We start from the raw sequence: 69,125 nt of genomic DNA on the forward strand, positions 1-69,125 counted from the left end.
GAGGGAAGGAAGAAAGGAACCTGTGCTAGGTGCTGGGGCCCCAGAATCTTAGTATATATAAATTTTGTTCTGGTTGGAAAGCTTGACTCACCATCTAGAAGCTATGCTTCTAAATTTTTCCACCAAAGAATCCCAACTGGAAGAGAAGAAAACTCTGTGAGGCTTTCCACTTGTAGTTTGTAATCTATATGTGATTGTTTCACTATTGGGCTAGACTGTCATATCAACATCACTGCCCCCTCCTTCTGGAGTGTCCTCTGCATTGCAGGGAAGCCAGAAACCACACTTTCCAGAATCTCTTTCATTCTTTGGTTGTAAGTGAGAGTTGACCAATGAGAGGTACTTCCATGAGATTTGGAAGGCAGAGAAAAGCAGCCAACCATCCTCAGAGGTTGTTATAGGCAGAAGTGTGGGTAAGCAGTAGACATGGGCTTCATAGCAACTTCAAGATCTTTTGCAAGTCACCTGCTTTGGTGCTAGTAACAGCTGAGAGAGCTGGTGACAGCCCCTTGAGACTCAGCAGTGTCAGTGCTGAAGGCTCGGACAGCAGGAGCTTCTGGATGTTCTTGAGATTCACAGTTCTTTGGCCAGCTCCTGAAATCCACCCTCTTCATTGCTGCAGACACCTTCCCTTACTCACCCTTCTGATGTGAGAAGCTTCTAATTCTCTATATTAAAACCTTAAAATTCTTTAAGCTTACAATGCATCAAGTGGTTTGTTTCCTGACTGAAATGTTAAAATAATTAAAATTGGCATTAAGAGGGAAAAAGTTCCCACCTGTCTTATTAACCTTGTGAATGAGATGCTGCATCATCAAGTCTACTGACTTTGGAAAATTCAGCTGAAACAAGGTAAGACTGCATGTTTAGCATCCAGGCAATTTCTTGCCTATCTCCCTTGTCACAGTATTTTGAGAAACAAATTTCTAAATATATGGGGAAAATGCCTTTATCTTCATTGATTTATGAGCTATGTCAGGGCAATTGTCAAGTACACGTCAGTAATTGTGTCAAAGTGGTACGCTGTAACGTTTTCAGGCTCTTGGTGTAAATTTTGATAAATGTATTTCCTTGGTGAGAGGTCAAACTATTCAAATCTTATGATGGACTGAAGAGGTCTGGGATTCACAGGTAGTTTATTTTTTGTTTGTTTGTTTTTCTCTGAATCACAAAAATACATAACATTTTTTCCCCCAGGAAGGAAAGATGACTGTTGTTTTTTATTTACCATTCTGACATTTACATCATATTTAAATGAACTGAAAATACTGTTAAATTCATAACTTCCTCAATCAACTTGCTTCAGCACATTCTGAAACTTTATTTACACTGCAGCAAGCTGGCCATATATAAGAAATACATTCAATTTCGACTTTCAAAAAATAAATGTTGAATAAGTGACCCCTGTGAATTGCTCTTAGCTATGAAGACAGTGACTTCATTTTCTTTAAGGTGTTATCTTTTATTACGACATTCATCTTTCTAAGTGGAGACACAAATGAAGACTACACCAACTACAAAAACTATCTTGCACTTTGCTTGTTAAACCACTAACCTATTTTGTGAAACAAGAAGCCTTCATAGTTAACCTTTTTTGCCATTATGGATTTGTCTAAAAAGACTGGTATTCAAAATGCAACTTTTCTGTGTACAAAATTTTACCATTTTTAACAAAAGCAGTGAAGACACTGAACGACCCAGCATCAACCTCTTCCAGTGCAGTATTCTCAGTGACTGCTGCAGACGCTGCTGGGGCACCCACCGTGCTCTGTGGCCCAACCACAGACATTGCGTTCATGGTTTCTCTCCTAGATTGATCTCCATTTGTGCCCATATCTATACTTTTCAAACAGATGATCCCACATCTACTGAAAAACAAGCCGCACTATGTTGAAATGGCACCAGTTACTCTTCTACCATCAATTGTTTTGCAAAACCAAAACATTTTCATATTTAATGACCAATGCAACAACCAAATACTTAATGCCACACCATCATTCAATTTAAGAGGCTGGTTAATCTCAATTTGTGTTGTTCCAGTTTGTCTCAAGCACGCTAAAGTGAACATGTGTCACTTGATAAGGAAACTACTTCAGTTTGATTCAAACAGATTCAGACATGCTGTCACTCGTCAAAACTCCAAGTTTATTTTCCATAGTGCAGCCTTCACTTTTTAAAGCAATTCTAAAACTGATCTAAAGGAAAATTTTAAGAATTTTTTTATTTGGCTACTGTATCATGTTTTTCATTTAATTTTTCCTAATTAAGACTATTCTTTTTGTTTTCCAAATATTTTGTGTAAAATTTTCCCTCAAAATTAATGTTTCTTAAAAGAATGCAAGCCTCTAAAGTTCCTGCTTTAAATCATTGATCAGTGTCCCAGTTAAAATAATTTATAAATGATTACACTTTAAATAAAGATATTAAAACCATGCCAAAAATTTTTAAGTGCTTTTGTTGTTACTAGGAGCTCACTGTGAATGGAAGTAAATGTACTTGGCCTGTAAGGGAATAAGCATTTTAACAAGTACAGCTGTGGCAAAAAAATTGAGATTTGTGGAAGCCACTGGGAGTTTCATATAGCCATAAGACACTAGTTTATCACATGAAATAGTATGTGCCTCTGTGTATTTATAAAGAGAGATAATTTTCGAAAAGGCCTTTTCTGACCTCAGAAAAGGTATGAATTCTCCCTGTATCACCCATCTTGTTCATTAAAGCAATATGATTCTGGCAACCCAAAGTCTCAAAGTTCCACTCACTCACATTTTCTATATTCCCTTCTGTGGGAAAAATCGAGTTTTACTGACATGCAAAGCAACTTCTACCTATTAGTGACAAAACATTTGAAAATTTCCAAAATAAAGTTTGAATAAACTGGAGCTCCAGAAAGATATAGAATGGCCGCAGTGCATGTGGTTCCAACTGCAGTGTTGAGATTTCAGGTAGCACTGCACCAAAAGCTTGAGGTAAGCGTTGGTCACACAGATGCAGAGTTGTCATGAAATAGACCTATCCAGACACCTTTTAAGTCATCTTTATTTTGGTTGCAAAGATACAATTTACGTAGTTACTTAATTTTATTTGTTCCCATTTGAAGTCTTGAGAGCTTGCCATGTTAAACATTGCCTTCACTACCAAACTGCTATATAAGAACATTATAAAATACAAACTATAAACTAAGATAATCCTTTTTACAATATTCAGATTAGTGCATTAAAACAACATCGATTTAAAAAGGCAAGTGAGTTAATTGGCAAACATTCAATTCCTTTTCTAATGAAGGATGGTACAAAATGATACACAGGGTAAACACTAAATTTTCGGTGGTAGGTGCCCCAAAACAGTAACTGTGGCAAAGCTACCTCCCAAAAGTAATTCTGACCCAAAGACACATAGGTAACCATTATTCTAGAGGACAGAAGGGAAGATAAATAATGGCCCACAAAACCAGATAGTATTGTTAAGAAGTTTAGTAGAATAACAAGTTGGGATCTTTAGAATCCAAACACGACAGGTTATTGGTATTGACTTTTCATACTCTTCCTCCAAATTATTAATCATTTATAGTCACTACATTTTCCCCAGTAAATATCAGACTTAAATAGACCACATGTAAAAACAATCACCCTTAGTATTTTTACCAGGCAATCTACAGCAAATGCTTAATATATACACAGTCAGGAGTAGGAGATATACTAGGAATTATTCACTGATTTAATTCAGAGTAAACAAGGGTCTTAAAAGGAAACCAACAATAAAAGTGAAATAGATAATTTGTGCTGTTGTGAACCAGGAAAAAAAACAACCCACAAACAGATATGTTAATTTTTTTAAGTGACTGAGAATATTTTTTTTCTGCTGACCCAAACGAAAATTAAATGTGAGATTTTTAACTGAAGTAACTCAAATCTGGGTGCATGTTACATGGTAACAGAGAGATGCACACAGAACATACCTTTAAATTTACTAATTTCAAAAACTAAGTCAAACAGGGTAAATAAATTATAAATGAAAGGCATGTACAATGCGGGCAAAAACCTTACAGTTATTAAATTGAAAAACATGAAAGTTATGTCAGCAATGACATTTAGAAAAACTTCCAGTATTAGAAAATACCACATTTAATCCAAAGGAAACTCTCCCCCCAACCCCCAATAGAAATAACAAATTATGGAAACCGTCCTTTATGCAATAATTTTAAAATAATAATAATAAAACATAATTACGGAAATCTTCCTACATAATTTAGATAATGTAGTGAAATAGTGTGCTCCTTTATAATTTTAGCCTTTTATTTCCCATATGATGAAACCGATAATCACAAGTCCAATGACAAGGATAAAAATGATGATGCACAGGGTTTTTCTGGATTTGCGCTGCAGAAGCAAAAACAAAAACATGTTTACAGATTTAGTGGAGTAGCTCTATAGCAACTGAAAATAATTTGGTTCACTTATAGAGTAAAATTAATAGTTTATTGCCCTCAAATTTTTGGCTGTGTTTTTTGTTTCTCAAAGATCTCTTCAATACATTTAGCACTCTTCTTTCAAAAAATATTCATCTTGAATTAATGAAAATCAAGGGAGTAATTTTTCAACTTTTGTTGGCAATTTTTCTGGGGGTGTGGTTGGGCTTATAAAAGAAGACACAGAAATAATTTAGTTTAGTATGTATGAAAACGAAGAACAGCTTAAAAGCATATGCATTTTAAACTTCTATTAAAAAGTTGCCCTTAAAAATGAGTTCTCTAAAAATATTAGCAAGTATAAATATTTGGCAATTTTTCCTCAAGTAAATTTATTATTTTCCGAAATCATTCCCATTCTTTAACACTAATGAAAACTACTTTCAAAATCTTAACATACAAATAAAAACCAAAGAGCTAACAAAATTACAGTGTTGTAATTTAAAATATAAAGGTTAAACATTTTGTTCCATTCTTCATTCCTGGCCCAGTTGTAGATTTCTGTATTTCTTTAATGGCTTGTGTATTTCACACCAACATGCAGGAGTCCTTTTTCTTGCAAAGTAAAAAATTTGTAAATTTACTGTGTCAACTAGAAGTACCATAAAATTTAAAAAAAAGGTATGTTTCTGACTTGAAAATTACCCTGAAAACCATGGATACTTCCAGTATTCCACATACTTATTTAATTTTTCATCTGAATACTCCTCATGTATTACACACAATTTCTCTGAAGTTTCAATAGTATCATGCATGAATATTTTCCCCAGACTCTATTTGGTTACCACAGACACACGTGTAAGGTACCTTTCTGAGTCATCACGGGTATAATACCACTACGGCACATTTGTTGCCTAGGGGTACTCCCCATAGTGCGGATGGAAAAGAGCACTTATGTCCTTCCTTTGCGGTCCTATCTCTCCCAAATTATTTAGAAGCACCACAGTTTGCAGATGCGTAAGTTTAATATCAAGGAACTCAAGTAGGACTATGGAAAGCTGTCTCTTTTCTCAGCACAGTGCTTCTTGGCCCTCTCTTCATCCCCTCAGGGACTGTGAGAATTAAGTTTGGGGGCAGCTCCCAGACTTAGGGGGCAGTTTGGGAAGAAATGTGCCTTTTCCCCAGGGTAGCTGTAGGCTTGTTCTTCCAAGGAGGAGGAAAAATAAAACATAGGGATATATTTACATCCTCCAAATTCCAAAGGCAAAACAAAATAACATGTAAACCCAGTCTCTGATTAATCCCATTAAACATTGTTTGGATAGTTATATGCTAACAGTTTCACAAGATCCCTTGAATACAGATTACTGTGTGTGTGTTTTCAACTCTTCATGAGGGGCACCTAAAGTCCATGTCTGCTGAGCTACATATCTGAATTACACACATGGAGATGGTAAACAGGAGTCACTCTGTGAGTGAATATAATAGGCTACAAATCAGCAATCTCCATACAGCTTCATTGTTATTTGTGTAGCACTGAATACACAGTGATTTGTCTAGTGAAAAAATGGCAGTGAAATGAAAGGAAACTTCTAAAGTTAGTGGGGGAAGTGAAAAGCAATTGAAAATATCTAAGAAGGTAACAGTATTGTAGATGTTTTATAAGAAGGTAACAAGGTCTGAGAAAATGATAATTATGAGCAACAACAAAAAAATGAGTTAAAAGGGAAATCAAACGCTACAGTCTTATTTAGGGGTTCCCAAAGAGCCTGGCCTTATCCTTGTTGAACATCAAAGGACTACATATTATACATTAACAGTTCAGTCCTAAAATCTGTACAGTACTTGACACATAATTTATATTTGACATATACATAAGGACTCCCTATATTAACCCAATTTACTTTAGAAATAAATTCATTCTTTAAGGGTCTCCTGAATGTTGAAAGAATATCTAATTATTGATGACATTCCAAACTAATATAATTTCCACAGGACCTAAATAAATCTCTTTAGGACAAGGATCTTTGCCTTTTTAGTACAGAGTGCCATTGACAAAAAGAAATAAAAGGTAAAAGGGAACAGTGAGAAATGGAGGGAGAAGGTTATCAAAGAGGTTTCTGGGTTGGAATGTCACAATGACCTCAGAGACCACCAGCCATTAAGAAGAGCCTGGAGGTGTCCTGCAAACCTTGGGACTCTACACAGTGAACTTCCAATCCCTGTGGCCACAACTCTGCTTCAACCCTGAGAATATACAAGCTAAAGCCAGTTTTAAACTGACTAACATATTTCTCGCCACTCTTTCATGGGATTTTAAACTTTAACCTCTCTAGCCACTTTAAGCCTGATTATTCACATGTACATACATGTGCACGCATGCGTGTGCACACACGTGCACACACACACTCTAACACATGTTAAAGGCTAAGTTATAAGAAAATTTATTACAGTTAACATTACCTGATAATTTGCTGCCCTTGACAGCTGCTGATTTGCTTGTTGAACATGTACCTCTGCATTTTCTACATTAGCTTCTATGCTGTCTTTAAAATAAAAGACACACACAAAAAAAACGTTAAACATGTAATTATGCTCCAGTAATAAATCACTACATTTCATGCAAGGTAAGATTAAATACGCTTATTATTCAAAGTTTAATATTAGTAGTAAATCACGAGGTTAAATTTTTTTAAGCTAGCTAGAATTCTTCCTTATACTATTTCAGGTGATCCAAGCAAGACAAACATTTGAAGAAAATACCCTTGATCATCTTCATTACAATGCAACTCCAGTTGTACCTGGCAACCCCCGAAAAGTACTGTCACCCGACAACTACCAAATTAGTGTCAGCACAACAGCTTCTCTGTCTCAAACTCCACAACTTGTTCTGTCTCAAGACCAATGTGCAAAATAGATCAACTCTCCTCTTCTCACTGCCGAAGATTTTCTCCACCACACAGGAAAAATTGGTATCTTGACTTTCCAAAGAATACTATTTCCTCAGGGGATATCTCAATTCATTGACGACACTTATCTCAAAGTGTGGTCAATGAAATGCCTGCCACCTTTCTTAGCCACCCACTTCCATGGCCACATCCCAAACCTTGTCATTACCAATAACTGCAGCTGCTCCATAATCTCAATTTCAAGGTTCTTACTCCCTGACCACCACCTGCTATCTTCACAGCTCACCCCTCCTAACATCCTGACTCCAGCAATTTTCAACCTTTATTGACCCTACCACATTTTCACAGTCCCTCACTCCATGCCCTCACTCCCTCCTCACCTCACTTAGATTCCATGGGCCATCATTTAGCATGGCCTTTCTTGCCCTTCCTGCTTTAGTCACATGTACATGACACAATTCCAACCAGTACCCATGCAGCTGAAGATAGATATAAAAAGAATAACTTTATGCTGACATTATCTCCCTAACTCCTGGAAGACTGTTATACTTTCTCCCCGCTCCTCAAACTTCTTATGCCTCCTCAAGCATTACTGTTTTCAGCCAATGACCTTGATTTCCAGCTCACTGATACAACAGGAACAATCAGAAGACATTTCTACACTCACCCATGACACTATCTACCAGCTACATGCAATCTCTGTGTGCTGTGACATCTCTCCTATTGTCAGGGAGGAACTGTCCCTGCCCTGAGCAAGAGCCAGTCTCTCCATATATGTACTTTACCCCATTCTTAGTCACCTAACTCAAGGACCTCAGTCTAGAAATCTTCTCTCTCACTTATCATCAATATTTCTTTCCCTGGTAAACCATTCCCATTAATCCTACAGCTGCTATCTTAAAAACAAACCAATCAAAAAAGCCTCGTTTATGCCACGTCCATTTGCAGCCATGACCTTCTTCTCTGTTCCACTTTCCTGCATGACTGCTTGAAAGAGTCACCTCCATGTGCTATTTTCCACTGCTCTCCTCCCATTCTCTCCTGAACTTTTTTGCCTACACTATTTCGCTGGCACAGCTCTTATCGAGGTCACATGGTTAAATTTAGCAGTCCACTCTTAATCCTCGCTTTACTTGACCTAACAGCAACATCTGAAACAGATGACAATCTAGAGTCCTGGAAGCACTTTCTTCGTTTCTCCTCCAGGACCATACATTCACCTAGTTTTCCTCTCCATCACTGGCTATTCTTTCTTAGATTTTTTTTGTTGGTTCTTCCTCAGCTCTCTGTGCTTTAAATTGGGGGGTCAACAAACTTTTTCTGTAAAGGGCCAGAGAGTAAATTGTTTAAACTTTGCAGGTCATATGGTCTCTCAACTATGCCTCAACTATGTCAACAGACCTCAACTATGCCTTTGCTGTGCGAAGCCACAGACAATACAAAGGCAAATGGACATAGTTTGTCAACCCTGCTTTAAATATTTATAGGAACCAGACCTCTTCTCTGTCTAGACTTGTCTCCTGGGTGATCTCACCCAAACTCATGGCTTTAAATACCACCTATGTGCAGATGACTCCTAAATGTATAACCCCAGCCCAGACTTCTCCCTTGAACTCCATATTCACATTACCAATCCTAGCCAACCTTCACTTCTTGTCAACGGACATATCAAACTTAACATCCGAACATTACTGATTCACACCTAGCCAAACCTGCTCCAGTTATAGACTTCCCTCCTCAGAAAACAGCAGTTCCACCATTTTAGAAGGCCAAGCCAAAATCTTAGAGTCACCCTTTAATTAATTAACTCTTTCTCCTGCACCCATACCCAGCCAGTCAGTAAATCTTCTTGGCTCTTCATTTAAAAAACATCCAGAATTCTACCACTTCTCACCATCTCTCTGCTTCCAACCTGATCCAATCCAACATGACTGCTCATCTGGATTACTGCACTAGCCTTTTATGTGGTCTTCTTGCTTTTAGTCTTGCCACTTTGCAGTGTGCTCTCAACCCAGTAGCCATGAGTCTTTTAAAGCCTATGCAAAGTCACAGCACTTCTCTGTTCAACTTTTTTGGGGGGTGGGGGGTAGAGGGGGGAACTGATACGGGGGTCAGAACCCTTGACTTTGGTGTTACTAACACTGTGCTCTAAACTAAGCTAACCAGACAGCCCCCCCCCCCCCCCATTCATTATCACTAGTAAAAGTCCTCACAATGGCTCAGGCTCCTACTTGAAGTCATCCCCTGTGACTTCAGACATGCCCTCCATCTCCCTCCTGCTCTCATCACTCACCAAAAATGCCAGGTGTGCTTCTGCCTCAAGGCCTTTGCACTTGCTGTCCCCTCTGCCTGGAACACTTTTTCTCTTACTTGCTTCTTTACTTGTATGAAGGCTTCAGTAAGCCCTTACCAGACTACCCTGTGTAAAGCAGCAGCATCCTACAATGCCACAAATCCCATCCCTCTACTCTGGCCTTACTTTCCCCACAGCACTTACAACCATTTACTTCCTTTTCTTCCTTTTTTAAAAACATTGTCTCTCTTCCCCAATGATGAGATCAATGAGGCAGGGTCTTTATGTGTTGCTTAATTTCAGCTGAATCCTCAATGTCTAGACTTGTGCCTGGACATAGCAGGCACTCAACAAACATTTGTTGAAAGAATAAGTAAATAGGTTTTTGAAATTTTATCCTGTAATCCACTGGGGATACAGAGGAGGGTAAGACTGGATAAATAATAGCTACATTAAAGTAAAGGTGGAAGTATTTCAACTGAACCAAATTCAGAAAGCATATTAAATGTATCTTTAGACACATCCACAGATAGCTCCATATTTCAAAACGGTAAAAAAGATCAGGATCCTGATCAATTCTGACAATTACACCTTAACTGAAGAACTACTTATTACATTTAAAATTTTAAAGAAATTCTTAGTACCTCTATTTTTTAAAAGAATTACTACTATCTAATACTATTAATCTACCAAAAAAGCTATTAGAATGAATGATGAGGCGAATGGCTACCTATTCTCTATAACCTAAAAGACAAGACAGCATGCACAATTCTGATTATCACAAGTTTCCCCCAAAGTCCTTGGCATGATGAGAATTAAATTGGGATAAGACTGAAACCAGAGGTCCTGGAAATAAGCTAGAATGATGCCACTTGGTACCTGCCATGGTCTCAGCAGCAGCAGGCCCTGATTAAATTTGGGGCTTCTGAAATAAATAAAACTGGTCATTTCAACTAGAAGGAGCCAAAAACAAGGTCTGTTTTAGATAATGCCAAGGGTGATACTTTGTCTGTGTGTGTGTGGGTGTGTGGGTGTGTGTGTGTGAGAAAGAGAGAGAGAGAGAGAGAGAGAGAGAGAGAGAGAGAGAGAGAAAGCCATTACTCTTGTTTGAAAAAGTTACCACAGGTAAACTGGCGTGTAGCCTGCCCCCACCTCATGAAATCTAACCTAGTAGGTCTTACCTATCACATCTCCTTGTTCATGAATCATCATTCCCAAATCTTTAAATATTTCGTTAATATCCATAATATCAGCCTAAGAGGAAAAGGCACATATTATTATAATCAGAAATTCAGTCTCTACTCCACAAAGGGGGAGAATTTTAAAAACCCAAACCACTACTCACACAGGTGAGCATGCATATAGATTTAATACATAAATTTTTTAAAAATCGGGAAAATATTTTACTCTAAGCAATTCTAACTAAATAGACCTTGAACAACAGCCACCAGTTCACCAAAATAAATTTATGATATTAAAAATATTAAGTGAGGCAGGATAGAAATGAAGAATCTGTAATAGAGAAGGGCCATGGGTTACTGACTTAATTTTTATGCAATCTGATAGTTTTGTTATTATAAGCAGTATCTGCTTATGAGAGTATAAAAATATTCTTAAGACATATTTCTAGTAAAAAATTTCACATAAATTTAACAAAATGTTAGGTGTAAATTTAAAATTTCACATTAATAAATTTGAATATGCACTGGATTAGTGAAGTTATAAATTTTACTGCTAGATAAAGGAGTTATAAATTTATTGGATAAAGAAGTTATGAGTTTGCTTTTCTTCAATATATGATAACTATTATTTTGCTCAATTAAAGAGAAGAGTTTAAATATTTTATTCAGGTGGTAGGGCAATTTGCACATTCACCATGTGCCTTAGTTTCCCTGTAAAATGGTGATGATAATGACGCAGTTAACTACTTCACAGAGTTTTTATGAGGGCTAAATGAAATAATTAACATAAAGAATTTATCACATAGTGCTGGCACATGGAAGGCCCTAAATAAATTGTAGCCACTGCTATTATTAGCCCACATTATAGGAAATAGGTAGGTACCACAAGAACTATGGCATAAGAAATCATTTAGCTCTCTTTGATATCATAAACATACTAAAGAGAAATAAAATACTTTCAATACCCTTATAAAAAGTCTTATTCATGCAGCTATGATATGTATCGTGTGCATAGACAGCCATCCAGACTCTCTGGAGACATTTATCTCTAGACTGATATTTTCTCAATACTAAGATGAACTGTGGATGATTTAGAATTTTAAAAAAGTTGGGGTGGAAGGAAGTATTTCTCTCACCCTAGCACAAATACTAAAGAGATTATTATTTTTTTTTAAAAAAAGAAATTATTCTAATTTATATGTTAGGAATGCCATCAAATTGATGCATTTATTTAGTTTTCTTTCTAAACCCCTCTGCCAGCATTATCTAAAGGTTTTGAGAACAAACTCACTAAGAAAAGAGCAGCAGACCAACTCTATGACGGAAAGCTTACTTCAAGTTGCCTGATAGAAGACTCTCTCTCCTGAATAAGGTGGAGGTCAGCCTCTGTAATTTCTTCATTCTGCACCTGCACTTGAGGTTGAGTTTGGCTAATAAAAAGAAAAGAATATGGAAAAAAGAAAGACTTGTATTTAAAACAATGGGACTTATTTCCTATTTAAGAAATACTTACTAAATAGGATATTTTGTTTTTCAAAGTCAGAGAATTGCTCATTTAAAAAAATTCTAAGAATACAACAGATAAAATTAATCAAATTTTATTCATTTTTAATTCTACTTATAGCTTATATGGGTTTAATTATATCTTATATGCATTTTGAGTTATTATTTAATTATTAGAAGCTATATTTGGCAACTGGTATTTCTTCTTGGCTGACTTAACCCTTAATTAAGGGAATAATACACATTAATAGTAAAGTCAATAGATATTTATTTGAATAAATAATTTATTTTATATTTTACAATAAATATTTTATAAATAATTATTTTGAAAAATTTCAAGTTTGCTATGTGTTTTCAATTCATAAATAACTTAGGATATTTATGATATAATATACCGAAAGTTTTAATTCTGTTCCAGGGACTATCATGTATAAGTTTTGAAAAATTACCTTTTGATATGTAAAATGTTTTGCATTTCTTACCTTTCCCAAGATACAAGATTCCTTTCTTTTGAGACGTCCTCAGGAAAACCACCCTGAATAATTTAGTTAATAGGATGGATTGAAAAGGAGCAAAAAAGCAAGAACAAGACAAAATGACACTCATATTTTCCCTTAAAATAATCCTAACCAATTTATGTATGTGTGTGTGTGTGTGTGTGTGTGTGTGTGTGTGTGTATGGAAAGAAAGAAAGAGAGAAGTTCTTGGTCTAATTTTTTAGGTCAACTGCTTCAAGAAATAATAAAATTATATCCTAAGCTGATAAGAAAATAATTTATAAAATATTCTCAAGGGCCAAATAATAAATATTATTTGGTTAAAATGTAATGTAGTCTTGGAACCTCTACAATACAGAACAAGGAAACAACTTCTAATAGTTTCTTAGAGAATTTAAAATTAGATTACCTAAAAATTCCACTTTAAATCATCTTTTCATTTATTTTCTTCAGGTTTATATTCATTTTCAATATTTATAGAATATATTTACTCCATTCAACACCATCATCTTCATATAACCCAGGAGTAAAGCGCTATTTACACTAGCGCTTTACACAAATGAAAAGTCTAAATACCAAGTCAATATGAGAATACTAATCAGGATTTGACCCCTAGTCTTTTTTGACAAAATACATTTCTATGTTTTTATATAATCTGTAATCTTTTGTTTCACAACATGGACAAAATAACCACAATAATTCATAACCATCGTCCTTCTTAAAAATAGAGCAGAAAAGCCCCCAAATAAATATTCAAATGTTGATTTCCAAACTAGTCACAGATCTTTATGACTTAAAAAATTATGCTCTTGTAGTCTCTAATCCTTAGAGAATATCATATTCATTTTTATAATGCCTTTTAAAACACTTACAGATACTCTGGAACTGGCTCTTACTCGAGCAACAAACTCTCTCTCTCTCTCAGCAGCTTGCCTCTGGACCTTTTGAAAGTTTGTTAGTGATGCTGTGAATTGAGCCACTAAGCGATCCTTCTGTATTTTCCTTTGACGCTAGAGGAAAGGGGGAAAAAAGCCTATTAGAATCAAGCTGTGAAGTTCAACAGAATTTGCATAGTTGTTTTACCACTAGCTGCATCTTTACTTAATCCTGAAATTTTCACTCACTCCCCAATTACAGGGCCTTACTGATTCATTCTCAATAACATTCTGACAGTATGTTCAAATTCTGTGTATATTTACCTTGAGGCAAAAGGCCTACAATGATAAATTTCTCACCTCAAATTTTCAGGCTGCTAAAAACTGGGTCATGATTTTGAAGTTATTTTAAAGTAGGTTTTTTTTTTTTAATGCAAATAAAACCTTATACTTTTACCTAAGTAAAAAGGGAAGTATGCAAGGAAATAAATATGTGCCCCTAGGAAACCTCCCATCTTAAATGAGTGTGCATGCTGCATGGAGTCAGTCCTGGAAAGCCAGGAAACAATTACTCAGGAAGCATTTTCTGAGTACGTACTTAATTATGGGTGAGGGTAACTGTATGGAAATAATTTTTGCTTTATTGAACCACAGGATACTACCTACGCAATTAAATATAGTTTTGTGTTCCGTGAACTAATCTCAAATAGAATTTTTTTGTCCCCTAATTTCCTTTCGAGTGTAACAGTTCAAAGATCCTACAATGTATTTTATTTCTTTCACATTCAATACATCAACAATGTGTCTTAAAGCTTGATACCTGTTCACTGGGGGTGGTGGGCAGTGATCCAAACTCTTTTATGTATTTATCTGTTTCTTTGGCAAGTTGGTTAGTATACTGCTGCTTCTGTTGCCTAAAATGAGAAACCATGCATTACAGCCAAAGAACTAATATATTTCTTTAAGCTACAACTCTGCCACTTGAAGCAACCCTGATAAATAGTATGATAAAAATTTCTTTTTTACAGAATAGCTCTAAAGTTTCTCTATCAAAACAAAATTTTCATATCTTATTCTTTGATAAATATTGAGCAAATATTACACGGCAAGTTCTTCACTCACACAGGGTAACCAGGCAAAGAGAAAGAAATATCAGCAGCCATTTAAAAATGCTGATGATTCAAGTCAGAAGGGAATTTAACTGAAAGACTGCTGAAGTGCTTGATCCTTTATGTTTGAGATATTGGAGGTGTGGGAGACTTTTATCTGCATCCCCCACCTGGGAAGTCAGTCGAGCAAGTAAAGATTTGTTGCCTTAAACTGTCTAGTTCCCAGGTCTTAGATACATCTGGCCTCTCCTATTTCTCTGCATGGACATTTATGTGCTATAGTTAAGAAAACAAAAGGAGGGGAAGAGGTAATAATAGTACGAATTTGCTGTTATTTAAGTTTGCATGGAAAAAATAATACCATTTCCTTCTAAAGGGAATAGAACACAATAAAAGAAGAAAATTATATACATACCTATATCTAGCTGATTTATAAAGTTGTAAGGATTTCTAATGTAAAAATTTGACATTAAAAAAATAAGCTTGTATTAATGTGATGCTCTACAAATTACAACAGTACCTTGCATTTTAAACACGAATTGGCCACACTTAAGATCCTTTAAAATAATAAGATACTATATAAGAATATGCTTAAGTATCAATATCTACATTTGACTGATAATGTAGAATTATAACCTATTTATATCTCTACTTACCAAATACTCTACCTTTAATGTGCTTTTCCAAATCTTTAGAAATAGTAATATAGTCAAAGTTCTAAAGAGAAGACCTTAATGATCACGTCTATTATCAGAGTCTACTCAGAATCTCTATTAACTCTATCAAAATATTGTAACTGTTAAAAATTATGTATTTCCACTCCATTTTATTTTAATAAATGATGATTTAATATTTAGATGCGGAGCATTTCCAACACCCTGACATCTATCCATTGCAGAAAAATATAACAAATTAGAAATAACTGTAAATTCTTCAGATTTTATTTCATAAAAATATAAATTTCTATTACCTATCTTTTATCTTCTTTGCAATTTTCCTTCTATAGCTAATGCTGTTTGGAAACATCAGTTAATAGATATATACTAATTGAAATCTGTAGCTGTAACAGCATTGAAATAAGATTTAAGAGTTAGGTTCTGAATGATGTTGGGCAAATCATCAAACCCCCAGGAGACATGTTTTCCTTATGAGCAAAATGGGAATACTCATTTTGATCTATCCATCTCACTCTAATTTTGTAGGTGTCTGTAAGAACACTGTAAAATCTGTAACATATCACAGTCACAATATTACTGCTGTTCTTCTAATAGCACATTAATTTACTGGAATATGTATTATATAACCTCATCACATTTTTTTTTTTTTAAACAGATACTAATGCTTTCTGAAATTCAAGAATGTAGATATAAACTTCTGGGGGGATAGTTCACATAACTGGATATGTATTGGATCTATACTAAATAAAAATCTGGTCACTGCAGGGATCGTTAGCTATGGGAAGTAAATCCCAGAAATTGAGAAGGTAGATCACAATTCTTGAAAAGCTTTCAAAAACAACTTATTTAAAAAGTATAAGAAAGGCAACTAAAGAAGTTCTGATTTGATAGAGTAAGCCAGATCTTAAAGTAAAGAAAATCATCTGTCTACTCTGGACAGGGAAAAACACATAAAACCTGTATAAATGTATGGATAAGGTAGCAGAAAAGCTTTAATCATTTTCCATCGTGTCCTCCAGTAAACATAACACTACACACTGTCAAAGCAACCTAATAATGGTAATAGTTTTCTTTTTTCTTTTTGTTTAATTAAATACTTACAGCTGTTGCCTTAATTCATGTGAATCTTGAGGTGTTCCAAGTTGATTTAAAGTCCTTTGTATTTCCGCAGCTATTATAATGGAAAAAATAATGCATAATTGTTACAAATGTTAGAGCAACAGAAATAATAAGTTACAAATGAATACAAGCAATCTGGCAGTTTAAAAAAAGATAAAAAAACAATCAGAGAAAGATAGAAAACATTAATTGATAAAAAAGAAAAACGAAATGGTTTACTTAAATCTAATTAGTAACTGGAAAGGATTAATTTTCAAGAGGAAATTGTGTGGAAACATTGGCATGTGAAACTGTATTTATAGTTCAAAAATATTATCTTTGTCCCTATTACATCAGAATATTAAGTAAATACAATAGCATACTGTAACAATTACCTGTTTCATTAGAATATAAAGTAGAAACATTTCAATTAATAAATGAAGGAATAATAGCACTGGAAAAAAATCATTTTTTAATTTTCTATATAAAAACTGATTCAGGTAACGATCATCAAAAGATGAAAAAGCACAGAACATTCACACAACCTTAAAATATCACCATATAGATGATATTAATTACGAAAGCGATAACTTTATCATAGATAAATCTGTTTAAAAACAAATGATCAAATTTAGCACCAATGGGACAAACTGAACCTCCAGATATAATGCAATGAGAAAATCACAATATGACCTATGTTATTTTTTCTTGCCAAAATGTTTAACCTGAATCTAATCACAAGGAAGAAATCAAACTGTGGGACAATCTACAAGACAATTGACCCCGACTTTTAAAAATGTCAGTGTCACAAAGAATAAAAGTAATAAAAAAAGAATGACAAAGGCAGAGGAACTTTTTACATTAAAGAACTAAAGAATCCAAAACACTAAAACACCCAAAAGGCACTGCATGATTTTTGACTGGATTCTGAATCAGGAAAAGGAAAGCACTACAAAAAAAATTGTCAGGAAAACTGCCAGCATTTTAATTTTGACAGAGAAAAATACATTAAACAAAAGCTGAAAAATGTCAACAATTGATGAACCCAGATGAAGCATTCGTCATACTATACTTTTACTTTTCTGAGGCCTAGAATATTTTAAAAACTTAAAATAAAAAGCTGAGTGAGGGTTTAAGAGTCACAGTAAGCTATGGCCAATACAAAAAAAAGGCTCTTCACAAAAAGGGAAGGTCTATAGCTTTATGCATGTATGTATATAAAATGTCAAGTACAAATAAGCTGAAAATCTGTCTCCAAGAACTAGAGAAAAATAATTCAACCCAACCATTCTTTTTATTTAAAATGAGTGGTTTATTTACTTGGCTTAAATGTTTTTTAAACAGTAATTATTTATCTATGGGATCAAGGAAATGATAAAGTACTCCAAAATGCTGGATAACTCATTGAAGATAATGTAATGAACACTGCTTTCAAATCAAAGCTGAAAAATAGAAATACTGGAGAGGAATCATACAGCATACTGCAACTGTTACCACTCGGCTAGTTCCAAAGCAATTTCTTCTTTTTGTTTTTTTTGGGGGGGATTGATTTTCCTTTTGTAGGTTGGAGAGATTTTGTTTGCTGTTTTTACCTTATGGCTGCTTGTAATTAGTTACATATTTCCCTCTCAACATCAACAGATTTTCTTGGACTGCCTTATAGGAGCTTAAAGCTTTAATTATTATTATTTTTTAAAGCATATTGAGAACACAAACTGTGGTGTGGGCCTCTATAGAATAGAGGCAGGTATTTATCTCAACTCTAGAGGGCTCTTGTTTTTTAAGAAAGTCACATAAAGTGAGAAAAAAAAAGATTATTCAAAAATTGACACCAGGACAACTAACCATTTGGGGGGAGAAATAGAACTCTACCTCACATAATATAGCTAAATAAATTTTTAATAAATTTTTAATTTAAATATCAAAAATGGAAAACATTAAACTGCCATGTGAAAATATAAATATGTATTTGTTACATAATCTTATATACGATTATATATAATCATGATACAGAACTAAAACCCATGGATGAAAACATTGACAAGTTTGACTACATAAAATTTTGTTTAAATGTTATATAAAAAATATGTACATATATTAAAAAAATATATATAACATGATTATGTTTATACATGGGAGAAAATAACTCAGGATACGATGAGGAAGTGGGTCCAAATTCCTAATAGATGGGAAAAAAACCTCCTACAAATTGGTAATAGAAAAACAGCCCAATAAAAAATGGACAAAAGTTATATTCCTGCAATTTACAAAAGGAAAAGAAACACACAAGAAATTCAACTTCATTGATATTCAACTTTTCCCATATCAGATGGGTAATAATTAAGAAAAATAAGTGGGTGAGCATATAATTACAATCAAAAACCTTAAACATAAAAGGAAGAGACTACATAACTTATAAGAAAAAGGGAGCAATACCCATAATGTATAAAGAGCTAGAAATAATTGAGGGAAGATAATCCACTAGAAAAATGGGCCAATAACAGAAACTTTAATAATATTTATGAATAAATTGAATAGAAATAAATAAATTGAATAAAAATATGAAAAAAACCTGAACAGCTCATACATCTTGGAAAGGATAAATAACAATAATATAAGAATGCTATATAAAATTATTCAGCCATTAAAAAGAAGTAGAATGGCTTCTGATAGGCCCAGTGGGAGCCTCAATCTACCACATGGTAATTTCCTCAGTTTCTGAACAGATATAACCAGTGCTATGGGTAAAATACATCCCCCAAAAGTTCATGTGTTTACCTGACCCCCACTGTAACAGTGTTTAAGAGGGTGTGAAATCCAATTATCGTATTTGAAAGGTGGAGTCTTTAAGAGGTGATTAGATTGTGAGGACCATAGCCTCGTGAATGGACTGATCCATTCATGTAGTAATGGGCGTGGTTCTGATGGCTTTAAAAGGAGAGCAAGTGAGAATGTTAGCTGTCTTGCTCTTGCAATTCTTGCCCTGTAACACCCTGAGTTGCTGTAGAGAACCACCCTACCAGGAAGAAGGCCCTCACAAGATGTATTCCCTGGACTTTGGACTTCTCAGCCCCCCAAACTGTAAGAAATAAATCTCATTTCTTAACAAATTACCTAGTTTCAGGTATTCTGTTATAAGCAATAGAAATGTACTAATACACTTAGCAACCCCCAGTTCTCACCCATACTCTCTGGCTAAGGACTCTTATGGGATGGAAGAGAACACTGGAAGTCCCTGGAGATTCCCAATTCTAATGAAACAGTAAACCAAGAGCAATACCTATTCCTGGGGAATTACTCAGAAATGCCACCACAAAGGACTAAAAGACTGGACAGTGGTGATGCCTCTCCTATCCCATTTTACTGGCCTGTCTGGAGGATGCAGAAGGATAATAGTCATGACGACCAACAGAAGCTTATTTAGAAGTGACGCCAACAGCAATGCTCTTCAAAATGTGATCTATTTATTAGAACAGATCATCACAACCTCTGGCACCTTGTATATACCTACTGATACGGCAAATACTTTTTTTTTGATCTATTCTAAAAATAGAGAACATGAGAAGGGATTTGCTATCAATTGGATGGGAAAGCAGCAGGTCTTTGTAATCTTATCTCAGGGTTGTATATACTATCCATATCTGTACTACAATTTAGTTCTCAAGGATATTGATCATCTCCTCCTACAGGACACTACACTTGTCCAATACACTGGTTACATCTGCTTTTAGGACCTAAAAATCAAGAAGCGACATGAACTCCTAGGAGCCTGGAAAGGATATAAGTATGCCAGCAGGTATAAGATAAATTCCATGAAATACACTGTGCTGTGATAAAGGGCCTATGGAAAATACATCTGAAATTACAAAATCAAATTTGGAAAAAATATTACATGGCATTAGTTCAATCCTATTTCACAAACAAAGAAGTTGAGAACCAGAGAGAATAACTCACTTGTCCAAGAAACTATAGCTATTTAGTAGAAGAGCTGGCATTAGAATGCAGATTTCTTATTTTTCAGTGTGCTAAAAGGATTGAAAATAAAAAACTTCAAAAAAGATTATTTCATGATCCAGGTCTGTGATAGCTGCCAAAGGAAACAAAGAAAAAATAAAATTTGTCTAGCTTGAAAAAGGAATTTAAAGGAATTGAGCTGAGATGCTTAGATGTTTCCAGCAGTGCTAGGAGTAAGTTCCATAGCCTACCAGAGATCACAAGGATCCTTCTACCCAGCTGAAACAGATAAAAAAATAAATGCTTACCCTTTTTTTAGGTTTCATGAACTGGTGAGATCCCAGAGACATCATTTTACATACCACTAGCGTTCCCCTGGTGTAGCTAGGATTAACAAATTATCGCCTGCAGGGCCTTGCAACCTGGTTTTATACAGCCTTCTAAGTTAAGAGTGGTTGTTACATTTTTAAAGGATTACGAAAAAAACAAAACAAAACAAAAATGAAGAATATGCAAGAGACTATATGTGGTCTGCAAAGCCTAAAATATTTACTACTTAATCCCTTACAGAAAAGTTGGCCAATCTCTGTCCTGAATTACTGAAAATGACTAAAATTTTGTATTCAGAAACTCAACCCAATACGTTCTTGAGTGTACTAAGTACTCATTATATTACTAAGTCTAGTAAAATACTTAGCAATGTTGCAAAGTTTCCCCTGAACATGCATGTATACTGAGTTGAATTTCTGTAATTTTCAGAAAAACGTGTTATCAGTTTATCACAGGTGCTGACCTGAGTAGGTTATTTTCATCCGCTGCTCTTATATTAATTTAGAAACAAGTACAATTACTTTTTCATTATGTTGTATGAAGATTTTTGTAGAGTAACTGCCATATTGTTATCACTTTATTATTTTATTACTCTCCAGTCTTTGGCTGTCTCCTAAATTCCTTTTCTTCTGGAAGGTAAGAATAGTACCATAAGTGGTTCATAGGATCTTTTGCCACACCCCAGTGGACCCTGTTCAAAAACGCTTGAGAAAGATAAGCTTATAGAGGGAGATGAGAGGCTTCTAGACAGATTACAATATAGTGATCTGGAAAAACTGATAATCCTCCCAGTTTCTTTTAAATCCACACTTATGGCTCCATTTCATTATCTAGCCTGGGATGTTGTGAGTTTATAAGATGGTCGGTCATATTCCACAAAGTTCATTTAAAGAAAAGGTGAATTAAAGAAAAGACTCATGAAACATGAACATTAAGAAACAATTTTTTAAGTTATAAAAAGAATTCTTTAACCATAAATAGTTTCTTTAAGAAAAACTTATCTAGTACATATAAGTAGGATTAAATTGAGATGTACCTCTATAAGAATACAAGAAATCATTCTTGCATTATCTACAGTTTTGCATTATTTTCACCATTACTCACTTCCAGGGAGCTGACCTTAAAGAATACATTGCATTTTTCATAACAGAAAGAAAACACTACTTCCTACACATCAAAAAAATGTGAATTATTGTTTCATCAAAAACAAAGCCCCCTTTCTGGCTCTTCTTCATTTTCAGCACTGAAGACCTATTTTGTTCCACATGGGTATGCTGCCATCTAGTGGGTAATTTACGAAAAAATGCTTCATAGCAATATTTTTCATCATAAAATTATAGGCAGGAGTTGATTATCAGGGGCTATGTAATGTTACAACCTGTCAGTTTGCTGGGCAATAGGGAGCTTTTGAGGATGCTGTCTCACAAGTGAGTAGTTGAGCTGCAGCGGCACTATAGGCTGCCCTAACACACATACACATCATCTTCCCACAACTGTCTCCAAACAGCTAAACAGAATACAGCTATATCCCCTCTTTTAGCAGAAAACATCTCTGTTGCTCAGCCCCAAATAACTAAATTGTAATAGCCAATCATAGAAAAAAAAAGTTATTAAAACCCGTGGACAGGTGATTTTTGAGATTCTGAAACAGTTTCACCCATATCACACAAAGTAAGAAGTACAATTTAATGCTGACCAGCAAGAAAACTTGGAGCCAGATAGCCTGATTTGGAAACCTCATCTCACTTCTTCCTGGCTGCTGACTTTGGTCAACTTACCTAATCTCTCCAAGATATAACTGCTTCAACAATCAAATGGAGAGATACTACCTATTTCTCAGTTGTCATGAACTTTGAGAATAATGTAGGTAAGCACCTTGTACTGGATGGATATAGTAAGAGTGCAATAAATGAGAGTTAACAATATAAAGTAGTTTATGTTTTTCTCCTGAAAGTAAGAAATGAACAATAAGAATATTTTTATTAACATATCTTAACTAATGTGAACCATGCTTGAGAACAATACTAAAACTTAATAATCTGTGATATAATTGCACGAATTATGTGTGTGTTTTCCTGCTTTCTTTTTTTTTAGATAATTTATTATACAAACATGTGGGGTACAACATTGATTTTCAATAATTGTGTACAATGTGTGATGGTTAGACCAGGATAGTTAGCTTATTCATCATTACAACACAGAATCATTCTTTGTGTACATTGACCAATTCCTCATTAGCCTCCCTCCCTCCCCTTCCCTTTTCCACTTCTAGTTTTCTAAAAGTTCAACGTATTATAGAGAAAATGATAAATATCAATTGACACAAGACACGTATCTCAAAATTAAGAGGGAAGAGATACTCTCTGACTGTGACATGTAGCAAGCAGTTATATAGAAGTGATAGAATTAAAACTGAACTAGAAAAAAACCTAAATATTAAAAGAAACAAACTGTTTTAGACTCACATCTTTCGTCATCTATCAAATTCTCTACCTGTGTGAAAGGATGGTTTGGAGCATTAAACAGGTAATATATGTGAAAACAAAATTTTTTGGAAACGGCATAGATCTCTAAAAGAATACAAGATGCTATCACTGAGAAAGTTAACTATATACTTAGAGCTAGAATCCAGGTTCCTTTATAAATAAAAGATGCATAGGAAAATATATCATTAGAAAATAATTAAATCATCAATGCAAAAATATTCTGAGGAAAAAACATCAAGTGAACGCGGTCTATTTCATATATCAAGAAAAAACAAGAAATGTATAATTCCAATAAGCACATCACAAGTGAAAAAAAGTTCCTGTAGAATCTGAAAGACAGCTACTAAAAGAATTGTGGCTTTTTTCCAATATGTTCTCTATCTCATGCTTTATCTTTTGACCTGAATAGGAAGCTCACCTTTGTGGGTAAAAGCACTGATGCAAACTGCGGAGACTAGCAAGGGTGAGGAGGGAGATCTTCTAAAGGATAGGTCTTGAGCTCAGATGTTCACTGGGGAGCCTCCACCTCCAGGGACCAAATCCCAGCACACAATACAACCTGCAGGCATATCCTGCTTTCATGAAGCAATCTCTAATTTAGAACACATTTAATTTTAAATTTCTCATTGAGTTTCTTCCCAGGTACTTCAAACGTAGAAAGGCATACACGTTAACAAAGTGGAAATTTAGAGCATTTTAAAACTACTGTAGATTAATAAATGGTTACATCTGAGGACATGGTTCTTAAAAATAAAGTACAAAAACAAGTCACTTGAAAACTGTTATGTTAACAGAATTTGGATTTCTACATGGCTGAGACATTACAAGCTCTCTCTTTCTTAACAAAGATATTCAGTCCTAGCATTTCATGCCATAGAGCTGCTGTTTACCTGCTCCAAGGTAGTCTGGAATCAGAAGTAACAAGTGCCCAGTGGAGGACCTGGCACATTGAGAATATGATTTGTGTAACAGGTAAGATAGACTTGGCAGTGGTGAAGCCCTGCGCCTTCCAGTTCTCCAACCTTTCTGACACCCCTCTGCCCTGTCCTTGACGAGCTTCCTTCCTGTCATCTACTAGATGGCCCAATATTTCTCCTCCTCCTCCAAAAGCAGCTGAGAATTAGCCATGTCACAAGTTCACCTCCAGTTTATATGGCAGTGATTCCTAAACCTTCACCTCAATCCTAACTTCTGATCAGTTCTAACTGCCAGATACTACTACTCAGATGTTTCTACAACACTGAAAATGGACTTCTGCTTCCTATAGGAACATGTCAAAGCCTGTCTCAATCTTTCCTCTTCTTCCCCCTTCAAGCCATTTAGAACAGAGTGGGGTGGGAGAAAGAAAACTCATTAAAATTACATTTTCAGAGAAATTAAGACAACCACAAAATCTCAAAAATGTGTAAATATGACCAAAAGCAACAGAAAAGTACAGACACTGAGCAGAAAGCCATAGGGTGGAGCAGGGAATAATGCAGGTTACAGAGGGAAGCTGGGGAGGCACAGCTCCAAATTGTCACCAGCAAATATTCACTAACAGAAAGAGATGATCCTGTTCTAAATGAGAACTGGCAGGAGCAGGGCTGAGAAGGAACCAGGCACTCTGCTAGGAGAGGTAGAAAAGGAGGCTCAGAACATACTTGGGAGGCCCACAGTCTCCAGACCATTCTCTAAAAAGAGAACACCACCTTGGAAAGAGATGGCTGTGCATGGTGAGGCCAATGAGTGATGGTGTAACACCCTGGTTACTAGGCTCTGAGAGGAAGAGGAGAAAAGAAACAGTCCCCCAGGGCAGTACAGAGGAGAGAAAGCACCCCTCGAGCAGAGAAACTAGGCACTTTTTCTCCCTCCACAGCAATCTCCTGCCTGGAAAATCATACTTATCCTTGATAAATACTCATGGAATGAATGAATGAATATAAATGCACAAGCAATGCCCTGGTACATGGACATGATCCAAATGCATAGTGTTATATGAATCAGACTGTCCTGAGTTCAAACACCAGCCTCCACGTCAACAGTTGTATGAACTTGAGCAAGTGACTTAATCATTCCAAACCTAAATTTCCTCATCTGAGAGGTTTGCCTGGAAGATCAAATAACAAAGTACAAAAAAAATGGATGCAAAATACCTAAAACAAGGCACAGAGTAAACAGTTAATAATACCGAAAACAAGGCACAGAGTAAACAGTTGATAAAAGACAGTTTAAAAAATATACTAGTTTACATATCTTCCAGAAAGAGATTATTGAATAAAGCAGGGTATTATAGGCAATACTATACAACTGAAATCACTGGATATATTTGGGCCACTCTGCCCTAATCTCTTCTCATGCCCAGAAGGAAGGCAGTGCTCTGGGTATTCACAAACAAGCAAGCCTCAGTTGGATTTTATTTAGCTGAAGGCTTCCACACTCCCAAGTAGGACAATAATAGTCCACAGACTAGCAAGGGATCTCAGTAATGTTGTGGGCATTCTCTTTGACTTTACATGAGATGAAGACTAAACTATCCCAGAGAAATAGGTGGCCATACTCAATATCACTAATATGTTATTGCCTCAACAGTTTCTTGAAATAATGATCATGATAATGACACTACAATAAGAAGGAAGTCCGGGAAAAATAAATATACTAACACTTACTGAATACTATATTGTATGACATTTTGGGTTCTTTCAAAGCAATTAACAGGCAAAACAACTAGTACCTGCTGTTAGAAAAAACCCAGTTTGGAATAAGTATAAAAGGCAATTACCCTTTAATGAAAAATATTGTTCAGTAAAAGGTAACAAAGAGATGAGGACAAGAATTGTCAAAACTATTACAGGAAAGAAACCAAAACCAAACAGCTAAGCCTAATTTCTGCTGTCCGACTCCCACATCGGCACCAAGCTGACTAAAATGTACAGAGGGGGCAGCCTCACAGGGCAATTGAGTGGCCATTACACAACTAACAAAAAAGTATATCTCAGTAAAAGAGAATATGCCTTTCAACACAATTACTGAGCATAGGTTGTATTTATGGTAGAAAATAATAATAATTCTAAAATAAATGTAGTATAGAAACATACATATGAGGATTTTTATCATACAGTCAGCAATGCACTTTATCTGTATAGAACTCAGAAGATTCATATGTGCAGGCAACACAAATCGTAAGTTCTCCAACTTTTAAACAAATAATCTTAGGATAAAATGTCCATCAATGGAGGATTGGTTAGATGCATGGCTCATCCATACAATAGAAAATTATACAGCCAATATAGAAGAGAGAAAAAACAAGCAGCAAAAAAAAAAAAAAAAAAAAAAAAAAGTGTATGTTATGTTCTCATTTTCACAGGAAAAAAATGAAAATAATATAATTGTGTGTAAATACTTCCATAGCCAAGACATATTAAGTCCTTTTTTCTCAGGGAGCCAACATTTTAGAAGACACACAGAAAATAAGTACACAATAGTACTACTTTAATTTACTAATCAAAGGCATTATGAAAACAAAACAGGTTAATGTGAAAAAGAATGACCGAAGGAAGCAAAATGAGAAGTCAGGGAGAACATCTCTAAGGAAGTGACCCTGACGCACTGAGACCTGAATGCCAACGAGGAGACAGTTATGTGAAGATCTGGGAAGATGTCTGAAGTAGGGCAAGTGCAAAGGCCCTGAGGTGAGAATGAACCAGACAGTTCAAGAAGTAGAAAGAAGTCCTCTGTGGCTGGAATGTGGCAGCAGCCAGGGGAGAGTGGCAGGAGATGACAAGTAGAGCAGGGATCAAATTGTGGAGGATGCTGGGAGGCATGGTAGGGACTCACATCTGATGATGAGTGCCACCAAAAGTTCCTGTTGAGTTTTAAGCTGTGGGATAACACGAACTGATTTACAGTTTTAAAGGTTTGCTTTGGCTACTATGTGGAGAAGACTACAGACAGGCAAGAATGGAAGCAAGGAGAATAACTTGGAGACTGTGGCTTGGATCTGGGTGGTGGTAGCACAGATGAAGAGAAATTGACAGATTTGGCAGGCAGAACCAACAAGATTTGTACTTAGATCAAATACAGGAGTGAACACACCCACTTCTGGGGCTGGAACCAAGGGTCAGAAAGTTCATGTTCAGGGCACAGGCATGTAGATGGTTCAAAGACAGGAGCAGGGAGTGAAGCGCCTGGACCCATATCTTAAAGATTTAGTTCATGAAACAAAAAGAATTCACTCACACCTTAGGTCATAAACAGCACTCATGTTCACTTTATGTAGGAAAAGTCACTGGAGAGAAGAAAATTCTCTGCTAAAATTCCCTTGGATAAGATATTATTCACTGCCACACCTATCTTTGTATTATATCAACACCTTAGGCATGAAGAAAATAAAAATAAAATCAAAGCTACTGACATTTTCCTCCTCAAGGGGAAAAATAAAAACCCCAACCAAATATTTTCAGATGTGTGACTTAGAAGTAAATGTATCACAGCTTTTTGGGGGGGGCAGGGGGGGCAAGTTCTGAACTTCTTTTCCTCTATAAACTGCCTCCCCATCCCACCAACAGACCAACTTGGAAAAAAAGGCACATCCACAATTCCTGAGTAAATACACAGTTCCAGCAAATTCATTAACTTCTCAGGAATGGAGCTCTTATTTTAAAGAAAAGCTGGCCTTGGCACCAAGACAGGAAAAAAAAAAAGTTGATGATAGCTTCCCTTTTGTGCAGTCACGTATTGAGATGCAAAAACAACTGTCCCCTTCACCAGACCCTAATTAAAAGAATGGGGCTCATTCTCAAAGGTAACAAAAAGTCTCAAACTTTTATACAGCTTTTTATTTCATCTCAAGGTCCTAAGAAACTTATGGGAGCAAAGCTATGCACTGGTCCTTCTTAATAAATAAGGAAAGGACACACACAGAATGAGAATCTAATTACAACACACAAACCAGCAGTATTTTTTTTTCTAATTCTAAACAAGTCTGCTTTTGAATCAAGAATTTTAATCTGTAGGAGTCAAATGATAAAAAAATGAAACAACTGAAGATTCAACAAAAGTATGTTTTAGTCACCTTTTAATATTTATAGCTTGGGCTTAAGTTCATATTTTATGTCTCCTTAGAAAGTTCTGCCTTCCCAAATATTCCAGAAAACACACACACGCACACACACACATACAAACAAACATATATTATTCATAATTTAGCAGAAACTTCTGCATTCGTAAATTCTGATATGTAGATTTCATGTTACAATGTACCTGTTTTATTTTCCAATGGCTAACTTTTAGTCACTCTTTATCTTCCTCTTTCATATTATTCTTTAAAAGAAAAATACTCGAATGCCAGAATTCTCATTAATACTAGTGGTAAGGCTAACAATAAACATACATATGGGAAAGTTTTATCTCAAGAACTATGTTTCATGGTCAGATGTTCTCATTTCTATTTATAAATTTCCTTCAATTCATAAGTTTGTTAATTCTGACACGATTCATATCAGAAACCTTTGTGCCCACAACTCTCCCATCTCCTAATACTTAGAAATAATACATAAGTCTTGGTGGAACTCTAGCTGGTCTGTGAATGGCTGTTTCTACTATGGGATTTTTTAAGCATGCATTATGGATCCAGATGTGGCAACTGACCTCTTAATAACAAAAGGAATAGTCCTGCATATGTCAGAAGAGCTTTCAGGACTCTAAAACTTTGGTTAGAATTCTAGCCTGTTAAGGTTGGAAGAGATCACAATCCAGCCCACAGAAAATATACACAAGAAAACCGTATCCCAGAAAGTCAAATAACTTACTCAAGGTCACACCATCATTTGGATCTGATTTCAGGAAATGTACATGAGTGCATATACAGCTTGCTTGAATAGAAACTTTTCCTATTGTCTCATTGATTTTCCTAACTCAGCTACATTGTCAAAAATCTGATTCTAATCAGGGAACTGCAAATTAAACCACATGAGATAAACTATGGCTAAAATGGGTAAAATTTAAGGCTCCCAAATGCTGGCAAGGATTTTCAGCAACACAAACTCTAATACACTGGCTAGTGGAAGCATAACCTGGTACAACCACTTTAGGATAGTTGAGCAGACACATAGCCTATGATTACAGCATCCTCTTTTTAGATTTCTTTTATAAAATCAGATCATTGTACTAATACAAGTTCAAAGGATGCAAATCCAGTGTGAAGAGACACAGGTTAAGTGTGGTACAAAGTACCATTTTATTCAGTCTTGTCCATTATCAGATGGGAAAAAAGTGAACTGAAATTTCACACTTTTGCCTTTCACTTCCACGTGACTTCTGCATAGCCCTTATTAGTAATGCATATTGAATGGGAGGTTAGATCTTTAACAATAACCTACTCTATCGAAATCTAAATTTTTCTTCATTTAGACACTGAATCTCAAAATTAGGAAAAATACACAGCGATGATGGTTTACCAAATTCATGACCCCAAATCTCAAATGTATACTCAACCTGCCAAATCCCCCTTTTCTATTTCCCTGGTATGTTCATTCTCCCAAGTGTAAGTATTCCATTTTTCCTTCTTTCCATAAACTTCCAACAGCTTTCCCTCCCATTTCCTATCTGATGACTTTGCCTCATATTTAATATACAAGCAGACCCACTCAGAGGAACTCTTGCATCTTAGCCCACCATGCTTCCATCTGTACCACACTCAGCCTTGCCTCTGTACAGTGGATAAAAAGCAAACCACTCACTAGAGGTCCATTCCCCATCCCCCCTTGCCTTCAAAGACATTTCTTTTGCAATTATACTCTCACTAGAATTTCCCTTTTGCAGTGGAAAAATGCAACCTTTTCTTGGACCCTCCTCCTACTTCCATGGTAGAGACTGCTAGTTGCCTTCTAAATATTGATTCTTCCCTTCTTTCTCAAATGGAGCAATCCCCAATTTTAGTGAGCACATTTGAAATCCAACAAAAAAATGTTTTCAGCCTTCCCAGCAGCTATGTGTGGCCATCTGGTCAACAACACAAGCAGAAGTGTGTAGGATTCTGGAAAGTCTCTTTAAATGTCTCCCTCCCTTTCTCATTCACACTTAGAATATGAACATGAGACCACTCTTTTCAAAGTCATCAGTTTGCCAATTCCATTGTCTGCTTTTATCTTAGTATCTCACAGCATCAGACACAGATGATGCCTCACTCATTCCCTCATTCCTGAAACATTCTTTTTTTTTATTTCTATAAATCTACCATATCTTGATTTTTTTTCTTACCTTATTGGTCACTCCTTCTCAGATTCTTTACGTTGCTTTCTCTCTGCCTTCTTGACTTGACTTTGACTTTTTAAAAATGCTGTAGCCCTCTTCTCTTTACTCTTTGATAATTATTTTAGACCTGTGGTTTTAAATACCATTTATACTCTCATGACACCCTGAACTCCAAATTCATATATCTAGACTAGATGTTTGGTATCTTCACTTAGATGTCTAAAAGACATCTCAAAATTTACTTGACCAAACAAAACTCTCCCTAGTTGTCCAGAAACTGTAGTTCTTCCCATTTCTCGGTACATACTTGCCACCATCCACTCGGCTGCTCAAAGCAAAAGCTATGGAGTCATCCTTGACTCCTCTCTGTCTCCCACCTCCACCCATATTCATCAGCAAGTCCTGCTGGCTCTGCCTCTAAAATACATCCATTTCTCTCCATCCCCATGTTATCGCCCTGGTACAAGCCAATGTCTCTCTCAACAGACCTCTGCAGTGACCAATATCTCCTCCTACTCGTCCCCCAGTGTCTATGTTGCAAGCAGCAGCCAAATTAAACCTCCACTGCATCTGAGAATGAAATCTAACCCCCCGCCTGGCCTCCTCTCTGATTTCATCTCCTGCCTCTCTTGCCTCAGGTCCTGTGCTTTAGCCACACTGGCTTTTTCTTTTTTCCCTATTTTCTGAACACCTCAAGCTCTGGACTGCTTTAGGAATTTTAACACTAGCTATTTTCTCTTTCTGAAATGCTCTTTCTCTGTATCTTCTCACTACCAGCCCCTGTTCACCCTCATTCAGGGACCATCTCGGTGAAGGCAACTGCCCCAGTCACTTGCTGTCACATCACCCTCACTGTACTTTCTTCATAGGAAATTATGTTGTTCGTTAAACTTTTTGTAACCATCTGTTTCTCCTTACTACACTGTAAACAACATGAGATGAGGACCTTATAGGTTTTATTTCCTGCTAGATTCCCATTGTCTGGAATAGTGTCTAGCAAGTAGTAGGTGCTCAATACATTATTCGTTGAATGAATCAAAGAATATCAAAATTAAAAGTCATTTAGTCTGAATCATCATTTCAATGTTTAACACTCTTAATAACAGACCTGAGAAGTATGTGCCTGCTATTTCTGGTCACTTAGTAACAGCAATTTCATTCCCCCTGAGGGAGGCAATTCCATCCCTTAAAAAGTTGAAGTCTGACTACCAGTGGCTTCTGTACATCTGTGGAGGCCCCATGTTCATGCAGAACACATTGCTTCTGTCTCACACATGACAGTGCTTCAAATATCTGAAGATGGTGATTATACCTTCTTTTGGCTGAATAGTCTTAAGAGCTCTTCACATGGGATGGTTGTGGGTCTTGTCATCATCCTCCTACATACTCCAAGACTGTCCTGGATTGCAATACTTAGTTATAAATATGCTATTGTAGTAGAATTGTAGAAAAATTGTAGTGGAATTGTAGAAAAATATAACTTTAATGTACGCAGTTTTGTAACAACTGCTTAAGTAAAGCAGCTTATAAGGGGCCATACAAAGGTCAGGCCCGAGCACACTAAACATTCCAAGGAAGGGAATGACCCCACCCGGTTCCAGGAACTGACTAGTTCCTTATCTAAAGGCCACCTGGCCAGACCCCAGGGAAGATAAATGATTGAGAAATGTGCTATTCCTTATCAGGGTGCCAGCCAGCCTGCTAAAGCCCACCTGTAAATCTAGAGGCGCCACAAATTTATCAGGGTACCAGCCTGCTAAAGTCTACCCATAAATCTAAAGGTGCTACAGATAACCAACAACTCATCCTGTCACAAAGATCTGTTCAGAAAAACTGTATAAAAAGTGCTTGCATTGTAAACTCGGGGTTGCTTCTGTCTTGGAAACTAAGTGACCCCAGCATGCTGGAATAAAGTCGCTCTTGCTTGATTGCACTGGTCTCAGTCTCATGGTCTTTGTGAAGTGAGCCGTCCCAGTCTGTGGGATTTGTGCATGGTGCACGGATCTTACATCATAAATATTCAACTCTGGCCCAACATCACTTCTCATAGGCTGGATCAACTGATCTCTTTCGTAGGGAGCATGGCCTGATTTAAATGAACCCTCATCTTCTTCCAGTCCAAGTTCATACATAATCTCCAATCCATATATCTTTCATACATGCTTACTATTGCTTACTATTTCTTACTATTTCTATTATCTCAGTGCAGTACAGTCATTCCTCATCCTCTTGCTAGAATTCCTGATACCATTTAGCTTTCCCAACACAGGACGCTTGCCCTATTCTTTGGAGGAAGGCCTCTTAGCCTCTTTTCTTCTATAAAGGTCCTGATTTTCCACACATGTAAATTAAAATTATAAGCTCCCTTAATTTTCACACAGGTAGCCAGATTCATCTGACGTAGATCGGTGATATTTCTAACCAAGGCAAGGGAGCCATAAAAAAGAGAGGCTCTTCTGTGGCCACCATCAGAACAAATCTGAAGCTGGAAAAGCAAGGTAGATAATGCTGATGTCAATGCTGATGTCCAGGGACAAACTGGAACAATCCTTGGCATAGCATTCCTACATTCCATGCTGTGGACAACATGAGACCTTGACACAATTTGCTTCCTTGCCCCTCAAGAACAGTCAAAGAAAACAAGAATTACTCCAAATCAGAATCAGTCTTATTTTACACAGTTGTGCACAGAGGCACCTTTTTGGAACCACCCGTAATTTCATTTTACTCCCTTTGCCTCCAAAACACAGTGGCATCTCATTTAAACCATTTGGGCACAATAATTATTAGGAAGTTAATGATTAAAAAAACATAGTATGGTAACTGAAAACATTCAATACTTCAGCAGTGTATTCACATTCCAGTAAAGAAAGTAGCCTTAAGGAAGTAGGCCAAAGAATAGTTCAGGTAATGCCCTGATGGCCTAACAACGAAAGCAAGATGACTAGAATAATCCATGGTATGTGATTAGCTGTGATTTAGGAATAAAAAACAAACAAACTAACAAAATCTACGGGTTCAATTTGCTACAATATTTTTTAAAAAATATACATTCTAAGGAGTAATGATTTCTAATGATATGCCACATTAATCAGTCTACTGGTGTTCAGTCTGACATATGTAGCAAAGGATAATTTGTGGGGAATCTAGGTCATCATCTTCTACAATATCTGCTTCAAAAGATCACTTCCTTAGTTGTTCCTTGTTGCTTAACAATGTACCATGTATTTGCCTTTACAAAATTAACCTAACCAATATTCAATCAGATTTAAGTTTTAATAAACATATGCCCTTAAGCTCTTGGTAGTGCTCCCCAGTTCCAAAAATATGGGATTGAGTCAATAAGTCTCATAATCTCTTCTAGAACCAGATGGTTTTAAAGCAAACATAAGTATCTATTACTTTAAATCTTTATTTTATAAATGAAATAATATATTATGTGCTTTGCCCTGGAACTCTACAGAAAAATGCAGTAAGTGTTACCACTTCTAATATAATTATCTCATATTCATTCTAAAGAGTTCTAGACTTTTTAAATCTGTTCTTAGAGGAATGCTTCTCCTTCCCTCAATCACTTGAGGTGTTCTTTTATAAACCTCCACCAAATTCAGTTAAGCATTGAAAACAAACAGTGAAGTCAATTTAAAACTTAACTTACAGCACTGTGTGATTTTCTGGATGTTGGAAGAGATCCGCTGGGCCAGCTGGGAGGGTTCCCCACCAATTCCTGGAGTGTAAGACATGGCTGATTTGCTTACTCACTAATCTCATCAGATGTTGGTAGGTCCCACGTTTTTCTAAGCAGTCACCTAAATAACATAAAAGAAAAGTCATATAGCTGTATTTTCAAAGACATCAGCTTACACTTTCCAAATTATCAATCTAGGAGGTTACATATATAAACTTGATTAATTTAATAGGGTTGAAATATGTCAAAGTGACACATCAAACAGTGAAACTCTCACATCTATCAAAAAACTTGACTTTATTTTTATTTTTTTTCCTACTGAATGAGAGTATGTTGCAATACTTTATTAACATTGAAAAAGAGATAGATTAAATATAATGTCCAAGACCACAATGTTATTGGACAGCTGCCTCTTATGTTTTACCTGACTCTAATGACATTTTATTTTATTTTATTTATTTACTTATTTTTAGAGCCACGACTTTTTTTTTTCCTTAATTTTTATTTTGTCGATATACAATGTGGTTGATTATTGTGGTCCTTTACCGAAACCCCCCTCCCTCCTCCCTCTCCCGCCTCCCACCCAAAAATGTCCTTTCTGTTTGCTTGTCGTATCAACTTCAAGGAATTGTAGTTGTTATGTCTTCTTCCCCCGTCCCCCTGGTTTTTGTGTGTGTGTGTGTGTGAATTTATTTATTTTTAGCTCCCACCAATAAGTGAGAACATGTGGTATTTCTCTTTCTGTGCCTGACTTGTTTCACTTAATATAATTCTCTCAAGGTCCATCCATGTTGTTGTAAATGGCAGTATTTCATTCGTTTTTATAGCTGAGTAGTATTCCATTGTGTACATATACCACATTTTCCGTATCCACTCATCCGATGATGGACATTTGGGCTGGTTCCAACTCTTGGCTATTGTAAAGAGTGCTGTGATGAACATTGGGGAACAGGTATATCTTCGACTTGATGATTTACATTCCTCTGGGTATATTCCCAGCTATGGGATAGCTGGGTCATATGGTAGATCTCTCTGTAATTGTTTGAGAAACCTCCATACTATCTTCCATAGAGGCTGCACCATTTTGCAGTCGCACCAACAATGTATGAGAGTTTCTTTTTCTCCGCAACCTCGCCAGCATTTATCGTCAGAGTCTTTTGGACTTTAGCCATCCTAACTGGGGTGAGATGGTATCTCAATGTAGTTTAGATTTGCATTTCCCGGATGCTGAGTGATGTTCAGCATTTTTTCATATGTCTGTTGGCCATTTCTATATGGTCCTTAGAGAAATGCCTGCTTAGCTCTTTTGCCCATTTTTTAATTGGATTGCTTGTTTTTTCTTGTAAAGTTGTTTGAGTTCCTTGTATATTCTGGATATTAATCCTTTGTCAGATGTATATTTTGCAAATATTTTCTCCCACTCTATTGGTTGTCTTTTAACTCTGTTACTTGTTTCTTTTGCTGTGCAGAAGCTCTTTAGATTGATATAATCCCATTCGTTTATTTTTCCTTCGGTTGCCCGTGCTTTTGGGGTCGTATTCATGAAGTCTGTGTCCAGTCCTATTTCCGAAGTCTCTCTCCTATGTTTTCTTTAAGAAGTTTTATTGTTTCAGGGTGTACATTTAATTCTTTAATCCATTTTGAGTTGAGTTTAGTATATGGTGAGAGGTATGAATCTAGTTTCATTCTCCTGCATATTGATATCCAGTTCTCCCAGCACCATTTGCTAAAGACGCAGTCTCTTCCCCACTGTATAGGCTTGGTGCCTTGGTCAAAGACCAGATGGCTGTAGGTGTGTGGGTTGATTTCTGGATTCTCCATTCTATTCCATTGGTCAGTGTGTCTGTTTTTATGCCAGTACCATATTGTTTTGGTTATTATAGCTTTGTAATATAGTTGAAAGTCAGATAGTGTTATGCCTCCAGCTTTATTTTTTTTGCTCAGCATTGCTTTGGCTATGCGTGGTCTTTTGTTATTGCATATAAATGTCTGGATAGTTCTTTCCATTTCTGAGAAAAATGTCATTGGAATTTTGATGGGGATTGCATTAAATTTGTATATCACTTTGGGTACTATGGACATTTTCACTATGTTGATTCTTCCAATCCAAGAGCATGGAATATCTTTCCATCTTCTTGTATCCTCTCTAATTTCTATCAGCAGTGGTTTGTAGCTCTCATTATAGAGATTTTTCACATCCTTGGTTAACTCAATTCCTAAGTATTTTATATTTTTGGTGGCTATTGTAAACGGGCAGGCTTTCTTGATATCTCTTTCTGCATGTTCACTATTGGAGAATAGAAATGCTACTGATTTTGGGGTGCTGATTTTGTATCCTGCTACTGTGCTGAAATCATTTATCACCTCCAAGAGTTTTTTTGTAGAGGCTTTAGGCTGATCGATATATAGGATCATGTCATCTGCAAACAGGGACAGTTTGACTTCATCTTTTCCAATCTGGATGCCCTTTATTTCCTTCTCTTCCCTGATTGCTCTGGCTAGTACTTCCAATACTATGTTGAATAGGAGTGGTGAGAGTGGGCATCCTTGTCTAGTTCCTGTTCTTAAAGGAAAAGCTTTCAACTTTTCGCCATTCAGGATGATATTGGCGGTGGGTTTATCATATATGGCTTTATGTTGAGATACTTTCCGCCTATACCTAACTTATAGAGAGTCTTTGTCATGAATGAGCGTTGAATTTTATCAAATGCTTTTTCAGCATCTATAGAGATGATCATATGGTCCTTGTGTTTGACTTTATTAATAGGGTGTATCACATTTATTGATTTGCGTATGTTGAACCAACCTTGCATCTCTGGGATGAATCCCACTTGATTATGGTGAATAATTTTACCTATGTGTTGCTGTATTCTGTTTGCTAGTATTTTAGTGAGGATTTTTGCATCTATATTCATCAAGGATATCAGCCTGTAGTTTTCTTTTTTAGTTATATTTTTACCTGGTTTTGGTATCAGGATGATGTTTGCTTCATAGAATGAGTTTGGGAGATTTGCGTCCGTTTCAATCTTTTGGAATAGTTTGTAAAGAATCGATGTCAATTCCTCTTTGAATGTTTGGTAAAATTCTGCTGTGAATCCATCTGGTCCTGGGCTTTTCTTTGTTGGGAGCTTTCTGATAACAGTTTCAATCTCCTTTATTGTTATTAGTCTGTTCAGATTTTCTACATCTTCATGGTTCAGTTTTGGGAGCTGTGTGTGTTCAGAAATTTATCCAATTCATCCAGATTTTCAAATTTGTTGGCATATAGTTGTTTATAGTAGTCTCAAATGATTCCTTGTATTTCAGATGAATCAGTTGTAATATCACCTTTTTCCTTTCTAATTTTTGTTATCTGATTCTTCTCTCTTCTTTTTTTTGTTAGCCATGCTAATGGTTTGTCAATTTTATTTATCTTTTCAAAAAACCAGCTTTTTGATTCATTGATCTTTTGTACTGTTTTTTGGGTTTCAATTTCATTAAGTTCTGCTCTGATATTAAGGATTTCTTTCTGTCTGCTAACTTTAGGTTTGGATTGTTCTTATTTTTCTAGTCTTTAAGGTGAAGTGTTAGGTTGTTCACTTGCCATCTTTCCATTCTTCTGAGGTGAGCATTTAATGCAATAAATTTCCATCTTAATACTGCTTTTGCAGTATCCCACAGGTTTTGGTATGATGTATCATTGTTTTCATTAGTTTCAGTAAATTTTTTGATTTCCTGCTTGATTTCTTCTTGGACCCATATGTCATTAAGTAGAATGCTGTTTAATTTCCATGTGTTTGTATAGTTTCCAGAGTTTCGTTTGTTATTAATTTCTAGTTTTAATCCATTGTGGTCTGAGAAAATACATGGGATAATTCCAATTTTTTTGAATTTGTTGAGACTTGATTTGTGACCTAATATGTGATCAATCCTGGAGAATGATCCATGTGCTGCTGAGAAGAATGAATATTCTGAGGTTTTTGGATGGAATGTTCTGTAGATATCTGCCATGTCCAATTGGTCTAGAGTATTGTTTACTTCTTGTGTTTCTCTGCTGATTCTTTGCCTAGATGATCTGTCCAATATTGACAGTGGGGTGTTCAGGTCCCCTGCTATTATGGTATTAGTGTCTATTTCCTTCTTTAGGTCTAATAGAGTTTGTTTTATAAATCTGGCTGCTCCAACATTGGGTGCGTACATATTTATGATTGTTATGTCTTCTTGATGGATCAGTCCTTTAATCATTATGTAGTGTCCCTTATTGTCCCTTTTTATGGTTTTTAGTTTAAAGTCTACTTTGTCAGATATAAGAATAGCCACTCCAGCTCATTTTTCTTTTCTGTTTGCATGGTAAATCTTTTTCCATCCTTTCACTCTTAGTCTATGTGAGTCTCTATGGGTGAGGTGGGTCTCTTGAAGGCAGCATATAGTTGGGTCCTCCTTTTTAATCCAGTCAGCCAGTCTGTGTCTTTTGATTGGGGAACTTAAGCCTTTTACATTAAGAGTTGTTATTGAAAAGTGTTGATTTATTCCTAGCATTTTATTGATTGTTGTTTGGTTGTCTTAGGTGTCTTTTGTTCCTTGCTTTCTGATTTACTGTTTGGTTTCTGTGTATGTTGGTTCCTTAGGTTGTAGATAGCCCTTTTGTTTGTTTGTTTCCACTTCATGAATGCCATTTTTATTCTACTAGTGGGTATTGATTTTTCTTGGGTTTTTATGGCAGTGGTAGTTATTTTTCAGGAACCAAATCCAGTACTCCCTTGAGAATTTCTTGTAAGGGTGGTCGTGTGGTGGTGAACTCCCGCAGTTTTTGTTTCTCTGTGAAATATACTATTTGCCCTTCATTTTGGAAGGATAGCCTTGCAGGGTAGAGTATTCTTGGCTGACAATCTCTGCCTTTTAGTATTTTGAGTATATCATCCCATTCCTTTCTGGCGTTTAGGGTTTGTGATGAAAATTCTGATGTTAGCCTGATTGGGGCTCCCTTATAGGTGATTTGATGCTTTTCTCTTGCAGCTTTTAAGATTCTCTCTTTGTCTTTGAGTTTTGCCAATTTAACTATAACATGTCTTGGAGAAGACCTTTTTGGGTTGAATATGTTTGGAGATCTTTGAGCTTCCTGGATCTGAAGATCTGTAATTTTTCTATAGCTGGGAAGTTTTCTGCCACTATTTTGTTGAATATGTTTTCAATGGAATCTCTATTTTCCTCCCCTTCTGGAATACCCATGACTCGGATATTTGAGCACTTAAGGTTGTCTGATATCTCTCTCAGATTTTTTTCAATGCCTTTGATTTTTTTTTCTTTTTTTTGTCTGCTTGTGTTATTTCAAACAGCCCATCTTCAAGTTCAGAGGTTCTGTCTTCCACTTCCACAGGCCTGCTGGTTAAACTCTCCATTGTGTTTTTTATTTCGCTGGATAACTTCTTCAGTTCAGCAAGTTCTGCTACATTTTTTTTCAGGGCATTGATTTCCTTGTACATTTCCTCTTTCAGGTCCTGTATACTTTTCCTTGTTTCATCATGATGTCCAGCTGAGTTTTCTTGTATCTCATTCAGTTTCCTTAGAATTATCACTGAAATTCCTTGTCATTTCAAGGGCTTCTTGTTCTATAGGATCTAGAGCTTGAGATTTATTATCTTTGTGTGGTGTACTTTCTTGATTTTTCGTATTTCTGGTATCTTTTCTTTGATGTTTATTCATTGTGGCAGGGGGTTTCACAGTCCACAGGTTTGACACTATTGACTGACTAAGATGTTGCTGTGGTTTCCAATTTGGAATGGCTACCTCACTGACTACTCAGTTGGCCACTAGTGCCTTGCATGTGTGGTTGCCTCGGGTCTTGGGCCTCTCCAGGGAGCCACCTCTCTGGTCAGCTTGGACTCTGCCGGGCTGCTGGGTGATGGGGCGGTACCACAGGGTGTCGATCCTTTCACTGCCGCTTCCCCCGCTGCTGCCGCTCATGCCGCCACTGCCGGCTCTGCTACCGCCGCTTCCCCCACTCCCACCACTGCTGTCGCTACTGCTGGTGCCGCTTCCCCTGCCGCTGCTGCTTACACCACTGCCGCCGGCTCCTCCGCTGCTGCCACTGCCGCCAGTTCCTCCGCTGCTGCCACTGCCACCGCTACCGCTGGCACTGCTTCTGCCGCTGCTGCTGCTGTCGAGGGCGCCGTTGCTGCTGCTGCCGCTGCCGCCAGCTCCTCCGCTGCTGCCGCTGCCGCTGGTTCCTCCACTGCTGCCGCTGCTGCCGCTGCCGCTGGCTCCGCTGCCACCAGTTCCTCCGCTGCTGCTGCTCTAGTTTCTGAGGCTGGGAAGTCCAAAGTCCATCCGGTGGTGATGACAGTGACCCAGGGGTCTCACATTGCAAGATGGTGGAAGCAGAGAGAGCAGAGAGAGAGAAAGAGACTCTCCTCTTCTTTTAAAGCCCTCAGAACCACATCCAAAAAACTTGACTTTAAAGGACAGGGATGTGTTAAACATGTTAAACAATTAAAATAAAGTTCGAATTGCACATTCCCTTTGAAAACTTCTTTGATCTAAGGAAGAATTAAGTCCACTTTCTGCGTTTAATTTTAATTGTTTATATATTTTCTCCTTAACTAAACTGTAACTATAAGGCAGGGTCCACATGCTACTTATCTTTCTCTAACATTTAAAACAACTCTTAGCACAGACGAGACATTTAAATATTTATTAAATGGAACACAGATCTCAGGATATCCCTAGAAATTTCATTATATCTAATTTAACATACACAGGAACAGCTCAGGAACATATGACTATGGGTCTCTAATTTTAATGGGAAAGGTTAAATTTGAGATAGCAGAGCTAATTACTGAGAAGAGAAAGAACACCCTGTAAAATGCTTGTCGCATCTTCCTGACAGAGTAAGAACAAATGGCTCTCCTCTTCCAACAGCCAACATCTTAGGAAACAAGCAAAGCTAAGATACTGCTACAGGAAGAAAGGAAGATAAAGTTCTTTCCAAAGACAGCTGACTAGAAGACCCTACCACTGATTTCTCCCACAAAGAGAATGAAAACAAAAAATAAAGAACTACATTTGGATGACAATAACCAATGGAGAGCACTGGGGTATATCAAAGGAGTAACAAAGGCTAGTGACACAGAAGCTCAGGACAGCCACATAGAGAACAGAAGGAAATACCTGGCCTCCACCCTGCCATTTCCCAGCCAGGATCAGCTGGGAATCAGAAGGAACTCCTCATGCAAGAAAGAGGTAAGTGAGAGGATGCCAGCAGTCTCCATCAACACTTTGGACACCTACCATCCTCACCTCTGGGGACTCCTGCATTTCTCACAGGCATTAAATTCAGCTGCAGGAGCTGCCTGGAGTCCTCAGAATTGTGCTCCCCTGGAGGACACTGTGTACTGCCCTCTGTGGCCCTCACAGCTACTGTGCTACACCACCTTCAAACTGAAACTGCTGCTGGAGGGTGTCTTACCCCAGGGGTGAGTGACACCCTTACATCCCAGAGGCTAAGCTGCCATTGAACCACCCCTGCCCCCCACCTGGTTGCCCTACATCCCCAAGCTGAGCTCAGCAGCTGTTACACCCTACCCTGAGGGGCTAGATGGTGGTGGAGCTACTCCACCCACCCCTTCCAGTTGCAGCTGTGCCCCTCCCCCTTGGGCAGAAGCAGAAGCTGTGCACTCCCTCTGGGGGAATCTTTAACTGCCCCTCCCAGTAATGGCTGTGCCTCAGCCCCCTGGGACTGGGCTGAAGTGGAGCACTGCCCACTGGAGAACTGCTTACTTGGCTGAGAAGCTGCTTGGCCAAGCTGAGCAGCTGCACATCCTAAGGCTGAGCTGATGTAGTACCTGGGATAGCAGGGAATCAGAGCAGTGGCTGAGCTGAGACACTCTGCCCTACTGGCTGAACAACTCTAGTACCCTGTTTTCCTGGAGCTAGACGAGCCCTAGAGACTGACTTGCAGAGACACCCCTTTCCCTGGAGAGTGGAGTCAGCATGGTGCTGCCCCCTGCCCCACCATTCTGCATCTTTGCTGCCAGTGCACAAAAACTAAGATATTGCCTAGTCACACTGTTCCAGGAGCTACAGTCACCACTACATGGTGCCTCGCCCTTGGGGAATTGAGGGACAGCTGAGCACTGTTTATTTGCTCTGATTCCCAAATTGTGGCCATACTCTGCTCCCTGGGCCCAAACCTGAAGCACTGCTTCTTCCCCAGAATCAAGCGAGTGCTGTGCTCAACTCCCCAGGGTCAGAGTAAAAGCTACAATCTGGTTCACTGGGCCCAAGATGCTAGAGGGGCCTAAGAATCACAGTTCTTGGCACTATTGGCAATCTATATCCAACCCTGCCACAAAGAGTAAACGTGCACTCCCAAACCTAGCTGCCACAATACCTTTGTGAGACCCTGAGCCCAGGATCCTGGCTTTATGGTCACTCCAAGCACCTGCACAGAAACCTAGTACTGCTGAAGCTGCCTGTAGGTCAGGTCAGACCCAATACCAAGAGGAATCCCCTCAGTGAAGTCTCCCATTGTGAGGAGAATGAGAATAGGAGGACCATAAAAGCTCTTACCACCAAAGACCTTAAAAACGTATGCAACCAACACCACCATCACAAACTTCTACAATCTAGGTCACTGAGGTACCCACAGTTATAGGTGACATTGATCACAGCTGAAGAAACTGCCTAGAGATTATACCAGTGCATCTATACATGGAACCAGAATCACCACACCCTTCCCAACCAGCATGCTAAGACCCAAATGCAGGTGAAAGACTCTCTACAAAAGCCTTTCTATAAAGTTTGGGAGTGGGAATTTTTCCACCAGATGCACAGACATCAATGTAAAAACACAAAAAACATGAAAAAGCAAGGACATATCGTACCACCAAAGGAACACAATACCACACCAGTGACAGACTCCAAAGAAAAGGAAATCTGTAAACTGCCAAAAAAGAAACTCAAATAGTAATTGTAAGAAAACTCAACAAGATACAAAAGAATACCAATAGACAATTCAGTGAAATCAGGAAAACAATTCATGACATGAATGAGAAATTTAACAAAGAGATATATGTATCATAAGAAAGAACCAAACAGAAACCCTGAAGATGAAGAATTCAATGAAGGAAATAAAACATACAATAGAGAGTTTCATCAATGACTAAAGTAAACAGAAGGAAGAATTTCTGAACTTGAAGACAGGTCATTTGAATTATCCAGTCAGAAAATAAATAAACGAATAAATAAATAAATGTGAAGAAAGCCTACAGAATTATGGGATACTATTAAGCAAACAAATATTTGAATTATACGTGTTCCTGAAGGAGAAAAGAAGGGAAAAGGTATCAAAAACCTGTTTAATTAAATTATAGCTGAAAACTTCTCAAGTCTTGGGAGAGATATGAACATACAGATCCAAGAAGCTCAATGGTGCCCAAATAGATTCAATCCAAAAAAGTCCTTTCCAAGCCACATGATAGCCAAACAGTCGAAAGTCAAAGGCAAAGAGAGCATTGCAATGGCAAGAAAAAAGCATCAGGTCACATATAGGGAAATCCCCATTAGGCTAACGGCAGATTGCTGTGCAGAAACCTTATAGGCCAGGAAAGAAAGGGATGATATACTGAAAGTACTGAAAGAAAAAAATTGCCAGCCAAGAATAACAGAACCAGCAAAGCTATCCATCAGGAATAAGAAAGAGATAACATTTATCACAGACAAGTAAAAACTAAGAACAACAAAGGTGAGGACACGAAGACTGGGGCAGATAGACCAGAACATGTGGATAGGGTAAACACAGTGTGGTATTTGCCAAAGGAAGGGGAGATTCCGGGCAAACCTTGGGTCAGATGATTCATAGTTGGCACAAGTGGGAGACAACACAGAAAGAAAAAGAGAGAAATAACCCAACATTTATCGCACATTTGTGAAATGAAAAGTCTTTTACATAGTCTAATTTAATTTTCAAAACTTCCCCATTAAAATAGGTAACATTATTCTTGTTTCAATAATGAGCAAATTGTGGCTTATAAAGATTAAGTAACTGGTCCAAAGTAACACAACCCACCCACAGGTGGAGATGGGATGCAATCCCAGAGTTCTGATTCCGAAGCTACCCATGCTTGCTACCACACAGAACTAATGCCACAGAAGAGGGAAGGTCCTGGATGCTAGGTTTAGTTTGAATATGCTGTACTAAGAAACCACTAGAGATTTCTGGTATGGGAGAAGAGGGTACAATGAAATACGTGTCTTTGTTCTAAGAAACGGTGCTGGCGGGAAGTACAATAGCTGAATTTTTGAGTTTGGTAGAACAGTACTGGTTCTATGGCTGGAACTAGTGCATCGTGGAATGTGCTTGGCCACCCTGAAAGTTCTGGGAGCTTTTAGATGCTCTCCATTCTCCTTCATTGTTCCACAGGTCTAGTTTATCTATTCTGGGCCCTTTGGGTCTCACCAAGTCCTAGAGACAGACCTAAGACCAATTTCATAAACAGGCAAATTCAAATCTCAACTCAAGACAGCTGAATTGCTGCAGCAGGGCAGCAGGAATAAATGTCCTTTCAGGCAGCCTTGGACTTGGGCCTGCAGCCAACTGAAATGCTGGGGCCCAAACAAAATAAGACCAGACCTGGGTATTCAACGAGACCAATACCATCCTGAACATCCTACGAACTACAAACTAGATCTCTAAATTCTTTATTTTTCAAACAATAAGGGCTTTATTGAGATTTAATGCAAATATCATGCAATTCACCCACTTAAAGTATACAATCTAATGGTTTCTAAATATATTCACAAAGTTGTGCAATCATCACCACATCACTTTAGAACATTTTCATTATTCTAAAAATAAAGCCCATACCCATTAGCAGTCAATCCTTATTTCTCTCCAACCTCCCCAGCCAGAGGCAACTACTAATCTACTTCATGTCTTTATAGGTTTGCCTATTCTGGAGATTTCATATGAATGGAATCATACAATATATGTTATTTATGACTGGCTTCTTTCTCTTAGTATGTTTTCAAAGTCCATCTGTGTCGTAGCATGCATCAGTACGCCACTCCTTTTTATTGCCAAATAATATTCCACTGTATGGAAAAAGACAATTCTCTTGGCTCAATAACACCACCCTTTCTCCTTTTCCTCTATCAATAAAATCTCTGGAAAAACTGGCTTGCAGCCGACACAAACACACTGAATGAGAAAATGTTCTGTTTCTTATTAATATACTCACTGGGGGGCGGGGGGGCTCCTTCACCCATATGCTTCCATTTTAACCTTCACACAAATGAGTCTCACATCATGTCTCCCAGAGTGTCTACATGTCTTTGAAGTTACAGGAACTCACCAATTGCCTTTTCAACTACCAGTAGAACTGGCAACCAGAAATCTCTACCTTGGGCAAGACATTTAGCATTTGGGCCTGCTGCCAGAATCAAAATGAGATAATGTACATCCAGGGACTAAGTGCTTTTCCACCTTACACAGAGGAAAGGTGTGATCTCTTGCACCTGCAGGGCCAGCATCAGCAGGAGACCACGACAATCTCTCCTGCATCAGAACCACACAACCACCTGAGGCCTACTCCTCTCCCCCATAAAGAGAGTATAATCAGAATCCTGTCAATTCAACCGTAGTATTTTCCTTAACCCTCAAAGCTCATGCAAGTGTAGCCTAAGTCTTCTCATTGTTTTCTTTTAAGCCCACCTTTTCCCCTCTCCAGTAAATAAACACTCTTGTCACAAACACAACCAGTATTCCCCATCTCTTTACTCAAGCAACTAAATTTGAGAAAGCTCCTGCTGGTGAGATAATTGGGCTTCATACACCTCAAGAGCTGTTACTTTTGCACTGTCTAGAACTTCCTTAGAGAAAGGGCACAGAGCTGCCAACCTCAGCTCAGTCATGAGTGAAGAATTAAAAGCAATTTGCAAGGTCAAGGGTTCAGAACTGGCCAGTCGCCAAATAAATAAATAAGGTGATTTTCAAATGATAGAGGAGAAAGACATATAAAAATTCACCAAGATTAACTTATCCAGGACTTACTATTTCCTAAACATTGTGCTTAGGACTTTTACATTTATTTTCTCAGCTAATTCTTACAGCAAACCTATGAGGTAGGTATAATTATTGTGATTTTTCACATGAAGAAACTGAGGCATAATGAGAATAAGTAAATTGCTTAAGATAGCAAAAGAGCTAAAATTTGATACTAAATCTTAGAGTCCATATTTTTTAAACACTAAGCCATACTGCTTCCCTGTAAACAAAATTAAGGACAGGTGAATCCACTCAATTTAAAAAAAAACAAATTTAGCACCTTTCTGCACACCCTGCATGAAGTTTTGCTATTCCCACTCCTAAGATGAGGAAACAGGTTGGGGATAACTACAGGAGTTGATCAAGGTAACACAGCTGAATCGCTTACTCCTTTTCTCCATGATTCTGCTAATAAGAGATATCTAAAAGGCAACAAGGGTTGCTCTTCCGATGATTAGATATGAGAAATGAAGAAGCCAAATGGCTAACTTTCCTGTAAAAAAAAAAAAAAAACCACACACAAATCATACATACATAGATAGAGAGCTAACTATAAACTGACTTAAAAGTTTATGATCTTAGCTTATAAGTTAAAGTAATGGGAAGTTTTTCAAATATTTGCTTTCCACATCAGTCTCCAATACCTACCCAGAGCTGCTATGCAACGAGAGTACTAAAGAATTCTTGTTGAATACTTTTGAGAGCCTATTTAGAAGTCCTAGTTTCACTGCTCACAGTAATAATTATATATCTCATTTTCTAGACCTGCACTGTCTGATAGAGTACCCACTAACTAAATGGACTATTAAAATTAAAATTAAATTAAAAATTCGGGTCTTCAGGCAGACTAGCCACCTTTCAAGTATTCAAAAATTTTATGTGGCTATGCCAGCAGCTTGGACAGCTCACATATAGACCATTTTCATTATGTCAGAAAGTCCTATTAAATGCTCATCTTGGCATCACAATAATTGTCTTTCTATGAAGATATATAAACACCACAAAGAGAAATAGGGGAAGGGAGGATCAAAGTGCAACACTCATAACGAGAGTCTTCTCAAGACCGCTTCTAAAGAACCACAGAAGAATGAACACGGGGAATTTTAAAATGGAATCCTGAGTGTCAAATACTATCCCCAGTTACTATTGGACAATTTGTAGAATCCTAAGATTTTCTGCTAAGCATTAATCTCATGTTCTATAAATCTACCCTGGGCAAAAAAGGGTTCAGTTTCACTTTCTCAATTATGGACACCAGCATAAACAACCCGACTTCCCTCCATCCTGTACCCCAAAACATAAGCTCCCAGAGGGGGCAGTTTTTTTGTCTATTTTGTGGACTGTTGTATTCTCAGTACCTAGCTACACAAGAGGTGCTTAATAAGTATTTGTAAAATGAATGAATAAATGTACCTACTTCCTAAGAACACAGACTACCATTTTCAAAACACTGAATTCCCCTGCTCAGCCATAAAAAAGAATGAAATTCTGCCATTCACAGCAACATGGATAAGCTTGGACAAAATTATGTTAAGCAAAATATGCCAGGCACAGAAAGAGAAATACCACATGTCCTCGCTCATGAAGGAAGGAAGGAAGAAAAGAAAGGACATAATAAAACATTGAGCTTTCAGGAGAAAACAGACCTATAGTTACTAGAGGTGGGAGAGAGGGAGGGAGTTAGGCAGTAATTATGTAAGAGACATAAAAAATAATTATGATTTGTAATGAAGAACATGCTAATAATATTAATTTAATCACACACACTGTACACAACTTCTGATAGTCAACTCTGTATCCCATAAATATATATAATCAATTACTCTTCAATTTAAAAAAAAAAACAAAAAAGCACTGAATTCCAGTGCCTTCTTTCATATCCTGAATGTCCCAGGCATATTGCTGCCTTGGGTCTTTGCTGTGTGTCATTTCCTATCTCCAGAAAGCGCTTCCCACGATCTCCATGTGACTATCTCCTTCTCCCCAGCAAGATCTCATCACGTGCTAGAGAAGCCTGTGGTGACCTTTCTAAAGGCACTACCTCTGCCACTCTGTCAATCACTCTAACTTAACTGCTTCTTAACATTTACCACTATTTTAAATAACCTAATTATTATTTTGTTTATTATCTATCCCTACCTCTGGAGTATACACAGAAGAGAGACAACCTTGTTAACCTGTACTGTCTGGTACACAGCAGATGCTCAAAAAATGTTTGGGTCAGTCTACAACAAAAGTATTCTTTATACCTACTACATTAACTTCATTCTTTAGCTCAGCTCCTCCATGTGTTGAACTATTATACTACTTGGTTTTAGTTCACAATACTAACGATTTTTTCCCACATACTAAACTTTCAAATAAAATGGGATCACCACAAACTTTGCTCAGACTTACTGTGGATGTTTTACATAATTTATTTTTCAACCATGAGCACTTGGCTAAAATTTGGGATCTTACCAAAATGAGGATTGACTTTGTTACTAGGAACAGCACAAGTAAAATACTTGAAGAAAAATGTAGACATTAATGAGTTAATATGGTATCATATTAACTCCTAACGAAACTCTGAAACTAGGACATAACTAGTCTGAGGTCGGCTTCTCAAAGTGGTTTGCAAAGCAGAGGCTGCTCCACATCACTAGCCACAATTCAACAGTTATCGATCTCTGCCCAGGTACGACGCAGGGCACCACGGAGCAGAAGAAATGTCCATCTCCAAAGTGACTAACAGCACAACGTTTCATAATTACTTCCTTCTCCTCTAGATTCTGGGCAAGTTTTCAGTGATACCTAATTATAATCAGAATACAATGATCTGAAGTAAACAAAAATTAACGTCTATATATGAGCCAAGCAAATATAGGAAATTGGAGGGAAAAAACCACATTTGATCAGAAAGAAAAAAATTTCTTCTCTTTTTGTCTGAATTTAAAGAAAGTAAGTGCTCGTGTGTGTGTGTGTGTGTGTGTGTGTGTGTGTGTGTGTCAATGGGAAATACCTGAAATATTTTAAGTATTTTTAAGGGCTTTATGTAAACCAATTGAAGATATGTACTAAGAAGGTCAAAGACAGCGTGTTCGAGTCATCCACCAAATAGAAAACCAAACAGAAAGAGCCTCTGAATAAATGTATACGGTTCGTCTACTACGGCCATGTTTTTCAGTTCCTCTACATTTGGGAAGAGTTTTTCAATCCGAGAGTTGAAAGAGGAAGAAGTCAACGGGTCGTGTGTCGCTCGAGGCAGAACCTGTACTCGCGAGCTGGGCCCCAGCCGGCTGTGACGCCCGCCCCGCCGGGGAGCGCTCAAGCCGCGGGCGCGCCTCGGGAGCGCGGCCGGGGACGCTTGCGGTGCGGCGGCCGCAGGGCCGGCCGGGCTGGCTGGGCCCGCCTGACCACAGCCGCGCGCGCCGGGAATGCGGACGCGCCCCGCAGCCGCGCCGGCCCTCCCCCTCCGGCGCGCCTGCCGCAGAGTTGGGCGGCGGCCGCCTGACGACGCGCACAAACAAGGAGGCGCAGTGCAGCCTCCGGGGCGTCCTGCCAGGGACCCCCCTCCCTAGGTGCCTCTTACCCTGACTTCTTCAGCTTCCTCGTCCTCCTCTGGTTACTGTCACCCACCGGCTCCAGAGGCCCCAGCGGCAGTTCTCAACTGATGGGCGGCGGCGCGGAGTCGCCCAGTGCGCATGCCCGCAGCACGACCCAGGGAAGAAGGTGGGACTCACTCCACTCCCATTGGCCCGCCGAGCTGAGTGACAGCGGCCCTCTCCAGCCCCCCCGCTCCCGGTTCCAAGCTTAGGAATGTGGGTACCAGCAAAATTCCGAGGGAGCTATTCCTTGAAGCTTGACATAGAGATAGTGAGGGCCTTAGCCTGCGTGCAAAAAAGAAGAGGGAAGGGAAGGCCGTTGTCGCCTTCATTGGGTAAAGCCAGCCTCCCTAGAATCGTGTCTTCACCCCGCCCCATGAGCTCATGCCTTTAACTCTGCAGTAGACAGTATTCACAGCGCCTTTTAAAAACGCGAAAGCAAATACGCAATCATTGCAGGAACAATGAAGGAGTAAGTGAAGAATTGCCTCTGGGTGCTCACTTAGTAGGCAAGTTTTCCTAGCACATTCAAGTCATTCTAAGCATCCTTGAAAGGTAGGACTTAGGAAAAAACCAAACCAAAACAAAAAAACAGAAAAGAAATTTAGAGCTGGCGGTTTTCCAGTTGGTTAGAGCAGTGGTGGTGATAACACCAAGGTCCAGGGTTCTATCCCTGTACCAGCCAGCTGCCAAACAAAAAATCAAACCAGAAAGGCAGGACGTTGTTTTCACCGTTTGGAAAGAGCAGAGAACCTTCCAGTGAAAAATATTCAAACAATGTAGTCGTTAGAAGGAAAGCAGTAATTGCTTTAAGTGAAAGAAACTCCTCACCAAATTAATTCGAAGATAGACTGGCTTGGCCTTTGCCTGTATTAAGGTAAGGCAACACTATTTTCTGAAAGGATCATCAGGACATGTGTTATTAAACGTCCAGGTGCACTTGGCCCAATATTGTCAAATTATTTGCTTTTGTCCAGATACAGAAGAAATTCAGATTTTTATGTGAAATCTTTTGTTTTTCAATATTTGTAAATTTTTATAAAACATTCTGTGATCAGACGAGATACCTGTTCCAACCTCTATAATAGGCAATACTGTCAACCATTAAAGCTGGAGAGGCCCTTGCAGAAAATATAGCTCTACTTCCTCATTTCGTAGATTACAGAAACTGAAACCTAAAGAAACTTTATCAAAGTCTCACAGATAATTATAAGTGGCACAGGTCAGATGTCCTCATTCAGAATCTAGACTTCTTCCCACCATGTCATTCATTCAGCCAGTGCTCATTGAGAATCTGCCATGTAGCAGGTACTGTGCCAGGCACTGAAGATTTTAAGATGAGTAGGATATGGTGTTTGCCCTCATGGAGCTCAAGGAGTGGGGTCCTTCCCCAAACACCGTAAGAGGCACTGTGATAGATTTGTACAAAGCACAGTGGGAGCCCAGAGATGGGGGTGCCTTATTGTGAGGTCAGGGACAATTCCAAAGAAGAAATGTTGAGAAGTGAAAGATGTGTAAGAGTTCACCAGGAAGACAAGATGGGAAAGGGCACTCCAGGCAAAAGGACGAGCACATAAAAATTCATAATATCATGGGCAAGTGAAAATTTTTAGGAATCTGTGTATAAGTTTTTTTTAGATAAAGCATGGTGAATGAATTGGAGGGACATGAGACTGGAAAGACAAGTGAGGTTCTTAAGTTAAAATGTCTCAATATCATGTTAAATAGCTTTCTAATAGGAGTTAAACCATTAAAGGCTTTTAAGCAAGTGTGTGATGTGCTCATTATTCCATGCTATAAAGAAAACTCTGGAGAAGCAGGGAAAATTAAAGGGAAATAACACTGAGACTGGAGGCAGAGAGAGAGAGAGAGAGAGAGACCACTTATGGGGCTATTGCAATAGCAGCAACCCCAACTGAGAATCTCTCCAATGTCAGAGATATTGAAGGACTGCACTAAGGCAAATACTTTGGAAAAGAAGAGGTGGAGATTGGCCTAAGAAATATTTAGGAAGACTTGGAAATCAACTAGTTATGGGGAATGAAAGAGATGACTCCTATTCTTAGGACATGCAAAAATGAGCTGAACATGATACAGCTCTCTGAGATCTAAGATTGCTAATAAAGCAATGGCAGTTTAAGAATGGAAGTGGTGAAATGAAAATAAGTTTAGCTTTGGACATGTTGTGTTTAAGATTCTGGGAAAGTGATCTCCAGTTTGAGATGTCCAGTGTCCTATAGGTACTTGAAAATGTGAGCTGGAATTCAGGAAGAGTTCTGATTGGAGCTATGGTAATAGATGTGCTCCCTAACATTAAGTGTGGAATGGTATGTGTTTAAGTGATGGACAGAGAAAGACAAACCTTGAAAAGGAGTAAAACAGGAAAATAATACCAGGAAAAGGTGAACTGGAGAATAAAGGAAAACGTTCTAAAAAGAGGGAATGGTCTATGAATGTCACTGGTCACAAAAAGTTCAAGTAAGTTAAGAACCACAAGTTGTACATTGAATTTGAGAATTAGGAAGTGGTTGGTGAACTTAGGAAGAAGCCTTTCTACCATTTAAGGAACTATAATGCAAAGATCTTACATCTGCATGAGGTCTAGTGCAGTTTCCAAACATCCATTCATGTTCCCTTTGATAGAACCCTGGGCTGTGGGAAGGGAAGGTATAAAGCACTATGGAAGAAGTGGAGGTTAAGTGGCCTCTTCAGGTTGCCCTGCTAGTTACTGGCTGTATTGGGATCAAGACTTAGCTGTCTGAATCCTCCTCTGGGCTCATTCCAATTTTTCATGTTTTAAAATACATTATGAATGTATTCCTCTCGGGTCTTTTGAAAACCTAAGAATAAGATTTTACTCCTTTGTATTCATATGAAAAAAAATAAGTATAGCCTAGGTGATCTTGCAAAATTTAGAGGCACAGTGGATAAATGAATTGCAAAAGAGTTCCTGACATTTATAGTATTCCATCTAAGCATCTCCTGCTACCCAGCGAAATTTGGTTATGTGCTTTGAAGCTTGTAGGACTCAAAAAGTCTCCTAATTGTACAAGTGATAATGTCACTTTTCTGAAAACAAATCTTTTATTGTGCACAAGTTACCCACCACAGAAGCCTTGTAATTTGGATTTTTCAGAGCTAGTGATTTTAGGGATTTGGGGCTGCTTGGAGAGATTTTGAGAGCAATCAGAAATCTTTGAATGGGAATTGTTACCTGCACATTCGTTGTGTCCTTATCAATATAAATACCACCTACATAATCTCTGCCATGTAGGATGGAGAACTGTCCATTGCTGTATTTCCAGTGTCTGGAATAGCAATTTCAGTGAGTGGAAGAAGATAATTGCCCGTTCATTTAATAGTTACTGAACTAAAAATATTTTTTAAATGACCACCATGTGATCTTCTGGTAGAAGTAAAAGGCACTAAAAGGTGAATACAGCAAGACAAGAAATTTATTGATAAATGAAAGGTACAAATTTGCAAAAGTTTGTTTTTTATTTATAATATAATGGGAAAACCACAGATGTTTAAAGAAATCTGTGCTAGATTAAAAGGAAGCTTAAATTAATATTTAATAAGCTAAAGTTAATAAATACAGTCTCTAGTCTATTTGTTTTCTAAGACCACTCAAGTGCCTAGTCATATGCCAAGCACAGAATACATTTTGCTCTCACTTTTAAACATGGAGGTAATAAATAGGCATCCCCCAGAAATCTTACATGGGCAATTATAACACAACAATTGGGAGATTCATTTCTTTCTTTTTTTTTTTTTGTCTTTTTCTTTGTGACCGGCTCAGCCAGTGAGCCCACCGGCCATCCCTATATAGGATCCGAACCCGCAGAGGGAGCGCTGCTGTGCTCCCAGTGCCGCACTCACCCAAGTGCGCCACAGGGTCGGCCCTGGGAGATTCATTTCTAATTTTACCTCCTAAATATTGTTCTTGTGCACATTCTCTGTGTTCCTTATTGTTGGCATTCTGATCCACCGCAACAGCCTCCTCATTGGATATTGGACCTCTAGTTCTACTCAACTTTATTATCCTCAAAGCCACCACTGAATATTTGAAGCAACATTCTGAAAACAACACTTCAGACTTCATGCCATCCCATGACTGCAGCATGCCCTAAAATATATTTCATAAAAATGAAAGTGCTTGGACTGGACAGAGGTAGGGGATTGTGTAGGCTGAGGGAAGGAATCAGGGAATTGGTCTACAGAGAAATGTTCGGGAGACATATTATATAACATTCTTGAAGATTCACGGAGCACATTTGTAAATTTTCTGGAGAATTGCCCTTGGCCTAAGGGGAGCTGCCTCACCCAGAGTCAATATCCCCTGGCACTGCACCCCCCAGACCTTAGACAGTGACAAATTGACAGCAGCCCCTGGACTTCTGGTGGAACTAATTCTGTGGTGCAACTTGTGCTCCAGAGCTTCCCTGTGGGATCTGACCAAAGCTAGTCTCCAGCTGAGACCACATTCTTAGCTTTTCCCCTGTTCATTCTACTTTCTTAATCACCTTCTCCTGTAGAATGTTCTTCCCAATTCTCTTGTTCTCCACCTCAGTCTCTGTGTCTGGAGAAGCCAACCTAAGACTCCACGCTAGAAAAATTATCAAAAGCTCAGAATAGACAATTTACAGAAGTCTTAGTTTAAGTTTCCTAAAGGACAGAGCCTAAGGCAAAACTTTACATAGCAAGGTTTTCCAGTAATCAGAGGGCAGCAAGGCATGGTCAGTAAAAGCGAAGAGAGGCTGGAAAGGACGGGGAGCAAAGACATACTGGCATATCTCCAAGAAAACATTGCTCAATCCTGTAGGGCCAGTGATGTGAAGCATCTTCCAGACAGGTCTTATAGAACCACTGTGCCTTGGAGCACAATTTGGAGGGGTGTGAGAGAAAGAGGAGAGGGGAGGGGTACTCCTGTTGCCTCCTTTCCTTCTCTTGATTCTCATGAATCAGCGTTCACTCCCTGGGGCATTCAGTCCCCTATACTTCCAGGTTGTTTTGCCCAGTCTTTCCAGAAATCGGATCCAGAACAGAGAACTATGTATGTTTGAGGTGGAAATTAGGAGAGAAGTTAGAGCCTCTGTGGATAGAATTGGTTTGGAACTGTGTGCTGGCAGCACTGCTGTGGCTCACACTCAGAGCATGAGATGGAGGCTTTGCAGAAACCCAGCCTTAATATGGGGGAGGCCGAGACCCAGTGGTATTAATAAGGCAATGTCCTTGGTGACCGGGATCACCAACAAATGGCTAAAGTCCTAGAGGCACCTGGGACTGAGCAAATCTGGGGAGGTTTATAAATTGTACACGAATGAACCAAAATAGTCAATAATCACATTTGAATAGCAAACAAAAGGGCACAGATAAAAATGAAATCGGAATAGAACAAGGTGTATCAAATTGAAACAAATCTGGCCTTAGTAAAGAGAGAATTAATGGAAAAGTTACTACAGTGGAGGGAAGGGACTATTGCAATAGAGAGAACACTTTGACCATGAGATCTGCAATTGTCTAACAGGTTAGGCAAAAGGATTTTTCTTTTAGAGAGAGGGGTAAACAAGACTACAAAGAAGTGGGTGTGGGGAAGTGGGATGAATGGTAGTTACAAGATCAGCCAGAGGTTCAGAGAATGTTTTACCATGAGTCTGCCCTCTTCTCAGGAGGGGCTGTTAGGGAGGGGCTGGCTGCTTACTGGCTTGGGCTGAGGGTGGACCAAAGTTCAGGGAACTGAGGCAAGGAGAGAGTCTTAACTGAAGTTTTGTTAACAAGCTTTTTGTTCTGATTGATTAGTGGAGACCACACACAAGTGAAGCCAATCATTGATGAGGCAAAGAATGGGAATTTGGAGGGTCTGTCTGGCCTTGTCATAAGGAAACAGGGGAGCACTCTAAGTCTTATCTAAGTCACACGGAGAAGGGGGTTCTTTGCTATGCTCATTTCCCAGGATGGAAAACATGGGAGAATTTCTTTAAAAGTCACTGCTTTCCAGGATCACAGGGCTCAGGTAAAATTAAGCATTTCAGACCTAAGAGACTGGCAATATGAGAAATAATGATAATACCCAGTGTTGGCAAGGGGTAGGTATATGAGGGAATGGGCACTCTCTTATTTACAGTGTAGCAGCTCTGTAAATTGGTACAGTTTTTTTTTTTGCAAACTTTTAAATGTAGTTAACTCTTCAGCCCATCAACCTCACTTTTAAAAATTTATACAGAGGAAATACTTGGACAAGTTGCTGCAATTACATGTCACAGTATTGTTTTTAATATCAAACATTTGGGAACAACACAGATACCTGCCAATGGGATTGATTAAGGACATTTACACAGACATAACAATGAAATATTATATGGCCGTTAACAAAGAGACAGAGCATAGCATGGTGATTGAGAGTGTACTCTCTAGAGTCAGACTGCCCGGGTTTCAAACCCCAGCTCTAGCAGTTATAGGTGTGTGATCTTGGGCAACTCACTTAACCTCTCTGTGCCTCAGTTCTCTTTCCTGGGAAATACAGATGTATATACTTCATAGGCTCGATGGGAGGATTAAATGAGTTAATACATGAAAGTATGTAGTATCTCACACACTGTAATATAAATGTAGTAGTATAGCTAGTATTATTAAATATATATTATTGACATTCTAAGGTGTCTGCCATATATTAAATATGAAAATTCAGTTACAAAATGAAATATGTGTTATGATATCATTCTTGAAAAAAATAGAGAGAAAAACCAGTATCTTGCAAGAATAAACATGCAGACTTTAACTTTGTAACTTTTCGCTTTATAGTCTTACGAACTATTTAATCCTTTCTTTTAACAAAATACATGGGGAAAATAAATCAAGCTACCTGCTATTTGAAAATAAATAAAAGATAGTCAGGGAGTGGGGTGAAGTGGGAATACTATAGCTCAGGGCAGTAATTGACTCTGGGATGATAATTCTCTGGTTGCTATAGCTGAAGAAAGAATGATTTCCATAATTCAATTTGTGGCAAAATTACTCTAGAGCGCACTCTTTAAAAGCATAAATATTAAAAATATTTAAGGGCTTCCTACAATAGTTAATCAACTAATCACAACTAAAGGTTAGGAGAAAAACAGCTGAGACTTGGCCTTGAATATTCCTAGTTATGACCTCCAATTAACATTCTTCTCAAAACTTGATAAACCACTTTCTCTCCAACTTCTTTTTTTTTTCTTTCTTTAAGTCATCAATATCTTTTTGGTGTCTCACTTTTCACAAGCCACTGAATTCAGGTGGTTAAAGAAAAGAAAGGACTAAAAAGTCCTTGCTTTCAAATAGCTTACAGTAAGGGTAAGTAACAGGGACACAGGTTTTATACCTAGTTCTGCCACTTTTTTTCTGAATTTGGGGAAAATACTTAAAGTCCATGTACCTTCGTTTTCACAAATCAGGTAGAGATTATAATATTACCTCATACGGTTGCGACAATTCAATGAGTTAACATTGGAGAACACTCGTGAGAGTACCCAGCACCAGGTAAGTGCTCAGTAAGTTTTGGTTCTCATTATTACAAGAGTCATGGGTGACATATAAACACCATGCACGGATGGTGACTTTGCTTCAGGAAGGACTGCGGGAAGAAAGAGAGGCATTTATGTTGCTGGGCTCTGAAGGAGGAATAAGGATTACTGAAATGTGGAGGTGGGGGTAATGGGAAATCGTCTTTTTCTCTGGTTCCCTCTGTCTCATTTTTTGTCTTTCTATCCTTTTCTTTTCACTCTCTCTCTGCAGATCATGTCTCCCCTCATCTCACTTATCTCATCTTCTTCTCCATTTGGACCTTATCAGGTTTAATTGAAGTTCCATGACCAATGGCAAGACTAAACAAAAATGTATTAAAGATTTCTGCTTGGTAATGATCATGAAATTAACAATGAAGTCTGTCAGTAGTTAGGATCTTACCTGGTTTAGTTGCAAGAATAACAAACTGCTCTTCATCAGACGTGTGGATCACATACACGAGGGTACTTCAAAAAGTTTATGGAAAGATTCGTATTATCTTTTAAATTGATTTTTTTCATGAACTTTTTGAAGTAGCTGCATATACAAATAAGTCCATAAAACACTGGATCAGCATTATTTGGAGTCAGTGGATTGCATCTTAGGGTCAGTTATTTTATCTATTACAAACACAATGTAACTGTAAACTGTAAACACACTCAAGTAAAAGTGAAAGGCATGAAACAGCTGAGCAATTATAAATCCACATGTATATTACCTCGTTTTTTTTCTCACACGAATGATAAATTGAGGCTCAGAGAGTTTGGGGATGTGTGCAGGGTCACACAAATTAGAAACTTGAATGCCACTTGTCCTTACCAATTCAATCCATAGAACTTTTGATAATGAATGACTTTGGCTTGGGTCTCCAGAAGTCCCTCCTCTCCAATTCTCCCCCCTCCCAGAAGTGTCCCTTCCCAGAGTACTTATCTCAAGGCATTGCAAGTGTTTACTTGGTCTCTCCCAAACTAGACTATGAACTTATTCAGGCCAGGGACTGTGGCTTTTATCTGCATTCTTAACACCTGGTATAGGTACCTACTTTTGAAAGTGCTTAACAAGCGAGAGTGGAATGAATGCCCCCCGATTCTTCTAATGCCGAGTTTAGAGCTCACTCTTTATAATAGTGCTACTTCTCCTGGAGCAGTGTTTCTCAAAAAGCGGTCTGTGGAATGCTAAAATCATTTGGAGTGCTTGATTTAAAAAGCGTGCTTTAGGTTTCACTTTAGACCTAGAGATTAGAACTTCTGGGTGTAGGATCTGGAAATCTTAGGCATTTCGTGTGATTCTAATGAAGGCAACAATTCAAAAATATTTCTTTGAGTGATTTTTATGGAGGGTTGGCTTGAAAGGGAGAGAGTAGATAGCCACCTAACTGGCATCTTTCAAAGTGTTTGATGTGGACCTCATTTTTAAACAGACACACTTCCCTTCTGGATATTTACCTCTTTGGAGTCCTCTTGTTTGATCAGCTCAGCATTGTTTATATTGACCACTAAGAGGCAGCAGAGTATAGGAGAATAAGAGGGACATCAAATAAAATGGATATTACCTTTGAAATAGTTCAGTAATAAAGAAATTCCAAGAAATAATGAGTAATATGTCCCAATCCCCTTCATACTTTTACCTGCTACTTTAGGGACCTTATTTTCAAGCAACCATAATTTGTAGTATTAGAGTTTTTTTATTTCCACGTTTTAAATACATTATTGTTAAACAAACTATTTCTAAAGTATGAATGAACTTCCCTCAAAACCAAGAAAATAGTATTTAGAAGTTTGTTTGTTTTTTCTCTGTTTGTTTTAATCAAGAAAACTATTCTAACTGAAGATATCTTCTGACATTGATTAGTTAAGAAGTGGAAATTTTTTTAATTGTTGAAAAAAATTATTATATCACTTGAACCAGGTGATGGAGAATATTGTGTCAATAAGATTTTGGTCAAGAAACACTCTAATAATGGAAATTTCAGAATCATTATTATATCTAACTTGTTCCATACTTCATGAAATAAATTCAGCATCGTGGACAGTTTTATTCAGGCCATAGTGTGGAATTGTAAAGTCATTAATTGACTTGCATGTGACCTGAGTTTATAGTGACATTTAGTAGGTACCTGACACATAGTATATTCATAATCAACAATCATTCCTTTAACACTTTTAGTTCCTTGAATAATTAATTATGACATATAAGATATGGTCCTCCCCCTACTCTTTTGAGCTCTACCGAGATCTATCCATTTGTTTTTTGGACAGTTCCCAATTTGAATGTCCAAAGGCCTCTCAATTTCAAGGCATTCCAACTGGAAATCTTCCCTCCCCGCCCTCTACCCAAACTTTCTCCTCCACCAGGTTGTCTAGGCCAGAATGTAAGGAATTATCCTGAAATTTTCATTAAGTCTCATCCACAATGTCAAATCATATTCAGGTTATTTTAAGCAGAAGGTTAATTTATTAGAAAGGTATAGGAAAGATCCCAAAATCTACAGGAAGGCAGGAGGACCAGGTCCAGAGAGGAACGAAGTGAAGATTCCACCACTAAGTGATGCACTTAGGAAGCCTCTACAGGAACTTTCGATCTTAGCTAGACTCTGTCCCTGTGGAAACAGGACGGATGAAGAATGTCTAATCACTCTGTGCTTGCGTCACACCTCGGGTTCTGAGTGGCACCGGCATGCATGCTTTAGACCCTGGGGAGGAGCAGTGCAGGGAGAGGGCCAATATCATAACAGGGGACCCGATTTCCTCTCTCTTGGTATTCCTTATCAATAGGAAGAATATTTAAATATTGGGTACTCAAACTAATACTGTTTTCTACAATTATCACACTTTTTTTCTTCATACTTTATCCTTAAAAGTGCTTCTGTTCCTCTTCCCATAATAATTCCTTATATAACCCCAAACACGCACACCTCTTACTCAAGTGGCAACTCAGTCCTCCCAGTTATTGCTTCCAGCTCCAACTTCGTTTTTCTGGGTGGCATACCTTCCTCTTCTAGTTCTGTTACAATCCTCTCTCAATATTCAATAACTTGTAGACTAAATAACACAATTAAAGACCACTAATACATTCTGTGAGATGGAGATAAAAGAAATGGGAAAAGTATACCATACAAATTTAAAAATTAGAATATTGGGAAAATTGGGTTAAATGAACAATCCCCTTTTCCATGATTGGTTGTGTGGTTATATTTTATGTTTTTTTTTTTTTCTCCCACTACCTACTCCTTTTTCCTTTCACCTTCAGGCAGTACCTTGGCTGTCGGATTTCTCTATTCAGTGGGAGTGTTTTATTTCTGAGAAAACTGAGCCTTTAGGAATCCTGCCTTTATTGAGTTGTTAAGTTATTCCTTAACATTTCACACTCATTTAATAAGCATGAGTCCTAGACATATACTTTACTGTATTCACTGCACAGCAGCAACCTAGGATTTGCTGCAGTAGCAAATATGCCAACCCCCTTTTATGTCTATTTGCCATTGGCATTAGGAACCCCAAATCGCCACATGGTAATCTTATGAAATTATTCAAATTCAATTAAATTATTGGCTAAAGTCATTGAAATTAATGTGTATACATTCCTCCACTGGTTAATAAATCCCTAAACCAGCAGAGACCAAAGTTATTATTATGGGAAGAAAGGTTTTTCAAGTGGGTACTTATGGGAAATACCATCTTTCTACATTTCTATTCTTGCCTCTATGACTTGGCTCTTGGCTCCAAGACTCATAATATGACAATGGGGTAAAAAGCATAATGTGCTGCTAGGTGGTGTAGAGCACATACCACTTCCCTCAGGATGACACCTGTATTGGCCCCACAATTTGACTATGAGGTGTCTTCGGGTGTTCCTCCTTGGGCTGAATTTGATTGGCAAATCCTATACCTGGGTGTTGTCATCTTTCTCCATACTTGGGATATTTTCACTCATTATTTTCTTGAATATGCTTTCTAGGTCTCTTCCTTTCTCTTCTCCATTGGGTATGGCAATGATGTGGAGGTTATTTTGCTTGAGAGAGTCTTACATTTGCTGTATTTCTGTTTCATGTTTTCTTATGCTTTTTTCTTTTTGCTCCTCTGATGGGATAACTTAGTGTGTCTCATCTTCGCACTCATCAATTCTTTTTTTTTGTTTGATTAATTCTGCTGTTGGCACTTTTTATCAAGTTTTTAAATTCACATTATGTATTATTTCTAGAAGTTCTATTTTTAAAAAATTGATTCTACTCCTTTGTCAAGATTCTTGTTCTGCTCCTGAATTTTTTTCCAGATATCATTTAATTTTCTATCTGTATTTCCTCTCTGTCAGACATTTCATTGAGCTGCTGTTCCTCTGTGTCCATCACTCACGTTTTGTTTGTTTCCTTTGGTGTTTGCATATTTCTCTGTTCTCTATCTTTGTGTCTTTGATGCCTGTGCATTTGAGGAGACTGCTACCACTTCTAGGTTTTGTAGGTTGTTATCAGAGTTTCGTCTCTGGTCTGTGGGCCTTTCGTTGTTCTTCTGTGGTGGCTTAATAGCTACCACGACCACTTACACTTTGCAGAGGAACTAATGTGCTGTTCTATGGGTAGTTCCCAAGTTGGGGGAACTTCTTCTGGGGACCAGACCTTTTCCTCTTTGCTTGAGCTAAATTGCTACTTTGCTACAGATTCTCAGGGGAAGGATTTTTGTGCAGATAATTAATCATTCCCAGGTCTGGGTGGTGTGGAAATTCTGGCCCAGGACTGAGTCTTTCTTGTAGATCACATGTCCTGCAGTACTAATGCCTGACTGGTTTCCACTGAGACCAGCTGCCCTTGCAGTACCCAACGTTTCCCTGGAGGGCCAGCCTTTCTCCTGCACTCTAACTGCTTCCCCTGGGGCAAGCCATGTACATGTTCCTCATGATAACTCATTGGCCTTTGGGTGGCTCCTTTCTCCAGTTGGCTGCAGTTGCTTGCTACTATGCAGGTCCAGTGGAATCCTGCCAGTGGTCTTTATGGGTTGTATGGTGTGCTGCAAAGCCCTCTTCTCCCCTAAAGACCAAGCAGGTTTATGCAAAGGGTGCCACTGTGGCTTTTCCCAGCTTTGATCCATGTGCAGCAGTCACTCCCCACCCTCTATCGGGTGGCTCAGAAGCAACCAAGGCTTAGAATGATAGGTGCCATCCCTACACCCTCTTGCTGTGACCTTTCACACCTTCATGAACTCCATGAGTCTCTCCTCCACTCCCCCCAGCTCCAGTGGTCCCAGATTAGTAGTCTTTGCTTTTTAATAGTTGTAAATTGGTTACTTGTGTAGAGAAAGATGACAGCATCCAGGTACAGGAAGTTCAGAGGTTGCCAATCAAATTCAATCCAAGGAGGACTAACCCAAGACACATCATAATCAAATTATTAAAAACCAAAAGCAAAGAGAGTATTGAAAGCAGCAAGAGAAAAGAAACACATAACATTCAACAGAGTCCAATATACCTTTCAGCAGATTTCTCAGTAGAAACTCTATAGACCAGGAGAGAATGGGATGATATATTCAAAGTGCTAAAGGAAAAAGACTATCAGCCAAGAATTCTGTATCCAGCAAAACTATCTTTCAAATATGAAGGAGAAATAACATCTTTCCCAGACAAAAGCTAAGGAAATTTATCAACAGTAGACCTGCCCTGCAAGAAATGCTAAAGGGAGCTCTTGATTCTGAAAAAAAATGTTGCCGAAGAGTAGCAAGAAAACACCTGAAGGTATATAAATCATTAGCAAAGTACGTACATAGACAACCTTAGAATATTCCAGTGTTGCAAGGGTGGTGAATAAACCACTTTTATCCTTAGTATAAAGGCTACAGGATAAATCTCACAAGACATTAACATTTACAACAACCATATAAGAGACAGGCAATATTAAAAGGTGTAACTTGGAACAACAAAATGTCAAAAATTGGAGAGGAATGACGACAAAGTGTAGAGTTGCTTTTAAAATTTTTATTAGATATCAAAGTTAAGTTGTTCTTAGTCTAAAATAATTTGATATAAATATAGCAATTTTTTTGTAAGCCTCATGGTAACCATAAGGCAAAACCTAGGAAGGGACATACTAAAAATAAATGGGAAGATATCAAAATATAAACGTAGAGAAAACCACCCAATCACAAGAAAGACTGAAAAAAGAGGATCTACAAAACAACCAGGAAAGAAAAATAGCAAATGGCGGTAATGAGACCCTATATCAATAACAACCCTAAATGTAAGCACATTAAATGCCCCAGTTTAAATACACAGAGTGGCTGAATGGATTATAAAACAAGAACAAATAATATGCCACCTACAAGAAACTCACTTAACTGATAAAGACACACTCTGGCTGAGAGTGAAGGGATGGAAAAAGATATTTCACGCAAATGGAAACCAGAAAAGAGCAGGAATAGCAATACTTTTATCAGATAAGATAGACTTCTAGCCAAGGAAAGTAAAAAAGATAAGGAGGGTCATTATGTAATGATAAGGTGATCAATTCAATAAGAGGATATAATAATTCTAAGTAAATGTACTTCCAACTCTGGAATCCCAAATTATATAAAGCAATTACTGTTGGACCTAGTGGGAGAGATAGACTCCAACACAACAATAGTTGGGGACTTTAATTCCCCATTTGCAGAAAAGGACAGATCATCCAGACATAAAATTAACCAGTAAACATCAGAATTAATCTCTACTATAGGCTGACTTGACTTAAGGGATATTTATAGAACATTTTATCCAACAGCTGCAGAATATACATTCTTCTCAGCAGCACATGGAACATTCTGTAGAATAGACCATATGTTAGGACACATAACAAGTCTCAATAAATTTTTTAAAAATCAAAATCATATCAGCTACCTTGCCCAACCACAATGAAACAAAACTAGAAATCAACAACCGTATGAATACATAAAAATTAAACAATATGCTCCTAAACAACAAATGGGTCAAAGAAGAAATCAAGAAGGACATTTAAAAATTCCTGGAAACAAATGAAAATGAAAACACAACATACCTTAGAACAGCAAAAGCAATTCTAAGAAGGAACTTTATAGCAATAAATGCCTACATCAAAAAAGAAGAAAGACTCCAAATAAACAAATTAGCAGTATACCTCAAGGAGCTGGAAAAGCAAGAACAAACCAAACACAAGATCAGTAAAAGGAGAGAAATAACAGAGATCAGAGCAGAATTAGAGAGTAAAAGAACAGTACAAAAGATGATGAAACAAAGAGTTGGTTTTTTCAAAAGATTAACAAAATTGACAAACCTTTACCTAGACTAATGAATAAAAAAAGAGAGAAAAATCAAATAAATGAAATGAGAAATGAAAAAGGAGACATTACAACTGATACCACAGAAATAAAAGGACCATAAGAGACTACTACTAACAACTATATGCAAACAAACTGCCAAAGCTAGAAGAAAAAGATAAATTACTGGACACACACAACTAGCCAAAGTTGAATCACAAAAAACTGAAAAACCTAAACAGACCAAAAACAAGTAAGGAGATTGAAGCAGTTATAAAAATCCTTCCAACAAAGAAAACCCCAGGACCAAATGGCTTCACTGCCAAATTCTACCAAACAAAGAACTAATACCAATTCTTCTCAAACTCTTCCAAAAAATTGAAGAGGAGGCAATACTTCCAAACTCATTCTGGTAGGCAAGCATTACCCTCATACCAAAACTGGAAAAAGACACAACTAAAAGAGAAAACCACAGACCAATATCCCTAATGAATACAGATGCAAAAATCTTCAACAAAATCCTAGCAAACAGAATCCAACAACACATTAAAATGATCATATTCATGATCATGTGGGATTCATCTCAGGGAAGCAAGGATGGTTCAACATACAAAAATCAATAAATGTGATACACTGCATTAACAGAACAAAGGAAAATAACCATGTGATCATCTCAATAAATGCAGAAAAAGTATTTGATAAAATCCAACACCCTTTCATGATTAAAACACTCAATAAGTTAGGTATAATAAAGGCCATATATCATATGGCCACAGCTAATATCATACTGAGTGGATGAAAATTGGAAGCTTTTACTGTAAGATCTGGAACAAGACAAGGATGCCCACTTTCCCCACTCTTATTCAACGTAGTACTGGAAGTTCTAACCAGCTCAATAAGGCAAGAGAAAGCAATAAAGTATATTTGAATTTGAAAGGAAGAAGTCAAACTATACCTATTTACAGATGACATGATCATATACGTAGAAAAACCCTAAAAACTCCCAAAAAAGATTACCAGAACTAATAAATGAATTCGGTATAGTATCAGGATACAGAATCAAAGCACAAAAATCAATAGACTTCTTATTTGTCAATAATTCAATAGCTGAAGAAGAAATCAGGAAAAGAACCCCATTTACAATAACTACCAAAAAAAAAAAATAATAATGAAATACCTAGGAGTATATTTAACCAAGGAGTTGAAAGACCTCTGCAAAGAAAACTATAAAACATTGGTGAAAAAAACTGAAGAGCATGTGGGTAAATGGAAAGAGATTCCATGTTCATGGGTCAGAAGAATTAACATCATCAAAATGTCCATGTCACCTAAACCAATCTACACATTTAGTGCAGCCCCTATCAAAATGCCAATGACATTCTTCACAGAAATAGAAAAACTATCTCATGATTGTATGGAACCACAAAAGACTCCGTACAGCTAAAGCAATTTTGAACAAAAAGAACAGAGTTGGAGGCATCAAACTCTCTTCGTATACTATGAAGTTATAGTAACCAAAATTGCATGGTACTGGCATGAAAACAGACAAATTGACCAATGGAGTAGAATAGAGAGCCCCGAAATAAACCCACATATTTACAGCCAACTGATTTTCAACAAAGGTACCAAAAATATACAGTGGAGAAAGGAGAGCTTCTTCAACAAACATTGCTGGGAAAACTTGATATCTACGTGCAGAAAATTGAAACTAGACCCCTATCTCTCATCAGACATGAAAATCAACTAAAAATGGATGAAAGGCCTAAATTTAAGACCTGAAAGTATGAAACTTCTAGAAGAAAACATTAAGGAAACACTACATGAAATGGGAGTGGGCAACACTTTTTTGAGCGACACTGCAAAGGTACAGGTAAGTACATCAAAAATACATAAATGGGACTACATCAAACTAAAAAATTTCTGCACAGCAAGGGACACTGTCAACAGAGTGAAGAGACAATGTGAGAAAGTGTTTGCAAACTACACATCAGACAAGGGGCTGATATCCACACGATGGTATATACACACAATGGAATACTACTCAGCTATTTAAAAAGTGATATCCTATCATTTGCAGGAACATGGATGGAACTGGAAACCATCATGTTAAGTGAAGTAAGTCAAGCACATAAAGACAAATATCACACGATACTATGATATTATTTATATGTGGAATCTAAAAAAAAAATGGTTCTCACAGAACTTGAAAGTAGAATAAAGGCTACCTGAGGCCAGGGTTGGGGGAGGAGGAAAAGTGGTGGACTAACGGGTACAAAGCTCTGCTATCTACCCTAAGTGAATCATTGTGCAGTGTAAGCATATATTGAAACAACATACTGTACCCCACAAATATGTACAAGCAAATGTTAACATATCTTGTATAATTGAAAAAAATGTACAATTAGTTTTCTGCCTCAGAAAGCAGAGAATAAAAACATCTTTGGAGCAGACTAGTTTTCACTTTTGAAGGAAAATCAGTTCAATAGCAACTATAGCCACTCAAATATACTGTAATTTTATGTTCCATATTGTTTTCTATACTGTTCTCAGAGAAATCATGAAATTACCAAAAATACAAATATACATGTTAAGTACTATGCTTTGGCAGTGTAAATTGTAGCTTTATACTGAAATGAGACTGCATCTTCAGGCTTTTTGAACTTGGAATGATGGTAGAAGGGAGCAGAAAGGTTAATGAGTCAGGGAACCTGACCTACAGCTTGTAGAGAGGTTTTATTCGGGTGGGGTCATGGGGGCTTAAGAGTGGCTTGTGCACGATGATGAAAGGAAAGGAGATACTACAGGCTTAGTTTTTTTAATTTGCTTTTTATAAAAGAAAGTTTTTATTTGGAAATAATTTAAAACTTACAGAAATTTGCACAAAGTCATACAAAGCACACTTATATTCCATTTACCCAGAACCACCTATTAAAATTTTGCTTCATTTGCTTTGACATTTGTTCTCTCTCTTCATCTTTATCTCTGTCAAAGTATAACATTTTTCTGAACCATCTGAGAGTGTATTAAGCCCTAAATATTTTGGTAATTTAACACTGATACAACACCTTTACCAACTACCGTCTCTATTCCAATATTGTCAATTGACCCAGTAATATACTCCATTCTAGGATCACATATTTCTTTTAGATGTCTTGACCTTTAGTTGCCTTTATTATAGAAAAGTTCTTCAGTCTTTTACGAAATTGACATTTTTGAGGAATATAACCTCACCCTCCTAGCCAACCCCACCTTTTAAAAATAGGATGTTTTTCAGCTTGGATTTATCTGAAATTTCTACATGTCTAAATTCAGGTATACATTCCTAACTGGAGTATAATGTACCATATACATTATATTGTGTGTTTCTCAGGGTGTCCCATCCAGAGGCATACTTGTCCATCTGCTCTTTATTGGTGATGTTAATTTTGATCATCTGGTCAAGATCTTGTCTGATTTCTCCACTGTACAGCTACTATTTCTCTTTTGCAATTAATAAGCAATCTCTGGGAAACACTTTAAACCATATAAATACCCAATTCTCATTAAAATCCCACTCTCTCTCCCCCCAATTCAACATCTACTGATGATTATTTCCTAAGCCAATATTAATGTGATGGCTCCAAAATTGTGATGCTTCAAATCTAGCACACTCTAAATATGTATCAGTGAGCATTTTGCATTCTATTTATTGTAAGGAAGAGCCCTCCTATATCATCTCTCTGTCCATGCATCCATCATCTATCTATCCAGCCATCTATCATCTTTCTATCTATCACCAATTAGTACAGCCTCATTGATTCCCATTTTTTTCAATGGCTTATAATTTTTTTTTCTCCCTAGTTATTTGGTACTCAGTTGTCCCAGATTTGGCTAGTAGGAGCCCATTCATGCTGGTTACAGTATCCTTATGAAATGTTCCAACATTTTCTTAAAATCTCTTCATTAGCTTCTGGCATAAATATGTGTTCCAGTTACTTCCTGTACCTTTTCTGTCCCATCGCTGAGATGAACCATTTCTTGGAAAAGCCATTAATTCTTCTTACTGGTGAGATAAGCACCAAGATGTGGGTCTTAGGAGTGCTCATTTCTACTCAAGTGTCTTTGTTTCTAGGGAAGGGTAAGTTTTAAGACACTATGAGATTGAAGGCTGCAATCTGAGGACCCAAGCATAAACGACTGAGAAAGGGGGTCACTCTTCTTTTGTACAGCAGGACCAGTGCCCTTGGGCTTCTTCCCAGTGGGCTTGGGAAGATGGCATTCTTTACATAGACGCTCAGACTCTCAGGCCGGGCACCATCTGTGGCGGCAGGGGTGAAGTTCCCTTATCCATCTTCAGAGTAAAATAAGAGATGTGGTGAAACCTGTCAGGGGAGTTGGTGCAGAAGAGGAGAACTTGAGGGTGTTGAATGTGATTTTATTGGATAGACTGATTTGTAAGCCCATGGATGTATCTATCTGAGGAATCCCGGAAATAACTGGAGAT

At 37.7% G+C, this 69,125-nt stretch overlaps 1 protein-coding gene across 1 annotated transcript; it reads right to left on the reverse strand.

The window, feature by feature from the left end:
- Positions 1–3,021: 3,021 nt before the first annotated feature.
- STX7 (syntaxin 7) lies at positions 3,022–49,928 on the reverse strand. The gene is made up of 10 exons (XM_063097197.1): positions 49,835–49,928; positions 34,212–34,362; positions 16,554–16,623; positions 14,487–14,580; positions 13,664–13,801; positions 12,777–12,829; positions 12,125–12,221; positions 10,792–10,864; positions 6,872–6,954; positions 3,022–4,379 (listed from the first exon to the last, which is right to left on the reverse strand). The coding sequence occupies exons 2-10, from the start codon at positions 34,294–34,296 to the stop codon at positions 4,287–4,289; spliced, it is 786 nt and encodes a 261-aa protein (XP_062953267.1). The 5' UTR covers positions 34,297–34,362; positions 49,835–49,928; the 3' UTR covers positions 3,022–4,286.
- Between the last annotated feature and the right edge of the window lie 19,197 nt (positions 49,929–69,125).

The sequence above is a fragment of the Cynocephalus volans genome, chromosome 5 (assembly GCF_027409185.1).
Source record: "Cynocephalus volans isolate mCynVol1 chromosome 5, mCynVol1.pri, whole genome shotgun sequence".
In the NCBI taxonomy this organism is placed as follows: Eukaryota; Metazoa; Chordata; class Mammalia; order Dermoptera; family Cynocephalidae; genus Cynocephalus; species Cynocephalus volans.

Coding starts and splice junctions, on each gene's coding strand:
- STX7 (XM_063097197.1), bottom strand. CDS start 34,296: ATGTCTTACACTCCAGGAATTGGTGGGGAACCCTCCCAGCTGGCCCAG. Junction 16,624..34,211: donor CCAGAAAATCACACAGTGCT/GTAAGTTAAGTT, acceptor CCATTATAATAG/CTGCGGAAATACAAAGGACT. Junction 12,222..12,776: donor AATCTTGTATCTTGGGAAAG/GTAAGAAATGCA, acceptor TCTTTTTATTAG/CCAAACTCAACCTCAAGTGC.